At 34.5% G+C, this 72,089-nt stretch overlaps 2 pseudogenes; one reads left to right on the top strand and one right to left on the bottom strand.

Annotated features, from left to right (window-relative positions):
• The first annotated feature begins 20,933 nt into the window (after nucleotides 1-20,933).
• On the top strand, nucleotides 20,934-29,193 carry LOC133176119 (uncharacterized; annotated as a pseudogene).
• A 22,554-nt stretch (nucleotides 29,194-51,747) lies between these two features.
• Nucleotides 51,748-57,034, bottom strand: LOC133176103 (uncharacterized; annotated as a pseudogene).
• Between the last annotated feature and the right edge of the window lie 15,055 nt (nucleotides 57,035-72,089).

Raw genomic sequence — 72,089 nt, 5'->3', positions numbered from 1 at the left:
TTATAGTCGAGTAAAAACGGTACTTATAGGAATACTTGTGACTGATTTTTAACAAATATTTGCAAAGTATAGTTTTTAGCCTATGAAACGATTAAATTGTCAGACCTCGGTGGTTTATTTTGGAATTTGTTGAACTTGTTTTTCAACTACTTATGACGTCATTGTGAATCACGTCGATCATTTATAATTTAACAATAAACTTGTGGTCATGTGGGAAACCTGTTTGTATACAGGGTTAAAACGTAACAATGAGATAATGTGGTGCAAGAGGAAATATTTGCGAAACAATGTAAATATTGAAGAATACAGTGTATAAATTCCACTTTTCTGTGACTGAAAATAATGGACCCGAAACGAAATTAATAATCCTAATCCTATAAAATAAATGTATTCTTTGTCCATCTCATACTTCGTGTGTGTGGTACGCATTGTAATCTTTTATTGTGTGTCATACCAATCCATCCTTATGCTAAGTGTTACATGTTACTTTTGAATGTTTCATCATTATCATCAGTGGTAGATCTAAGAATGGACTAACAAATAGTAAAGATGATTATAAAGATTTCAGTTTGCTTTAAGTCTTGGTTACAACTATTAAGAGATTTACATGATTTATAGCCAGTGTTTGCAGGCTGGGTGAAAATATTTCTTTTAGTCATAAATCAATGACATCAACAGAGTTAAAATGGTCGGTTTTTAAACCAGATATCTTCTTATTATCAGTCGCCCGAAGACATATCCATGCGTGATACCAATCCGAGGAAGCAATTATTCTTTTGATCTCTAAAACCAGTCCACTAGACGAACCCGCAAGTCTCATGAGTCTTCTTACACTTATGATTGATGGTATATTTGTTAAAGACTTGGTGAAATATATACTCTTGGGCCTGGTTTAGCATCAATGATTGAACGAAACAATTCATTAACGTTCCTGATACGAAACCTAGAATTGGGATCCAAAACGAATTGGAATATTTTACTCCAAATTTCCCGAAGTAGGCACAATGACTTATCTCTTTCAGGACTATTGCAATAAGGAGGCGTGGGTTTTTGAAACTTCTTGACAGGACTGCTACAGTTTTAAGCGTGTCCTCGTTTAGCTTGTCATCAGGATTAGTACAGGTGGGAGGTGTTTTGTCGCCAAGATTGTCGACTAGACAGCCGCTGTTTAGAGGTAAGTCTTCTGCTAACACGTCGACAGGAATGTTACAGTTGGGATGCTTGTCTTCTTGCAACTCATCCACAGGACTGCTACAGTTGGTAGGTTTGTCTTCGTCTAAATTGTCGAATTGAATACTACAGGTTGGAGATATATCCTCGCCGAAGTCGTCGATAGATATGCTACAGTTAAAACCGTGTCTTCTTCCAACACGTCCACAGGAATTCTACAGTGTAATGGTGTGTCTTCTTGCAACTCATAAACAGGACTGTTAAGGCTGGGAGGCGAATCTTACTCCAAGTTGTTGACAGGTGAAAAGTCTCGACATGTTTCATCAAAAGATTCAATATTTTGCAAAATATAAGAGACTTTGTCATGATGTACCCTAATGCTTACGTAATGCTCCCCCCGTCCTTCAGGGAAATATTCCAGACAGAGCAATGTTAGGTTTGAATCATATTTTGCAAGAAGTTGCAAAAAAAAAACCACGCCTCCTTATTGCAATAGTCCTGAAAGAGATAAGTCATTGTGCCTACCTCGGGAAATTTGGAGTAAAATATTCCAATTCGTTTTGGATCCCAATTCTAGGTTTCGTATCAGGAACGTTAATGAATTGTTTCGTTCAATCATTGATGCTAAACCAGGCCCAAGAGTATATATTTCACCAAGTCTTTAACAAATATACCATCAATCATAAGTGTAAGAAGACTCATGAGACTTGCGGGTTCGTCTAGTGGACTGGTTTTAGAGATCAAAAGAATAATTGCTTTCTCGGATTGGCATCACGCATGGATATGTCTTCGGGCGACTGATAATAAGAAGATATCTGGTTTAAAAACCGACCATTTTAACTCTGTTGATGTCATTGATTTATGACTAAAAGAAATATTTTCACCCAGCCTGCAAACACTGGCTATAAATCATGTAAATCTCTTAATAGTTGTAACCAAGACTTAAAGCAAACTGAAATCTTTATAATCATCTTTACTATTTGTTAGTCCATTCTTAGATCTACCACTGATGATAATGATGAAACATTCAAAAGTAACATGTAACACTTAGCATAAGGATGGATTGGTATGACACACAATAAAAGATTACAATGCGTACCACACACACGAAGTATGAAATGGACAAAGAATACATTTATTTTATAGGATTAGGATTATTAATTTCGCTTCGGGTCCATTATTTTCAGTCACAGAAAAGTGGAATTTATACACTGTATTCTTCAATATTTACATTGTTTCGCAAATATTTCCTCTTGCACCACATTATCTCCACACTGCTCAACGCGTTATCGGCTATTCGGTTGTTATCGGGCATTCGGTGGATAACTTTTGACAGATAAGTAAATTGTGGCAAATAAACACTGTAACAATAGAAACAGAGAATGTTGTTTGTGCTTGTTGTGAACAGGAATGAATACAGATACAAAGTAAAGCCCCAATATATCTTATTATAGTATCTGTGAGTCTTGGGAAGACTTTAAAATCAAATTTGTTATTTTTTCAAGTTTTTGTTTGATTGTCATTGCTGCATATAGCCTCTTTCTTCAAAATTCGTATATTTACCTTACAATAATTATTGTCCACAATATGGCATCGTCGGAATCTCGCAAAGATGTAATTAAAGGGTAAAAATTCCCGTTTTTTCACTTTCAGGATGTTATCGGAAAAACGGTTGAATGGTTCACTTTGTTGTCGGAAAATTCGGTTTTTGTTATCGGAAACAAAGGTTGTCATAGGTTAGGAAAAATGTAAAGAAACAACAAAAATCTTCAATAAATCAAAATATTTGAAGTGGCAGGCACACAATTCTAATTTTTGGCCATCATTTGTACATGTATCATTTTAGAATATGTAACTTTAAAAAATGAGTGTATTGTTTTGAATGTTTTTGACATTTCTCATAATTACTGAAATGTGTATGATCTTCACCTGCTCGAAAATATGGTATAAGTTTTAAAAAACCTCTGAATTACAAATCTCTATTGTAACCAAAATAAAATGCCAGATTTAATTATTGCGATTCTTACGTGGCATTATTCGCAATATAAAAGCATCGCAATAATTGCTGAATTCACAGTAATTTACTCTAAGTTTTCTGTGTGTTGCCTTTCAGTTACGCACTGTTCTTAGCTTTCGTCTCTGTTTTCCTTGCTTCGTCTTTATTCGTTGAATTTGCATTTTTGATCTACCCTTAAACGCCTTTTGTTAATACTACATACATGTATTAGTTTGGTATAAATCAGTTTCTGAATCTAAACTCAAGGGTGGCTAAATGAATTTTCCAAAAGAGTGTTAGGCCAAATATGACCTAGAATTCGAATTATTGAGAAAAAATATTGACTTTACCAGTTTACAAAAAGCGTTACTGACGGAATGAAATTATTTTTAACGGAATATGAAGATAACGAACAGTAGTCAAGCTCAAAAGTCTATTGAAACAATATAAATTTGGAACAGAGTAAACACGGACCTCTAGCTAAAACATCAGAGGTTGGTTCAGGGGCCAAGAAGGAATAAACACCCCCTGTCGATCGGTCTCACCTGCAGTGTGCTCTTTGTACTTATCGACCAAAAGGAAAACCCTAATAATTCAATGTGTAGGTGGAGCTCATGCTTGGATCGGGGGGGGGGGGGGTGTCGGAGAGGTTCGGTACTCACCTTGAATTTGCAGATTTATTGAGTATTTATACTCAAGCAAATAAAAAAAACCCTTGGTATCCCCCCCCCCCCTTGAAAACACGGATCATTGTTTGTAGAAAAAGTTAAACATATAAAGAAGTATAGTGAATCGAACCCCCCCCCCCCCCCACATGAAAAAAGATTTTTAACGTTATTTTGGGAAATGAGTTAACTTTTCTTTTTATTATTTTATTTCATTAATTATTTTTTTTAATTTTGTCTCACTGGACCATGTTTTTGTAAAAGGATAGTCTCCTTAATCTACTACATATCCAATTATAAAAAGAAAGTCATGCTAAAAAGCATTTGTTTATAAGGCTAGACTCAAGAAAATCCTATTCATCTAAAGCAGTATTTATTTTCTACTTTTATAAGGAACAAATGTCAACTTTTTACAAGACTCTTTCTAAGACTTCAAAAACCTTGAATCATATTACATGTAAGATGCATAAAATGAAAGTTATTGCATGAAAAGTTTTCATTTACAAGCTATATGTTGAGACTTTTTAAATTAAATAATACTTATTTTTAAGAGTTATCCTTCATGGCGGAGGAACGGATATCCTTAAAACACATTATTTGCTTTTTTCAAGGGTTGACAGATTATAATTGACTTTTTCCTCAATATATTTCTAAAGCTGAAAGAAATTTTTTAACCTGAGTTTCCGATAACATACAACCGTAAAAACCAAATTATCCGGCAACATCAACCTTGTTGACGATAACATGTTTTCACCTAACGAGACATTTTAAATGCCTGTTTACTTATCCTTAATTTGGATTTTTGATATCAGTCTGCTTACCCACAGGTATGTGATTGTCCATGGAATAAATAAACCATTTTGTTTTATAGAATAAACTGATTTTGACTTCTACAAAAGCTAAAATGTGATGAAATGTTCCGAAATTTTTAAAAAATATCATTTGAAAGCGCTGCATATCTTTAGAAAGAGAGCGATTTGGTTTGTGCGTTTTGCTGCTGAAAGTATAATCATTTATCTGCCAAAGATCACAAACTTTGTTTGCTGAAGTGCGCAATTATCGTTGAATTAAGAAATTTAAAATCACCTATGTTTTCTAAACATTGTTTTCCTTGCACCGAATGCCCGATAACAACCGAATAGCCGATAACGCGTTGAGCAGTGTGATCTCATCGTTACGTTTTAACCCTGTATACAAACAGGTTTCCCACATGACCACAAGTTCATTGTTAAATAATAAATGTTCGACGTGATTCACAATGACGTCATAAGTATTCAACAACAAGTTCAACAAATTCCAAAATAAACCATCGAGGTCTGACAATATAATCGTTTCATGGGCTAAAAGCTATACTTTGCAAATATTTGTTAAAAATCAGTCACAAGTATTCCTATAAATACCGTTTGTACTCGACTATAAATCGTCTATGGGGGGTAAATTTTAGTCCAAACTCTATATCCGACCAGTACTAAGGCACATGTATTATTTTTAAACATCAAAAGGGATAAAAATACGATTGGTACATGATCATATATATTTCAACAAGAATCTCCTCGGCCCAGGCTTTATGAGATTTGATAACATGAAAACCCCATATTTATATTTTGATATAAATTCAAAAATGATAATAAAATAATCATGCAACAGTAATGTATTCAAGTAACTCTGATCACGAATAAAGGATAAATGAACCTTTTTCTCAAAACAATATATATTATTCAATGTATTACATTGTATTTTTTGTGTTATGTATCCTTAAACATAAGTCGTGAATATTGATGTCTCTTTTTTTCCAAATTTGGAGAAATGGAGCAGATTAGAAATACAATAGTAAAAATTATCAATTTATTTCTCGATATGTATATCTGAAACGTTAACAGTGACATGTGTTAAGCTGTATCAAATCTAAAATACAAAGTTTCGATAAAAAATATTCAAATATATTATACATATTTTAGGTTGACTATTCAAATCGTTGTATCAATTTAAAAGGAATATGCTTGTTTCTGGGGGGTTTTTTCAGTAAAAAAAATTGGTTCTTTTAAAAGGATTTGAATATCATTTTATTGATCTATTTGTCTGTATCTTTTTCTTTCAGCTTTCTGACTGTCTGTCTTTTAAACATCCGGAGCTTAAAGAAGTTCCCTTGACTAGCTAGAAAACATAGTAAAACTCCAATAATTACCATTTACATAGCACAAGGGCATATATAAATGTTTTGTTAAGTGATATCTCATTGTTCAGGAAAGGTGGATGTGTGCTTCTCTTAGATATTGTAAACCATTTCTAAATTTTATATCATTTAAGGTTGCAACTGCAACGCTTAATGATACACTAGTGTGTATCATTAGTCGTCGATTATGTCGATATTTGCTTGTTTCATTAAGCGTCAGTGTTGCTCTGCATTTGTGACGCTTAATGATATAATTCTATCATTAACGAGGTTCGCTCCTGAGCTTTTGAGCAGATTGATATCTTAACTTATATCTCAAAAATTCTGCATGCAGTTTTAATTCTTACAATAAATTTGGATTCTACAATGTCAATTAAACTATATTCAGTTAAAACTCCATGATTAAATTCCCTACCAAAAGCATTAAGTGAGGAACTATATTTTGTGGCGGAAGGTTTTTTAAGAAGAAAATGATCATTTTTTTCTCTTTCGAAGTATTTAAAGTATGTTAAGTTTGGATTCCTATTTTTCCATGCAGCCTGCACACAGAGTTATTTTGTGCAGTGAACTGTTTTATATTGGTCCTAAATTATATATCAAATAAACTGTCATGAATTCTATCTAATATTTCATAAATATAGCAAATATATTGTGAAAATCAAGAAAAAAAAATCCCTATTTTAAGCTTAAAATTAGCACTATTTTAGTAATATCTAAACATTAACATCACAGACCCCCACTTTTTATTTTATTTTCTGAATATATAAGATACTTTTAACCATTCTTCCTAAATTCAGTAAAATGTCATTACTTTCAAATGATTTTTTTGCTTGTTAAATTTTAATGCCAGAAAAATGAATTTTTTGAGTGCAAAAAGGTCAAATGATTGAACATGCGGAGTAATTTGAAAATGTTTTTGTTGTCACAAATTTTAATGTGTCTATTCAAGATGAAATAAGGCTGTGTTTGTTCCCATAATTTATTTGAATAAAAAATATTGGAGGAAAAACTTTAAAAATTGATTGATGTGTAAGACGTATTTACAGTGCAAAAAGGTCAAACTAAATGCTCTGCAGCGCCAAAAGAAGCGCATTGACCCCCATTTTTTGTTTTGATTTTTAATTAAGCTATGTGTATAAATTCTAAAAATATACTTGATAAAAAATTCTCATTACTTTTAATGGCAGGATCCAACCTCCTTAAGCGGCGATTTAGCATTAGCGGTTGAGAATGTCAGCTATTAATGCAATAATTTATGGCATTTAGCGTTGCAATTGCAACGCTTAATGATATTTGTATCATTAAGCGGCGTTTTATCATTAGAGGTTGCTACAAACCTGAAATTAAAACAAATATTTGACAGTTCCCCTCTAAATGACCTCTGCTCAGAGGTAAGCAGCATTTTCTGTGAAATTTTCAGGTCAAAACAAATATAAATTTTTCTTTTACTTATTTAAAATACAGGGAATTTAAGTAAAAATAAGCTTTTTTTCCTACGTCTAAGTTAACCATACAAATATAAAGCAAAAAAATTAAGGTTGATATGTAATCGACAAAAATAAGGACCAATCAGGAGTCGCGACATGTCGAAATCACTTAAGTCAATCTTGTTAAATTGCGACAGGATTTTTTGACTAACCGAATAATGCGGACAATTAGAGTCATGTTATATATTGTTAATTCAACACATATTCTACATTTTTGCAATTTAAACAGCACATAAGGTTCACAAAATGATTCAGTTACATTTTACACTTTCTAACCCCTGATTTAAGAAAATACATTTCAACTGTATTTTTTAACAAATAAAGTAAAGTAAAATTAAATTTGTTTCTTCTTTGTCTAAGCTAACCGTACAAATATAAAAATTTTAAGTTCTGTCTGTAATCGACAGAAATAAATAAAAATAAGGTGTCGCGACATATGGAAATCACTTAAGTCATGCTTGTTAAGTCGCGACTTTTTTTTTTTTTTTTTTTTTTTTTTTTTGACAAACCGAGCATTGCGGACACTTAGACTCATGTTATATTTTGTAAATTCAACACATATCCTACTTTGTTGTAATTTTAACGCGGTACATAATGTTCACAGAATGATTAAGTTACATTTTACACTTTCTAGCCATAGATTTAAGAAAATACCTTTCTCCCGTATTTTTTTAAGAATACAGGAGACTTAAGTGAAATTAAGTTTGTTTCATCTTTGTCTAAATAAACTATATACGTATGAATAAAAAGATTTACGTTCTGTACGTATTCAACAGAAATAAGGACAAATCAGGTGTCGCAACATGTCGAAATCCCTTAAGTCATTTTGTGAGGTCGAGACATAATTTTTCGACTAACAGAGTATTGCGAACAATTAGAAACATGTTATATTTTGTAAAGTTCTCATATACTATACTTGCTGCAATTTAGATAGCACATAAAGTTCAGAAAAATGATTAAGTTACGTTTTACACTTTCTAACCCCAGGGTTAGAAAGTGTAAAATGTAACTTAATGATAAATAGTTCCATATTGGGCTATTTTGTCATATAAATTAAAATATATTTAATATTACAGAAATATAACTTTGAATTAAGAGGAATATTATAAAAAAAAATAAAGATTTGTCGGTTCTTCTCCATATAACTGCCTATTTTAACCCTAACTCCAGTACAATATAGTGATGATATTGACTGAGAACATTTGACCTTGACCCTTGAATTGACCTTTGACCATCACCTTCACTTCTTCAATGCAAAAACATCATCTAAAAAGATAAATAGGGTATAAGGTTCAATTAAGTTACATTTTACACTATCTAACCCTTGGGTTAGAAAGTGAAAAATGTAACTTAATTACGAGTTACAAACGCATGCGCCTTGTACATGTAGCCATGTCTTTCCATAAATTTTTGTTCAGCATGTATAATCTTGTTGAGAAACATTATATTACACCTTTCCTATCCATAAAAAAATTTAAATAATTTTTTTTTTTTAAATATTCCGGATTGATCATATTTACTTATTTCCTTTGGTCTTTCTGGATCTTCCTTTTGATTCAAAAGGTAAACGCAGACAGCATCAAACATTGTATAAAAACATTATTTTAACATGAATGTTGGTAAAAATTTATGTATATTTATGAAGATAACAGTCTCGGACATCAATAAAATGATAGTTTCTTAAGTATATCATGCAATTTATGCCTAAAATATGTATGTTTTCATGTTGAAATTCAAATCGTGCCATGTGTGATATGTGATAACAAATGCTAAAAAAGCTGTGTTTGGACAATATTTAAAAGTCTGTAACTTTATCATTTTAAGGAGAATGACCATGCAACTTGGCGTGCTTATAGATATATGTAATGGCCAGTTGTGTATTTAAAAAAATAGTGTCAAGATGTGCGCATGCGCCAGCTATGTACAGATTATAAAGAGTTTTTAACTGGCTATTGTATCTTTATTTGTGGTCCAATTTGAGCCAAACCTATGAAAAGTATACACATACGAAAGGACATATTTCTTCTGTAGTGAAAGGGTACCATTTAGTGCGCATGCGCCAGTTATATACAGATAATAGGGATTTTTTAACTGTCTATAATATCTTTATTTGTGCTCCAATATGAGCCAAACTTATAGAAAGCATACACATATGAAGGGACTTATTTTCCTGTAGTGAAAGGGCACCTGACATTGCGCATGCGCCAGTTATATACATATAATAGGATTTTCAAACTGTCAATGGTATCTTTATTTGTGCTCCAATATAAGCCAAACGTACAGAAGCCATGCACATATGATTAGACATTATTTTTTTCGTAGTGAAAGGGCACTATCCAGTGCGCATGCGCTAGCTATACACAGATAAAAGGGATTTTTTAAATATAAATTGTACACTATCTTTTCATCTGACTTGACTAAATTTTACTCAAGATCTAAATATAATAAGGATTATAATTTAACAATAGTAAATTATCACTAAAATGCGCATGCACCAATCAATTAAAACTGATTAATCCTTACAGAAAGAGCTAAAGAAGTAAATGATGGCTAGGACAAGAAGTGGTGATAGAGATGGAGAAGATGTAGGTTACATACATTTTAAATGTACTTTTTATGGAATAATATAACTCAAATTTGAATTAAAAACTATAATAATTTGCAAAGCACTAAGTGAGACTTATAAAATATATGCAATGATGCATACTTTATAGGAGGTGATTAGATCAGAGGCTGATCTAAGTCAGGAAGAGTTAGGTATTTTTTTTTGGAAAAGGTGCCCTACAACCCATACTTCAAGGTAACATATGCATAAATATTTCTTCATTCTGATACGTTTCGATTTTAATATATCTCTTTATAATGACGGAACCATGTAAATTTTGTATTTAGTTACCAGCAAGGGACCGCTTTGAGGTCAACCCTCATAATCCGCAGCTTATGAGGATTAGAATGAGGAAAATGGGAGGACACTTTCCCCATGTTGTAAACTATCAACCTAGGAGGAAAATTAAGATCAAGAAAAGGGTAAATACAAGTTTTCTATACACAAATGCTCATAGAAATTGAATCATCAAACAAAAAAACTTTCTTTATCCGTTTTGATACAGAAAGCAATAGAGGAAGAAGATGAAGAATTTGCAAGAGCAATGGAAGATGCAGAAAGAGACGATGATCCAGATTATGTACATGAGGAAGAGGATGACGGAGGTGACCTAGATGAGGAGCTATGCAAAATTGTCAAAGTAAAAGTCTTGTCCATTCCTCTAGTCCGCTGTGACGAAGTAGCCAAAACAACAGAACAGGTTTATAACTTATAAATTGTAAACATCTGAATTAACTATTTCTCACAACAAACCAGATGTAGTATTTTGGGGTGTTCAATGACACTGGAAGCATCGATTTACAAAATATCCATTGTTGCTCTATAGACAAAAGCCTCCACACCATTGATCAATCCTTCTGAAACTGATCCTGTTCTCCAACCTTGCCGGACTAAGGGTAAATTTTTCTGTTGAAATTATTTTGTTTTCAGTATAAGTATATTACAAGCATATCTATACTTCTATAGAAAACAAGAAAAAAGTAACCAGTAGAAGACCAATGAAGAGCCCTCGAAAACAAATATCTGGAAAGAGGAAGGAATGTCCGCATTTATGAAATAGAGGTAGTATATCTGCAAAGACACCTCATTATTGCCCATGGATATGACCGTCATGCAGCAAAGGCAAAAACCTGCAAACGCAAGTAAGCAAATTATCATTAAATGGCAAAATCCATATAGTAACGTTGATTTTCAGCTGTAAACATTTCTGCATTTCCTATTAAGATTATTATTCTGTCTATAAAGATAAGAACTCTGCCCACTGAAAGGATGCAAAGCTGTGGTGAAAAGGCTAGACAACGCACTTGGTATTCTTTCATAATAAAAAATGAGGAGAGGAATTACATCAGCTGTTGATGTCAGCGAAAGGAGCGGAATTTAAGTTAGTTTTATCCCATCTTAATGTTTATAAATGTCGCCCGCGTGGCGCAGTGGTTAGAGCGTTCGCTCTAGAGTCGCGGAGTAAGGAGTTAATATTACGTCGCGGGTTCCAATCCCACTGTGGGACGTGGAGACCGGTCCTTCGGATGAGACCGTATAAACCGAGGTCCCGTGTCGCAGTAGGTGCTGGCACGAAAAAGGTCCCTCACTGCTCAATGGCCCCAAGTGCCGAGTATAGGTCAAAATTTGCAGCTCTCCGTCGGCAAGTGGTGGCGTCTCCATATGAGTGGAAAATTCTCGGATGGACGATAAACAATAAAACAATGTTTATAAATATATAAACTGTTTACTTCAAGAATACGACAATATATTGGTGTCATAATTTTTTTTAGTGAGGAGCCAACAGAAGCTATGGAAACAGAAGAGGGAAAGTACTCTAACGGAGAATGGAGGAAGGGTAAGTTTATTTTTAGAATTATCTAAGCTTTAAATGTATAAGTCTTCCTTATACAAAATTTGGAATGTGTTAATGAATTATTTCAGAGAAAATATTGAAGGATTTCAAACACTGGCAAACGCGCAATGAGAAGAACAGGGGGAGAAGATTGCTGAGCAACATGCTCAGCAAATCTTCTCCATCTGGTCCAGTATAGATCGAGAATTGTATATAAACACATTACTGTCAGCAACCAACATCCGTGACAAATGGTTGCCCGAGGCAAGAAATAAATTCGCACCAGGGACAGTTAGGTCTTATCCTGGTTAAATTTTATTAACCTCTACTGAAAACAAGTTGATAAACATTTATAAAAGTTGTTGATTGTAAATTTTCTCTCAGTGTTATTTCTTAGGATCACTGAAGGACTTTGTGGTTTTCCTGGGTGACACGGGGGAATTGGAGGGAACGGTATCCACGGCCCTGACAGAAAAAATTTATGTTGGGCAAGGGCCCTGCAAATAGATATTCAAAAGAGGAGGGTAGAAAAAAAAGCGGAGGATGATGGTATTTTTCCATGTTTCAATAATTACAGTAAAACAGTTTTAATTAATATATTTCGCTCCCTAAATATATCTACCTCTAAATACCGTTCACGGTAGCTCAGTCGGTAGAGCGCTCGCTCCGTGATCGGGAGGTCGTGAGTTCGAATCTCGGCCGCGACAGACCTAAGTCGATAAAAAATAGGTAGCAACTGTTCTTTCGCCATGCGCTCGGCACTTCGAAGTGAAAGTTGCGGGTCCTTCGGATGAGACCTTAAAAACCGAGGCCCCGTGTCACGGCAGGCGTTGGCACGATAAAGATCCCTCACTGCTCAATGGCCCTGAGTGCCGAGTAAAGGTCAAAATTTGAAGCCCTTCACCGGTATATGGTGACGTCTCTATATGAGTGAAAAATTCTCGAATGGGACGTAAAACAATATACAATCAATCAATCTACCTCTAAATATATATGTGTATATTAATAATTACAGTAGAAAGAATAGAGCCTGAAGACATCGTGGCATTTCTGAAATCGAATATCTACACTGAAGCAGTTGAAGTGTTTAAGGATATGGAGGAGGATTTGGGACAAGGGGACTTGCAGGAAGAGCACTTCTTGTTAGCGAGGAATTTTCTCATGCTGAATCTCTTGATAAACAACTGGCAGAGGGTGGGTGCCTTAGTGAACCTTAAAATCAGGCATATCAAGAATGCTGAGCAAAAAGACAATAGCCATGTGGCAGTTGTGAGTTTTTTCTTCCTTTATTTTCTTTTTTACTGAAGGGAAAGTTAGGAAGTGGGGATTTCTAAGGTAAAAGATATATGTCATTTCTAATAAGAAAGGATCATGATCTTTTAACATTATTTTTTCAGATATCACAACACAAGACTGACCACATATCACCAATTACACTTTTCTCCGAGGAACTATGGAGGTTCATGGGAATATACCTTTCCAAGATCAGACCGAAGCTTCCAGGCTTCAACAGTGACATAGAGGAGGAGAAGTCGGCGGTATTCCTAACGTTCCCTTCAAAGACAGCCAGCCCCTCTGCACTGAGCCCATCCTCAGTGAACAAAGCCATAAAATCAATTTGGAAGGCCGCAGAGCAAACAAAGGCCATTTCTGCAACCCAGCTGAGGAAGGCCACGGCTACTTCAGTAAGTTAGTTATAGGAAGTTAGATAGATAGATAGATATCATATAAGCATATCTTCTCCTTATAGGTTAGTTCTAAGTACCCATTGGCCCGTGATGTTTTGGCACAACAAATGAACCATCGCCCGTCAACGCAGGACACTATTACATGTTGACAAAAAAGAAAACTGATTCGGTCAAGATTGTGAGAGTTTTAGAGAATGTAATGAGAAACGTTGATGAAGAGGTGTGTTTTAAATGCTTTTTGTATATCATTTCATGATACAGATATGTTTGAAAATTTTGAAAGATTTGCATATAGGTACAGTTGTATGCTCGGTGTTTTATGGTGTATTTTTCTTTCAGTAGGTCAGGAAATCGATGGGAGCTAAGGACCAATTATCCAGGAGGTGGATGACATGGAAAAAGAAAATGTAATTCCACTGGTATGCTTATAAATGATCTATGTTTCATTACTAAAACATTAGGCAATTATTACAGATTAAGAATACGGGATCGAATCACACTGTGGGACGTGGAGACCGGTCCTTCGGATGAGACCGTATAAACCGAGGTCCAGTGTCGCAGTAGGTGCTGGCACAAAAAAGATCCCTCACTGCTCAATGGCCCTAAGTGCCGAGTATAGGTCAAAATTTGTAGCTCTCCATCGGCAAGTGGTGGCGTCTCCATATGAGTGAAAAATTCTCGAGAGGGACGTTAAACAATAAACAAACAAACAAAACAGAACAAGAATATATTTTTAAAAAATTGCATGTTATAGCCTGAGGGATTCCCATCAGCGCAGCACAAAAGAAGACTGTTTACAACAGACTAAGCTGAAATAATTGTCAGCACATGCAAAGAATTGATTGATGGTGAGAAGCACTGTTCTACAAATACAATTAATTTTCAAATACTCAAAAACACCTATTAATAAATTATATTTTGTTTTCATCTAATTTCTTTTGTAGATGACAATAAACTAATCACAAACAAAAATTGCATAGAGTTGTTGGAGAGGACAAAAGAAGGCAAGAAAATCATCTCCAGGGTTAAGGAGTATAAGAAGAGAATTGCAGATGAGTGAGAACACAAAGAAGGTTGGCTAAAAAGTAAGCGTATATTTCATTGTTTTAATTATATTGGTTCTTGATATTTTCTGTTTTGTTTGATAGCAACGATTCCAAACAGAATTAACTTATCTTTTTTTTCAGGTGAAGAGCACAGAAGAAAATGACAGATTTTTATATAAATGATCATTACTGAATTAGTATAATTTAATACATTTGACCTTCTGTTGTGAATGGAAAGGAGAGTACACCAAGAGCCATACAAAATGGACAAATTGATTAAGGTATTAGGATTTGAGCATGCAGAAATATATTTTCTTGATATCTTCGGAAGGAATAAATCGGTCAAACCCAGGAATATTTAACTGGAGGGTATATTTGAATCTATTCTGTATTTTAGGATGTCCGGTAAGCTCCTTCTGGTTTGGAATTTCATGATTATAGCAAACCATATCAACAGAAAGTGACCAGAGCAGAAAAGCATCAATATGTACTAAATTCAATAATTTTGTTCTAACCCCAGGGTTAGAAAATGTAAAATGTAACATAAACTTTGAAGACCTGTGTCAAATTTATTTTTGGAAAATTTTTATATGTTTGTCCTTAAAACAATATAAAATTATTTATTTATTACTTTCAAATTCTTAAATCATTTTTATTTACGTATAAAAATCAATAAAATATGAGGTGAAAAATTGTGTAAAATGTAACATTACAGGATACAATATCGGCTAATAATAAAGATATAACGCTGAAACAAAGAGGGTTAGAAATCTCAATAAAATCTCAGAGATCGATTTTCAGGGTTCAAATATGTTTATGCTATATTTACACTAATTATTTTTCATTTCACACGATTTATGTTACAATTTACACTTTTGAATATTTATTTTACAAAAAGTGTAAATTTATGTTACAATTTACACCAAGCCGCGAATCCTAACACCGAAACCCCTGAGGGGCCAAGATATTCACAATTTTGAAAGAGGCGTCCACCTTATCATAACTACATATTTATCTGCTAAATGCCTAGGAGCAGAAAAGAAGACTTTCAAAGAATAATGCAATTTCACTACATAATCAATAGCGCCCTAACCAGAACATCTTACCACGAAGCAAAGATATTCTCAATTTTGAAAGAGTTGCCTTTGTTCATCATAACTATATACTTGGTTTATCTGCTAAATACACAGGGGCAGAGAAGTAGATTTAAAAGAAATAATGCACTTTTACTATATAATCAATAGAACCCCCTACCCTCTTGCAAAACCCCTTACCCTAGGGCCACAATTTTCACAATTTTGAAAGAAACACCCTTGATCATCAAAATCATGCACCTAGTTTATCTTCTTTATACACAGGGGGAGAGAAGAATTTTTTAAAGAACTAATGCATTTTCACGATGATCAATAGAGCCCCGCCCTAACACCAGAACCCTTGACCCAAGTGCCAAGACATTCACAATTTTGGAAGAGGCAGCCTTGCTCATCATAACTATATACTTGGGTTATCTACTAAACACCTAGGAGCAGAGAGGAAGATTTTCAAAGAATCAATACACTTCACTATATGATAAATAGAGCCCCCCTTCTCACAGAACCCCTCACTCTGGGGCCACAAATTGAACAATTTTGGAAGAAGCATCCTTGATCATCATAACCATGCACCTAGTTTATCTTCTTTATATACAGGGGGAGAGAAGATTTTTAAAACAAAATTATGCATTTTCACTATATGAGCAATAGAACCCCGTCCTAACACTAGAACCCCTGACCCTGGGGCCAAGATATTCACAAGTTTAAAAAGGCACCCTTCTTCATCATAGCCATGTACTTACAGTACCGACTAGACACAACCTAACAGAAAGCGAACCCAAAGCGCACCCCGGGTTTGCTATAGCGGACGCCGAGCGAACCCGGAGCGCACCCCGAGCGAACCCGCAGCGGACCCAGAGCGAACGCCGAAAGCGAACCCCAAATTCAGTAGCGAACCCAGCAAGCGAACGCGCGTTCGGTGTTGCGTAACAGAGCTGTCAATCAGGATTTGCGATAAGACGTGTTAACCAATCAGCGCGTCGAGCGAACAGCATGCAAGTTTGTCATTCGATGTAAATAAAACATTCTAAAAGCAAAGCGTGTTTATGTACAGTGTGAAATTATTATTAACACGATTAAAAAAAAAATTATATTCATATTTTAATTATCCAGGTAGCATGTTATATTTACACATTTATTTTCTTTATTTTTATTTTTAAAATCCATTTATTTATATTGCGTAAATTTATCAGACAAAAAAGTCCTTTAATGTTTAAAAGAAAATAATGGTTATCACAATTGTTACTAAAAAGAAAAAGAAAAAAAAAGCATTTTGACAAATTATCGCATTTCATCATCTCAAGATACTATACAAGAGTATGTATATCAACGTGCTTTCATTCATTTATTTTATTTTTATAATTCTAATTTACATTTTTGTTTAAATCCAGATCAACATCAAAATTATTAATCTTCTTAATTGGAAGAAAAGTAAAAAAGAGAAAAAAAAATAAAGAACAGCATAAATGTACATGTACAGTATGTCCAATCGTAAACTACAATGGTATTATATTGATTTATCTTTTACAAAAAAAATAATGTAAAGCTTGATTTACCTTGTTGTGGTTGTTTTGTTTTGTTTTGTTTTTTTTTATTAACTGAAATAAAAAAATTAAAAAAAAAACAACGCGCGATTTACATGTACATTATTGAACGAACTAATTATCGGTAGTAAATAAGCAATATAATAAGTCGTACAGTATTGTATTCTTTTAAAACAGCGTAACTTTAAATGATAAAGCGTATTTAAGATGTTTAACGATTTTTTTCTCTGATGATGGGCCCCGTTAAATGCTTATTGTGGTCATGATATTTTTATATCAATACACCAGAAATGTACATTTTTACAAAAAAAAAAATAATAATTCCCAATACTTACATAAATAATTAGTCGACAAATGTACAAGACATGATTGTCGGGGTTACTTTTTATCCCTGATACTTATTATTATTTTAATTTCTGCAGATGAATGAATTTAAAAAAATAAATGCTGATTTTTGAAATTCATAAATGGAAAGATGGATATAAGTATTCATTCATTATTTAGGCCACTATTAAAATTTTTTTACCCCCATACTGCATATTATAAAATCCAATTGAATCAAAACTCACAATCAACCTATATCATGTGATAAAACATGCCGCATTCGATCATTTACATTTTTACGTATCAAAAAGATAAAAAGAATTCCAAGTCGGAGAATTACATTAATAATTATTTGCAATCTAAAATACCTATTAAATCTTATTTACATGTAGTTTCAAAAATACTTTTTTCTATAATTTTTTTTTTCAGTTTTCCAAAGTCGATTAATTGCAGCAGTAAATATTTTTAATCTAAAATATCTATATATATTAATAAGTTGGTTTTTTTTTTATATCCACTCCTATATATTTTAAACTATTTTGTGTAAAACGTGATCGTTCGTGTATGTTGTGAAAAATAACATTGCAGACACTGTACATGCACATGTATCGATCACCACAAAAACAACAATGACCGATTTCACTGCTGTATTTGGAATAAACAAGGGGCGGAGCTTACTGGCGGTAAGATTAAAGCGGGGACCGCTTCGCGCATGAGTGCGTAAAGCGAACCCAGAAAGCGAACGCCGGGTTCGCTCTAGCGGACCCAGAGCTGACCCCGAAGCGAACCCAGAGCGCACCCAAAATGTCTGAAAGCGGACCCGTAGCGGACCCCGAGCGAACCCGGGGTGCGCTTTGGGTTCGCTCTGGTGTTAGGTTGTGTCTGGTCGGTACTGTAATATATCTGCTTAAAGCCTATGAGCAGAGAAGATTTTCAAACAAATAATGCACTTCAGTATATCATAAATAGAGCTCCCTCCCCCTTGCAGGACCCCTCACGATGCGCCTACAAATTTCACAATTTTGAAAGGCGCACCCTTGATCATCATAACCATGCACCTAGTTTATCTTTTTCGAATACAGTGGGAGAGAAGAAGAATTTTAAAAAGTTTATGCATTTTCACGATAATTATAATCAATAGAGCCCTGCCCTAACACCAGAACCCCTGACCCAGGGGCCATGAAATTCACAATGTTGGTAGAGGCACCCTTGGTAATCATAACCATGCACCTAGTTTATCTTTTATATATTCAGGGGATAGAAGGTTATCAAAGAAATAATGCATGTTCACTATATAATCATTAGAGCCCCGCCCTAACACTTGAAACCCTGACCCAGGGGTCATGAAATTCACAATTTTGGAAAAGGCACCTTTCTTCATCATAACTATGTACTTAATACATCGGCTTAAAGCCCAGGAGCAACGAAGAAGATTTTCAAAGAAAGAATTGACTTCACTATATAATCAATAGAGCTCCCCCCACCCCTTTTTGCAGAACCCCTCACCCTGGAGCCACAAATTTAACAATTTTGAAAGACGCACCCTTAATCATCATAACCATGCACCTAGTTTATCTTCCTTATATTACGGGGGAAAGAAGATTTTTAAAGAATTTATGCTTTCTCACTATATGATCAATAGAGCCCCGCCCTTGCACCAGAACCCCTGGCCCTGGGGCCATGAAATTTCGGAAGAGACTTCCCTCCCCATTGTAAGTACTTAGTTCATTGGCTTGATACCAAGGAGCAAAGGAGAAGATTTTCATAGAATTAATGCATTTTCACTATATATTCAACAGAGCTCCACCCTAGCACCAGAACCCCTGACCCTGAGGCCATGAATTTCACAATTTTGGAAGAGGACTCGATGCTTATTACGATCATGCCAACAGTTTGAATGCTTGATGACCAGGAGTAAAGAAGTTTCGTTTAAAGATTGCATTAATTTTGATGGTTTTAGGCCCACCCCTCAGACCCCCCCCGGGGGGGGGGGGGAAGGGGTAATGAGTTTCACAATATTTTTCCCCTTCACTCATAGATGCTATATGCCAAAATTGGTTGAAATTGGTTCAGCCCTTTCAGAGAAGCTGCTGAAAATGAACAAATGTTAACACACGTCGCACGACGACGGACGAAAATAGATAGCAATAGGTTACCCGAGTCACTCAGGTGACCTAAAAATACATATATGCAGTTTCGTGATACGAGTTGTCAAAAACATTGTACATATGTTTATTTCTGGTCTTTTAAAAGTTATAAACTATTCACTTTATGTTTATTTATCTATATATGGATTACCAAATTACAGTAACTGCTAAGGTAATGTATTTTGTGCTATGAGTGTAAAATAAACATTTATGAGGCAAAAAAGACCATGCATTTATTTCTAATCTGTGAAACGCTCTAAATTACTCACTTTATTTTTATGTTTGTACACGGGAACTGTCAAATTAGTGTGAACGCACTAAGAGATTGCGTTCTATGTGCAGAATAAATCTCCTAGGTAGGTAGATCCTATTGGGAGATAGAATGGACGGAATTATTGATGCCATTACAACAAACTTATTATGAAGATTATATATATCTTTTGTACAGGGGTGTTATATTTTCCGTTCTCTTTCTAAATCAAAAAAAAAAAAACAATTAGAACTGTGTTCTTTTCCCGATAATTATTTTTCTGTAGAATTTTGCCTTATTTACACGCGCATTTTTTATATAAAATTCTGTTTAAAAAGGTGTAAATTTTAAATCATGTTTATCTACATACCAGGTCTTCCAACAATCTATTGGAATTCCCATGGGTACCAATTGCGCCCCGTTATTAGCAAACTTATTTTTGCTGTGGCCTTCAACTCGACATTTAGATATATCGACGATGTATTGTCAATTAACAATGATTATTTCCATTCTTATGTCCATACGATTTATCCCGGTGAGCTTGAAATAAAAGATACCACAGAGTCTGACACACCTGTTTCATATTTGGACATTTTACTAGAGATAGACGTTAATGATTATCTAACAACAAAGCTTTATGATAAACGTGATGACTTTAATTTTTAATCGTCAACTTCCCTTACTTATGCAGCAATATACCCTTGTCACCTGCATACGGAGTTTATAATCTCTCAGTTTACTCGATACGGAAGAGCATGTTCTACGAATGAACAATTTCTAATATGAGGTAAGTTATTGACAAGTTGATGAAGCAAGAATATCAGCAGTCTCGTTTAAAGTTATCATTTCGTAAGTTCTATAGGCTCCGTAAGCCTCGTCACGTGACTTCCGTTAAATCGCGAGAATATTTACTTCCGGGCAGTAAGTTATGGCGTTGTTCATAGCTTACTGGGCAACGTATGTTGAAGGCCACAGAAAGCTAATCAGGAAGAGTGAGGCAGCGGTGGAGAGTGACAGAGTGTTGAAATTTGTTTTTGACAGGGAACTGCGAGTAATTAACTCATCGGTCCAGGCCTCCATGAGAGATACATCCTACAAAGTTCAATTGAGTGCACTACCCACCCTTGTTTATATTTCGATCATGTCACCTTGCAGTTCAGTTGTTTGGTTAATTAGTAGATTTTTTTTTCTTCATGTAATTAATTAACCTCAGCAGAGACCCGTCATACTGTACACTATATTTATTATAGTAAAAGACGAAATGTAGCCAGGTAAACTATTAACCTAAAGTGACTTGAATATTTGTAGATGTATTTTCAGAAATTCAAAAGTTATAAGCGTTTTTCCACATACAGTAGTGCAGCAAACACCCAGGATCCGTTTAGCCTGTTGCTTTCCCAATCATGTAAATATCATAAATGAACAAATGAAAAAAAATCTTTAAGACTTATGCACACACTTCTAGAACATTGCTTTACATGAACATCTGCTTGGTAAACCATTTATAACATTCTCAGTAAAAGGCATTATGTACTCAGAGTAGGAAAATAAGCTATTTGTGGTGCAGTATGTATTAATTATATTATTTTTTTAATTAAAATAAATTATCACTTTGAGCAGATTTTTCTCGAGGAGAGTGACAATGGTAATGTAAAGATACTACTTGTCAGTGCCCAATGGGAGAATCTAAATGTCACCATGTTGCAGTAACCCTACTCTTTGGGTAAGTTTCATTAAAAGTACTTAATGTGAAATCTGTATGGAATCATTACCCAACTGACATCATGTTTTTGATGCTGACCCAAATATTGTTTATAGTATTCTAATATAAAAAATAAAATAATTATTTATTGCATGTACCTTTATGATTTACTTAAAATTTCCTTCAATTTTACCAGACTCTAAATTTACAAACGTTGCATTTAAAGTTATAAGAGAGCAAGCAAAACGGATATCAAATTTAGCTGGCTAAAACACCCAAAATCGGCACCATCCAGGAGAACGGTGACAATGCAGGGACTGTATCCATCAAATCAGCCTAACTACAGGTACTTGCTTCATTTATATTGTTGATATTTGTCAAAGATACAAGTGTTCGAGTTAATTATGTACATTTGCAGGTTAATATTTTTAAGTGATGAAAATGTTTTCAACAACAACAAAAGCTAGTGCTAATTGTAACGGGAACCGTTACAGATGTTCCCCAAACGGCTCCCCAATCCCTTATGATGCCCCATTCCCTACAAGCTTCAATAAATTAGACAATACTTTTGTAATATAGATGGACACTTTATTTTTAAGGGTATTTCATTGGAAAACTACTCCGATATAGCCATATGGGTATTAGCCAATCAAATTTCAGCGCCTGTGCTTGCACATGTTTTCTACATTTTTCACATTAATTTTCTTATAGTGTCTCACAATACATACATTTGTGTTAAATATTAAAGAATCTCATTGAAAAATAAGAGAGATGTTACCCTTTAAGTAATAGCCAATCAGAATTCAGCATACGCACATGCATGGCCTTGCATTCAGTTTTGATAGTATCATAATGTAGGAGCTCTATGTGCCTATCCATGTCGTAAATTTCATCCTGTTTTGTTGAAAACCAAGGGAGTTATAGACATTTAAAGTTTCAACCAATCAGATTGCAGCACACCTGCATGCGCGTGTGTTCAAGAAATTTCCTATATAACATGCTGTAGCACCTTATAATATATACTTATATTCTAAATTTCAAAGTATTTTGTCAAAAAAGAAGGAAATTATTCAGATTTTTGTATCAGCCAATCAGAGAAGAGCGCACGTGCATGCGCGTGAGTTCACGCTAATTTGACCATGTTATCTTGTCTAGACTACTAATATATCTTTATATTTTGAGTTTCAAAGCAAGTCATCAAGAAATATAAAAGTTACGGCTTCATCAAGTATATGTCATTTCATTCATTGCACGCGCGCGCACGTGCATGCATGTGCGCGCAAAATGACCTTCGTTCCGAACACCTACACAACATGCCTATTAACCCTAAAAAGGTTTCATGTCAATCGGATGAGTGGTTCTATGAGAACACTCCCGGACAAAAAAGTACCGGAGAAGAAAGTAGAAAAAAAGAATAATAATAATAATAATAACTAGTTATAATTGTAACGGGGACCGTTACAGATGTTCCCCAAACGCTCCCCAACTCCCTTTTGGTGACTTTTTTCCTGTAAGCTTCATTAAATAAGGCAATGAAGTATATTGGTCATTTTTTGCATTTCACACGCGCGCACGTGCATGCATGTGCAGGATGACCATGTCATCCCGTCTATACTATATATGCATCTTTATATTCTCAGAATCAAAACATTTCATCAAAAAATATATAAGTTCCGGCTAAATCAAGCATTTTGGTCATCTTAGCATTGCGCGCACGCGCACATGCATGCATGTTCATAATGACCATGCCATTTTGTGTACACTTATAATATGTCTGTTAATTCATAGTATCAAAGCTTTTCATCAAAAAATATAAAAGTTACGGCTATATTCAGTATATTGGTCATTTAACACTTTGCACGCGCGCGCATGTGCATGATAGCCAAATCATCTTGTCTACACTTTTAATATATCTATATATTCTTAATATCAAAGCTTTTCATCAAAAAATATAAAAATTACGACTATATTAATTATATTAGTCATTTAACACATTGCACGCGCGCGCACGTGCATGCATATGCATGATGACCATGTCATCTTGTCTACTCTTTCTATATATATATATATATATATATATATATATATATATATATATATATATATATATATATATATATAAATATTTTGAGTATCAAAGCATTTCATCAAAAAGTATAAAAGTTACGATATTATCAAGTAAATTAGTCATTTAACGCTTTGCGCGCACGCGCATGCATGTGCATGTTGACCATGTCATCTTGTTCACACTTTTAATATATCCTTATATTCTGAGTATCAAAGCATTTCACCAAAAAATATAAAAATTACAGCTATATCAAGTATATTGGTCATTTTACCCATTGCACGCGCACGCACGTGCATGCACGTGCGCGCAAAATGACCTTTGTTCCGCAAATCTACATAACATGCCTATTAACCCTAAAAAGGTTTTAACTCAATTGGATGAGCAGTTTCCGAGAACACTCGCGGACAAAAAAGTACCGGAGAAGAAATAAGAAGATAAAAGAATAATAATAATAATAACTAGACTCTTGTTGCCATGGCAACAAAAAGGTCTTCCGTTCCTATATGATACCGTTTACATTGTTTTGTTTTGTTTGTTTGGTTTTTTTTTTTTATTTTTTCCGTAGAGAAACGTGTACAGTCTGTAATAATTAAGTTGTAAAGAATCTAAAATTTGTCCTTTCGGTACTTGCAGTCCATTGATTTTTACTGCAAAAATGAATGTATCTGTTGTCCTTATATATGATATTGTATGCATGTTTTTTTTTCATTAGTAGAAGCATATCTAAACTATTTTTAAATTTAAAAGTTAAATGGGGGGATATCGAGAAAACAACCTGTCACTTCTTATAGTACTTTGATTTTCACTACAAAAATGATAGTATCCACCGTACTTATATATAAACATGACAAATTATAATACATGCAGTGTTTGAACTGAATTTTGCTTTTAGAGAAACATCTATATATAAGTCAAAGTAAATAAGAATAGTAAATATATTTCAGTAATTACGGTACTTTGATTTTTTTTGGCTAATGAAAATAGCTTCCATAGGTAGCTTATTGTACGCATTGATTTTTATGTACAGAAAACACGCCAGTAGTTAGAAAAAGGTGGGTATCTAAAACAGTCCTCTCAGTACTTCAGGTACTTTGATTTTTATTGCAATTAAATGTAGTCTTCATTCTTTATAAATGATACTGTATGTATTGGTTTTTGCATGCAGAGAAACGTAAACATAACCTTCATGTAAGTTTAAGTAAGAAATGCCCTTTCAGTACTTTCAGTACTTTGATTTTTTTTAAGCAAAACGAAAGTAGCTGAAATCTACAAAACGGGTGATCTGATTTCAAAACAAATTATATATTTGGCACTTATGGACCTATCTCTGTTATGTCTAACAATATCTTGAAAAAATATTAAAAAACAAAAAAGTCAAAAATTGACCGAAACACAAATTCACTTCCGGTTTGGACAGGAAGTGCCGGAAACAAACAAAAAACACGTAGAAACAAAGAGAATGTCATGGTCTAATATTCCTGTGAATTTCACATCTTTACATCAAACCGCTTCTGAGAAAAACACCGGACAAAAGTGCATTTTAAAATTTGAAATACGGCCGTAACTTCGGACCGGAAGTGAATTTTTCAAAAAACGGAATTTTATATAAACTTCACATATCAACCTATTATCCAGTGAAAAATTGTTAAAATCTATTGAAACATCTCTTGAGTAATCGCGCTCACAAAATTTGGGAGGAATAATAATAATAATAATAAAAAGAAACAATACAATCACTATAGGTCTTCCGTTGTGAACGGAAGACCTAATAATAATAATAATAACAAGAAACAGAGTAAAAACAATATGTTCCCAAACTCCGTTTGGGGAACATAATAATAAGAAACAGAGTAAAAACAATATGTTCCCAAACTTCGTTTGGGGAACATAATAAAACTCATGTCTGTTTGCATCATAGTCACTGATTAAAGAAACATGAAATTGTTTAAGTTTGCCTGATTTTCCCATAAAACAGAGCACTCAAAAGAGTTGTAGCAGATGAGGATAGATTATTTTTACGAAAACTACTTGGGCAGTTGGGGCGGTTCACATGTTGTTTCCATCTGTCTGAAAATGAAGTTCCTCACTGATTATGAGCTTTCTTATTGATGGTTTTTTCATTGAGTTAATTTATTGTTTGATTAACCTTGCTGTTTTGTTGAACTGGAAACTTTGAAACATGAATATAAAATACAGAATCAAGAAGTTATTTGTTGAAGGGTGAGGAGATGTGAAAGGTTTACGAATGAAATAAAGATGTCCTTTGATCAGAAAAGCTTACTTGAGCCTTTGACTGAGACTACCTAAAAAAATTACAGGGGGGAGGGGGTATCAGTACTTTGAAAATGAACAAAAAAATCCCTAGTTTTCTCTTAACTTATCATTGCATGCTATAAAATCACTAATTATTGTGAGGAAAAAAAGTTTTGGTTTGTGGAAAAAAAGTTTTGGTTTGTAGAAAAAATAATGGCTTGTGGAGGCTTAATTTGAAGAATGAATATTGTTAAAATATTATAATCTTATGTTTCATGGTGGACAAAAATTCATGGATTTCTTCAAGCCATGAACCCAATGAAAATCAACCCCCGTGAAAATGATTTTACAGAAGTTCATCAATAGAATTTTTCAGTTTTTCAAGTCATTATTTCATATGAGCAATATTATACAATTATTTAATGCCTGAGCAGTCAATACACCAGAATATTTTCCCCGAGGTGTAGGGAACAGCTCAGTGTGTTCTATTGCCCAATGGCCTCGGGCAATATAACACACTGAGCTGTTCCTTACACAAAGGGAAAAAAATTTCTTGTCTATTGACTGCTCAGGCATTAGATAATTGTTTTATTACCTAATTCCATTTTTAGTATTTAGTGTTCACAATTGTATATATATTACAGAAGGTGTCCCTACAATTATGCATTAAAATCATTGTAAATTAATACCTAGATGATCTAAATGATAGATTTTAAGAATGATAGTAAAATAAACATAATGCAGTGATCTTTTATCAATTAAAATGAGAAAATTTCTTTCAGAAAAATCAAACAAATAGATGTTTAAGTTGCCGGTCCAATAGATCGCAGTCTATTGACCGGTGGTCCATAATTTCTTATCACATCTGTACATATAAAATAGAATGTAGAGTAGTCTTTTTTTAAAAGCTCTGCACTGGATTCTAAGCAAGGAACCTGAAGTTGAGGCACTACCAGTACCATTGGTTGAAGACCTTCTCATGTGTCAGGAATATCTTCAAGCAGAGGAGCCACTAACATGGCTGAGGCACCAACTTTTGCATCACCTGAAAAAGTGATACAGACAGCCTTCCTCACAACTGGACAGAGGGAAAATGCTGTTTGGGGAGCAATAAGGAATCTTAGGTTTACTGCCTCTAATTTTGGAAAAATCATTGCAGCTGCAAAGCACAATAGGTACATGCATTTATATCTAAAACAACATTTCACTTTAAATTGTATGGTACATTTACATAGGAGGGAAGCAGGGTAAATTGCAATATTTTGATGAATTTTAGAAAAATCAGCTATTTAACAGTTGCATGCTCCCATTAACCACATCAGAAAATTTTTTTCTATTTGTGTCATTTTAAAGTAGTTTAGGAGTAATAGATTTAGGAGTAATAGCTCACAATTACAATATACGAGGGGTGATCAAAAAGTTCGCGAACTAATTGAATTACTTCCTTAAAAGAAATAAAATGAGGTTTCAGTGCTCATTATTTTTTAACGTAGTCCTCTCCGATTATAATGCATATCTGCCATTGTTCTGCCCATGCGCGAATCACGTGATCCAGGCGGTCACGTGACATGCTCCATAGCGTTCTGTTCACAGAAGCTGAAAGATTTTTCCGAGTCATATTTCTTATCATGCAAGTTATTTTTTATAACAAGAACAGTCCATCTGTCAGAAACGGTCAAATCTCGGGAATAGGATGGGTGGATAAGGACATCCCTTCCCAGAATTAGCATGGTGATCATCAAAACCCGAGTCCTCTGTCTCGGAAACGTCGTTTATCCAATGTGGATAAAATATGGACGAACTCTTTTTATCATATCTCATATGTTTAAAGTCTAAAGTAAACGACATTTTAGGGATTTAATAATTATATTATTGTTAAGATATTCAACTATTTTTCTAATTGTAACTCGGCGATCTTTCGTAACAAATTGCTCAACTAAGGACACATCTTTTCCCCGGCTTGCTTTCCTTGGGCAATAGAACAAACAACATTTCTAACCATCTCCCTGACTTCACTAAAACAATCAATCCAATTAATGATTAAACTTCTGGTATTAGTCTTTTGTCTTCAAACACCTTGAACAAATCATCATATTCTACTGCGAAGGAATTTCCAAGATATACGTAAAACTTTACAGCCGCTCGTTGCTTGAGTACGACTGAGTCAACCATTTTTTGTCACAAGTCACCTACATATTGACGTCATATTCACATTGTGACGTCACAAACACGAAGCAAAACATTATATAACACCTGTTATTTATAGGATATATGTGTGACTATATGTGTGCCAAATTTCATTCTCATCTGAATTGTGATTTTGTAAATATAGAGATAGTTCGCGAACTTTTTGATCACCCCTCGTACAGTCAAAACTCGTTATCTTGAGCTAGATGGGACCGAGTAGAAACTTCGAGATATCCGAGGATTCGAGATATCAGGGATAAATACTTAAAGAATAAGTAGTTGGGATTTCCTAATCACTTCGACATATCCATGGTATTCGAGATATCAGTATTCGAGATATCGAAGTTCAACTTAAAAGAAAGATTGATTGATTGATTGTATGTTGTTTAACGTCCCTCTCGAGAATTTTTCACTCATATGGAGACGCCACCACTTGCCGGTGGAGAGCTGAAAATTTTGTCCTATGCTCGGCACTTACGGCCATTGAGCAGTGAGGGATCTTTTTCGTGCCAGCACCTACTGCGACACGGGACCTCGGTTTATACGATCTCATCCGAAGAACTGGTCTCCACGTCCCACAGTGGGATTCGAACCAGCGACCAACTCCTTACTTTGCATTAAAAGAAAGAAAATAAAGAAGAAAAACACATACATGTAAAATCAAATGAACTATACTTTATGGCTTTGTCCCTCAGGTTGACGACTTCTCTGAAGAAAAGGCTACTAAGTGCTTAAAACTTAGAGAAGAGGGAACCTATCCAGTGGGGTATAACACATGAGAGTGTTGCAAAGGCAAAGTATTGCAAAGAAGGAGATCTCTCAGTACTGCCAACAGGTATCTTCATATTGAGAAATTACAGGTTTTGTTTTTCACTGACTCCAAAGCAAATGCTTTTTTCAAGTAGTGATGTACCGATTAATCCATCAAATCGATTATCTAATCGAAATGACCCCCGATTATAGATAATCGATTATAATTTTGATAATCGATTAATGAAAATATTGGTTAAAAGCAAATTATTCCTTTTGATTCATTCTTCTTTGAATTTAACTAAATCCTATATAAAAATGTAAGAAATGAATCCAATGATACAAAATAGATCAAAAATGTATCCTGGAAATCACTCCAGAATTTACTTTTTTATTTTTCATTCAAAAATGAACAAATTTAATACCTGAAATCAGTCGATTATTGATCGATTAAAGTGCACCCGATTATTTAAATAATCGATTATGAAAAAAATTCCGACTTCCCATCACTATTTATAAGTTGGTTTTATATACAGTCTACCTGGTGACATATCACTACCCCCTATATGAAGGATATTACTGCTTTGTCAACTTGAAGTAACTTGCAATGTAATATTTACAATATATTAATAGTGCTTGTTTTTGAAAAGTTGAAGTTGAAACCTGACAATGTTTTCCGAGAGGGGGTCAGTTTCAACAGTTTCCATAGAAATGTGCACTATTTATTATACTGAATGTCTCATTATGGTATCATTATGTCTGCCTGACAGTGCCTGTCTATCTTTCTGTAAAATTACAAAATGATAAATCCATCTAAACCAATTGGATTTTAGTGGTTAGAGCGTCTGCTCTAGAGTCGCGAAGTAAGGAGTTGATCCTTATGTCGCGGGTTCGAATCCCACTGTTGGACATCCTTTGGATGAGACCGTATAAACCGAGGTCCCGTGTCGCAGTAGGTGCTGGCACGAAAAAGATCCCTCACTGCCAGTCTATGAGGATGGACTTAATCATATATTTTGTATTGATTGACTGTATGTTGTTTTACGTTAAGTTCGAGAATTTTTCACTCCTACAGAGACGTCACCATTTACCGGTGAAGGGCTTCATAATTTAAGCCTATACTTGACACTCGGGGCCATTGAACAGTGGGGGTTCTTTAAATCGTGCCAACGCCTGCCGTGATGCGGGATCTCGATTTTTAAATTCACATCCGAAAGACCCGTGACTTTTACTTCTAGTGCCTGGTGACCGTTCACGGTAGCTCAGTCGGTAGAGCGCTCGCTCCGTGATCGGGAGGTCGTGAGTTCGAATCTCGGCCGCGACTGACCTAAGTCGATGAAAAATGGGTAGCAACTGTTCCTTCGCCATGTGCTCGGCACTTTGAAGTGAAATCTGCGGGTCCTTCGGATGAGACCTTAAAAACCGAGGCCCCGTGTCATGGCAGGCGTTGGCAGGATAAAGATCTCTCACTGCTCAATGGCCCTAAGTGCCGAGTAAAGGTCAAAATTTGAAGCCCTTCACCGGTATATGGTCACGTCTCTATATGAGTGGAAAATTCTCGAATGGGACGTAAACCAACATACAATCAATCAATTGAGTGCCTGGTGCTTGGCGAAGGAACAAACTGCGTTTACGTCTGAGGTTTGACGCGGCGCGAAAAACGAGAATCGAACCTGGGTTCCCGATCACGAAGCGAACGCCCTACCCTAGGCTTCTGTAACTTTTGGAGGTAACTGGTATAAATCTGGAATTCTTTCAATGATACATTTGATGTTTGTTTATTTCAAACTGGTAAATAATTTTTGCTTTTCAAATTCTTTCATAAAGTTTTTTTTTACTTAATGAATTTAGTTTACTTACCTACCCAGTCTGAGAATTGTGTAGCGCTAATTGGAAAAGTAACTGCAATTCTTGCAATTATGCATTTAATGTTTTTATCAGAGCTACATAATTTTGGGGTTTCAAATTTCTTTTATAACAGTTGTTGTGTAACTTAAGTACTTAATAAATACAAATATAACTACCTTGAAGTTCCTACATACAAAGAAGGAAAACGGTGTGTTGTAGAAGGTAATATCAAAACATATTTGGCCTTAGACTGAAAATAATAATTTTGTTCCTATAGAACTTATTTAGATGTGTTTCTAAAACACTGATGCCCCCGTATGACGACTTATGGCGAAGGTTAAAGTTTCCCAAATGCAAGTGAAAATCCAGGCGAAAAGATAAAAAAAATGTTGGTACCCAAAGAAAGGTCTTGTCTCGAGGAATATACCTGTGAAATTTGAAAGCCCTAGCTGCAACTGTTCAAAAGATAGGGCAAAGGTTCAAGTTTTTTAAAAGTAAATAAAATGTCAAGGTCAAAGTTGTTGGTATCCCAAAGAAGTTCTTGTCACAAGGATTACGTATGTGAAGTATGAAAGCCCTAACACCAAATATTCAAAAGTTATTGCCCACGTTGAAGTTTCTAATAAGTAGATCAAGCTCCTACGTCAAGGTCAAAGTGATCGGTATCCAAAGGAAGGTCTTGTCACAAGGATTACATATGTTAAGTATGTAAGCCCTAGCACCAACCATTCAAAAGTTATGGCCAAGGTTAAAGTTTTTCAAATCTTCTAAATCTTCTAATGTTGTCTACGGAATAGAATGTAATCTTTGTGGACTTGTTTATGTTGGTGAAACCAAGAGATCATTCAATAAAAGAACATCAGGTCATAGATTTCAGATAAATAATGGGGGTCAGCAACTTTTATACAAACATTTTAATTTACCTGATCATTCTATTTTGTCAATGAAAGTTAGAATTCTGGAAAAGATTTACCACCACACAAACAGTCCATCACTGAGTACACCTTTCCGTAGACAACGGGAAGAATTTTGGATAAGAAAGCTAGGGACAGCTTTTCCCTATGGATGTAATGACAATGTCGATAGTGTTGAAAATCTTTCCAGTCCACAGTGTAACAATGTAAATGTGATGGGGCTTTTTAACCATACACAGAGACGTAAGCGTAGTCATGGGCATCGGACTTCCAATAAACCTTTAATACACGATGTCTCTTTTGATTCATTACTACCTTACGTCAATCAATAGTTAGGTCTACATCATATTCGCACCAAACTTTACTCTGTCCCTCTGAAACTTTTAAATAGTCTTCTTGAAAAGGTCAAGGAAAGTCCATTTTTTGATTCCTCGACACCAGAATATAGGCTCGGATCTGTGATTATGGATATTGAAAATCATAGGCTTTTTAAACCCGCGCGTTTTACTGAAGAAAATGCAGCTAAAACAATCCGTTTTTCCTTAAACTTCAATATGCCAACAAAGGAATTGACGCGGTTAATATAAGTAATATTCTTAATCACAAAAGGGTCCAGTCTTGTATTCCACCATATTTCAAGTTAAAGACTACACCTTGTATTTCCTACAAATATACATCGACTATTGCTTCCAAACTTTTTAATTACAAGAAAACTTTACAGGGCCTGGATATCGAATATCTGAAGCATAATCCTCCATCGTGTTCATGTTCTTCATTGCCCTATAACTATAGTCCTGCTGGACACGTTATTACTGGTGACGTAAATATAGTTAATAATGAGGACCTTAGATCACTAATTTTAAAAGGTCCTAAATTTAGGGAACCCAGATCCTTCAATTGGCGTCGGAATTTCATAAATATTATGGATTCTGTAGAGGACTACGCCAGGCGATGGGCCAGACATGAAAAAGAAGACCGTGACACTTTGTCAGAATGGATTAAATGTATCAGATGTATGTTAAAATCGCGCATTATAAGATTGAGAGGCAATATGAAAACCATCTATCCTTCTGTATTCAATAATCCAGAAGTGAAAAAAGGAATTAGATAGATTACATGATCAGTACGTACTGGTCCCTGCTGACAAAGCAGGTAACAACATCGTCTTTGTTTGTAAGGCTCATTATATTAAATGTATTTTAGAGGAACTTGGATTTAATTCTACAAGTGGTAATCCAACTTATACTCATAGTTCCCTTTCTAAGGAAGAAATTCTTCAAAATCATATGTCAGTTTTGAATATTTTTAATATTCCAAACAACCAAAATGAATTTGAATTACCATATTTATATTGGATTCCGAAACTTCATAAAAATCCTTACAAACAAAGATACATAGCGGGTTCCAGTAAATGTTCAACCAAGCCTCTATCTTTACTCCTCACTAAGATATTAACAGTGGTGAAGGAGAAACTTCAAGAGTACTGTGCAACAATATATTCGAGAAGTGGGGTAAATCAGATGTGGATACTTAAAAATTCCAAGGAACTTTTGGAAAATTTGAAATCACAAGATTTTACCAAAATCAACAGCTTAAAAACTTACGACTTTTCAACTTTATACACAACCATTCCCCACGATAAATTAAAGTCCAGGCTTTTTGAGATCATTGACAGCTGCTTTTTCAATAAAAATGGAACTCGTAAATATACTTAGCTTTTCATTGGTCATTTGCAAAATTATTTTGTTGAAAAACATTCTGATTGTACACACAAGTACTCTGAAGTTGACATTAAAAAGATGCTTGAGTTCCTCATTGACAATATCTATGTGGTTTTTGGAGACCAGGCCTTCCAACAATCTATTGGAATTCCCATGGGTACCAATTGCGTCCCGTTATTAGCAGACCTTTTTTGTATTCATATGAAGCAGAATTTGTTCAAAATCTTGTACGTGAAAGAAGAAAACACTTGCTGTGGCCTTCAACTCGACATTTAGATATATCGACGACGTATTGTCAATAAACAATGGCTATTTCCATTCTTATGTCGATACGATATATCCTGGTGAACTTGAGATAAAAGATACCACAGAGTCTGACACATCTGTTTCATATTTCGATATTTCACTTGAAAAAGACGTTAATGGTAATCTAACAACCAAGCTTTATGATAAACGTGATGACTTTAACTTTTCAATCGTCAACTTCCCTTACTTATGCATCAATATACCTTCATCACCTGCATACGGGGTATATATCTCTCAGCTGATTCGATACGCAAGAGCATGCTCTACGTATGTACAATTTCTAAAACGAGGTAAATTAATGACAAATAAGTTGATGAGACAAGAATATCAGCTGTCTTGTTTAAAGTCATTATTTCGTAAGTTCTATGGTCGATACAATGACCTTGTCAGGAAATACAATTTATCATTGAGTCAAATGCTGACTGAAGTTTTTCATACTAATTGTTAAGCCATTATTTGCACACTGAATTGTCGACGGATTATTCCGTTATTTCCCGATCATGACAAGGATCACACGGCGGGTGTGACCGGTCGGCAGGGGATGCTCACTCCTCCATGGCACCTGATCCCACCTCTGATGTTTGGAGGTCCGTGTTTGCTGTGCTCCTATTTTGTATTGTTTTATGGACTTTTGATCTTGAATACTGTTCGTTATCACCATATATTTCAAAAGAAGGTGAAACTCCTATGTCAAGGTCAAAGTGGTTCTTATCCAAAGGAAGGTGATGTCAAAAGGATTACATATGTGAAGTATGAAAGCCCAAGCATGAATCATTCAAAAGTTATAACCAAGATTAAAGTTTTACAAAAGTAGTTCAAACTCCTAGGTCAAGGTCAAAGAGATAATATCCAGAGGTTACTTGTCACAAGGAATACACATGTGAAGTTTGAAACTCCAAGCAACAACTGTTCAACAGGTCGAGGAAACTATTTTCTGTGACATCAGAATAAATTTACATGCTAAATGAGGCACCCACCGTGACTGCCAAACCGATCAATCAGCTAAATGAGTTGAATTATGGGTTACTACAAAAAATACTACATGTACGTTTCGAAAAGGTCAGTTTTTGAAATCGCTCTCGGAAAGACATGATGCATTTTTGCAAGCATTTTACACACTTAATATAATACATACATCATTATATACTAATTCCATGCTCACATTTACATACAAATGTTTTACAACGGTAAAATTTGGGTTTTCTCTACTCCATTGTATAAGTCCGTTTGTTGAAAATTGCATGGCAGTTTTTCCCGTGCTGTACTATCAGTCAGTATGAATTTCACGTGACTATTCCCTGGTCCAAAACAAATCGACTCTGAGGTGTACTCAATGTCATTGTTTATTAAGTATACAACTTCGATATATATGAGAACCATCTATCCTTCTGTATTCAATAATCCAGAAGTGAAAAAAGAATTAGATAGATTACATGATCAGTACGTTCTGGTCCCTGCTGACAAAGCAGGTAACAACATTGTCTTTGTTTGTAAGGCTCATTATAGTAAATGTATTTTAGAGGAACTTGGATTTAATTCTACAAGTGGTAATCCAACATATACTCATAGTTCCCCTTTCTATGAAAAAAATTCTTCAAAACCATAAGTCAGTTTTGAATATTTTTAATATTCCAAACAACCAAAATGAATTTGAATTACCATATTTATATTGGATTCCGAAACTTCATAAAATCCTTGCAAACAAAGATACAATTTCTAAAACGAGGTAAATTATTGACAAACAAGTTGATGAAACAAGAATATCAGCTTTCTCGTTTAAAGTCATCATTTTGCAAGTTCTATGGTCGATACAATGACCTTGTCCGCAAATATTTATCATTGAGTCAAATGCTGACTGACGTTTTTCATACTAATTGTTAGGCCATTATTTACCTACTGAATTGTCGACGGATTTCTCCGTTATTTCCCCATCATGACAAGGAGCACACGGCGGGTGTGACCGGTCGGCAGGGGATGCTCACTCCTCCATAGTACCTGATCCCATCTCTGTGTTTGGAGGTCCGTGTTTGCTGTGCTCCTATTTTGTATTGTTTGATGGACTTTTGAGCCTGAATACTGTTCGTTATCTCCATATATTTCATGCTATTCAATACAAGTTCTGTGATCAATGTACACGAGAATTAAAAAACCATATAACAATAAACTTATGTTTTTTTATAACTGCATTAACTTTTAATTTCTAGTAAACAAATAAGTAATGTTTTTTTATAACTGCATTAACTTTTAATTTCTAGTGAACAAATAACAAGGTAACAACGAATAACACCAGCAGCATGACAAAATTACGAATATCAAGTTATAAAAACTGGGTTCTTATTTACTTGTGAAGATTTTGTGAGCGGTATTTCAACGTACTATTTAACAAAGAAAATTGACTTTGTTTGTTAATGTGAGCATGGAAAATCTTAATTAGTACCTATTCTTCGTGTTTTTCACAAAAACATTAAAAATAATTATTAGTTGACTTTCCCGCAGTCATTTGAAATCGCGTCCTAAATTTGCCTGACCCACATGTTTGTAGTAAAATATAAACATGTAGTAGACCATCATGCTTTTCGGCTCATTCATTGGATTGGACGATTGCTCGCTGTAAGCACCTCTGTGCGCAATGACAACAATATCCATCTATGGTAGATTCCTCGACCTGTTCAAGAGTTATAGCCAAGGTTAATTTTTTTCAAAAGTAGGTCAAACTCCAAGGTCAAGGTCAAAGTTGTTGGTATCCAAAGGAAGTCCTTGTCACAAAGAATACACATGTGAAGTTTGAAACCCCAAGCATTAACTGTTACGAGGTTATGGCCAAGGTTAAAGACTTATAAAATTTTGCAAAAGTGGGTCAAACTCCAAGGTCAAATATGATGGTACCCAAAGAAAGGTCTTGTCACAAGGAATACACATGTGAAATATAAAGTCATAGTTCCAACCAATCAAAAGTTACGGGTAAGGTTCAAGTTGACACGAGACAGACAAGCAGACAGATAGGACAGAAACAATATGCCCCCGGGATCTTTCCATCCAGGTGCATTAAAAAATATGTTGGTACCCAAAGTAAGGTCTTGTATCGAGGAATATACCTGTGAAAAATGAAACCCTGGGAGCAACCATTGAAGAGATATCGAAAAGGTTCAATTTCTTCAAAAGTAAGTAAGACTTTAAGGTACAACTCAAACATCAAGGTCGATTTGCCCGCGTGGCGTAGTGCTAAGAACGTCGGGAGCTGATCCTTTCATCGCAGGTTCGAATCCACCGCGTGGCTTAAAGACCGGTCCTTCGGTTGAGACCGTATAAACTGAGGTCTTATGTCGCAGTAGGTGTTGGCTCGAAAAAGATCCCTTGTCACGGTACATATTTTCGTTTTGTACATATTGTCTACGGCGACAGTATGTACCTACCCTCACTGCACATATTATCGTCCATCGGTACATATTGTCGCTGACGACAATATGTATCGAGACGAGCCTTATTTTCCACCTGCATAATGGACAACAAAATGTACAGTCAAGCACCGGCACATATTGTCGTCGGTAATAATATGTACAGTCAATGTCGGCATATATTGTTGCTGTTATATTGTTTTGACGAAAATTTACTTGAGAAAGGAAAGAGAGATTAACAAACACACACACTCGCACGGAGGGAGACAGACAGCATTACTCGCAGTACTGTGCGGAGAAAACTTTTTGGTCAGAAATCAGCCTATTCTTTTTTCTTGTAATATATACTTGGAGATTGAATACATGCATTAGTTTTTTTATTCAGTAGTAATGATTATTTGGAATTTTGCGTTTTTCTCGTATACAATCATGCTCCGATATAATTGGCGTAGGAGCTGATAATTTTAGACAATCTGAACTGGAAGTTCAGGTAAGATTTTGTCTCACCGTCCCTCTGTCTGTAACTTTTTCACAATTTCAGCTTTTTCTCAAGAACTACTGCGGGTCAAGAAATTTAAGCAAACTTGCCACAAAGCATCCGTGGATAAAGGGGATTCAAGTTTGTTTAAATGAAGGGTCATGCCCTCTTATATTGGAAGTAGTTATGAATTAGTGAAAATTTAGTGACATCTTTTAAATATCTTCTCAAGAACCACTGAGTTAGAAAAGTTGAATCATATGTGAAAGCTTCATTATGAAGTGTAGATTCAGTTTTATTCAGACCAGGGGAAGGGTGAGGCTACAATAGATGACCAAAGTTTTTCATAGGATATTAAGGAAAAGAAATCGTTAGAAGTACTGGGTCAGAAGAGATGATACTTAAGTGAAAGCTTCGCTTCATTGTTCAATTTTGAGATTTTTGAAAAAGATCCCTCACTACTCAATGACTCTGAGTGCCAAGTAAGGTCTAAAGCAGCCCTCCACCGGCAAGAGGTGACGTCTATATACGAATGAAAAATTCTCCAGATGGACATTATATAACAACAAACAAACAAAAACAAAATCAATTTTGTTCAAATCATGGGGTAGGATGGGCCACAATGGGGGATCAAAGATTATATAGGAATATATACAGTATATATACAGAAAATCTTTAAAATCTTCTTAAAAAAACAAGACAAATATAGCAACGGCGCACCCGATCACCTCCCCCCCCCCTCCCGCCCGGTGGTTTGATTTTTTTTTCTGCTTTGGTGGATTTTGTTTGTTTATCTTGTATATGCTTTCAATTTAGTCCACATGTAAAATTTCATAATTAAATAATTTACTTTACATATACAGTAAACACCTTTTAATGACTTTTTAATTTTTTTTTTATTTTTAACTTTTTGCTTGTCCAAAAAAAAATCTGAATCGCCCGCAACCCCCCCCCCCCCCCCCTTCGTTTTAAAATTTCTGGATCCACCACTGAGAACAGCAGTAGGCCCGTGATTAGTGATGCATATATGTAAGCATCCTCAGGTAGCGCAGATTCAAGTATCTTCAAATCAAACCGGGCCTAGGGTGACCATATTTATATGGAGCATTGCCTTGCATTGTCATGCAACATGTGATGGACGACAATATGCGCAGTGAGGGTAGGTACACATTGTCGCAGCGACAATATAAACAGGACGACAAAATGTACCGTCACAATCACACTGCAGGAAAAAGCATACGAGACACTCAGTGTGATTTACACACTAATATATTCACAAAGGTATAAAAAAAAAAGTAAATCTTTAAGCAACAATATCTGTGGGGCGACAATATGTACAGTGGGCGTAAGGCACATAATGTCGCTAGCGACAATATGTACATGTGTAACTTTTAAGCCGCCGAAATATGCACCGATGGACGACAATATGTGAAGTGATGGTAGGTACATATTGTCGCCGACGCCAATATGTACAAAACGACAATATGTACCGTCATATCCCTCACTGCTTAATGGCCCTCAGTGCCGAGTATAGGTATAAATTTGCAGCCCTCCAACGACAAGTGGTGGCGTCTACATTTGAGTGAAAAATTTTCGAGAAGGACGATAAACAAAGAAACATCACAGTCATATCGTCAAAATTAATAGTCCAAAGGAAAGGCCTTCTCACAAGAAATACACACGTGAAATACGAAAAGCCTAGCACCAATCAATCAAAAGGTATAGCCAAGGTTGAAGTTTCTCAAAAGTAAGTCAAACTCCAAGGCCAAAGGTTAAACCTTATTGGTATCTAAAGTAAGAATTTGTCACCAGAATTACATGCGTGAAGTATGAAAGCCGTAGCGCCAACTGTTCAAAAGTAATGGCCAGGGTTAAATTTTTCCAAAAGAAGGCCAAACTCCAAGGTCAAACAGTCAAAAGTGTAGGTATCCAAAGAAAGATCTTCTCACAAGAATTGCATATGTGAAGTATGAAAGCCGTAGCACCAATCTTTCAAAAGTTATGTCTAAGGTAAAAAAAAAAATAGGAACAAATACTTAAAATTGAACTAAATTGTTTTTTTTTAGCTCTACTGGTCAGAGACCAGAAGAGCTTATGCGATAGTAAGGTGTCCGTTCGTCTGTCTGTCTGTCTGTCCGTCTGCCTGTAAACAATTTTTCAAAACGCTACTCCTCCTACAGTTTTGGTCTGATTTCAATATAACTTGGCACACAAGTAGACTACACTAAGATGCATAATTTAGTGCATCGGTTTTTGATTTTGATGAACGGTGTTGCCATGGTTACTAAAAATAGAAATTTCTGTGAAATTCCTTTAAATCGCTACTCCTCCTACAGTTTTGGTCCGATTTCAATATAACTTGGCACACAAGTAAACTACATTAAGATACATAATTTAGTGCATTGGTTTTTGATTTCGATGAACGGTGTCGTCATGGTTACTAAAAATAGAAATTTCTGTGAAATTCCTATAAAACGCTACTCCTCCTACACTTTTGGTCTGATTTCAATATAACTTGGCACACAAGTAGACTACACTAAGATACATAATTTAGTGCATCGGTTTTTGATTTTGATGAACGGTGTTGCCATGGTTACTAAAAATAGAAATTTCTGTGAAATTCCTTTAAAACGCTACTCCTCCTACAGTTTTGGTCTGATTTCAAAATAACGTGGCACACAAGTAGATTACACTAAGATACATAATTTAGTGCATCGGTTTTTGATTTCGATGAACGGTGTTGTCATAATTACTAAAAATAGAAATTTCTGTGAAATTCCTATAAAACGCTACTCCTCCTACACTTTTGGTCTGATTTCAATATAACTTGGCACACAAGTAGACTACACTAAGATACATAATTTAGTGCATCGGTTTTTGATTTTGATGAACGGTGTTGCCATGGTTACTAAAAATGGAAATTTCTGTGAAATTCCTTTAAAACGCTACTCCTCCTACAGTTTTGGTCTGATTTCAATATAACGTGGCACACAAGTAGACTACACTAAGATACATAATTTAGTGCATCGGTTTTTGATTTCGATGAACGGTGTTGTCATAGTTACTAAAAATTGAAATTTCTGTGAAATTCCTTTAAAACGTTACTCCTCCTACAGTCTTGGTCTGATTTCAGTATAACTTGGCAGACAAGTAGACTACACTAAGATACAATATTTAGTGCATCGGTTTTTGATTTCAATGAACGGTGTTGCCATGGTTACTAAAAATAGAAATTTCTGTGAAATTCCTTTAAAACATTACTCCTCCTACAGTTTTGGTCTGATTACAGTCTAATTTAACACACAATAAGAATACACTAAGATACATAATATGTATTTCGGTTTTTGATTTCAGTGAATGGTGTTGTCATGGTTACTAAAAATAGAAATTTCTGTGAAATACTTTCAAAATGCTTCTCTTCCTACAGTTTTCGTTTGATTTCAATTTAATTTGGCACAGAAGTAGACTACATTAAGATACCTAATTCTATATATTGTTTCTTGTTGCAAAGTTTCAAATCCAAGTGCTACTTTTCCTTTGTTATACGTACAGACCAGTAGAGCTACAGTCTCATCAGAGACTTCTGGTTTATTATTGTGAGTGTTTACATATTATTACCAGCTTTGAGGTCGCCCGCGTGGCGCAATGGTAGAGCGTCTGCTTTAGAGTCGCGAAGTAAGGAGTTGATCCTTACGTCGCGGGTTTGAATCCCACTGTGGGACGCGGAGACAGGTCCTTCGGATGAAACTGTATAAACCGAGGTCCCGTGTAGCAGTAGGTGCTGGCACGAAAAAGATCCTGCTCAATGGCCCCGAGTGCCGAACATAGGTCAAGATTTGCAGCTCTCCACCGGCAAGTGGTGGCGTCTCCATATGAGTGAAAAATTCTCGAGAGGGACGTTAAACAACATTCAATCAATCAATCAACCAATTTATGTTTTTATCGGAGAGATCTTTTGGGTCTCTCATAGCAAAACATGGACTTTGCCATTACAATCGAGAAAGAGATATACATTTTATTAACGAAACCCCTTTCTAAACCCCTGAATGAAATTCAATGGATCTTTCACAGAATCTCATTTATATGTTACAAAGAAATGCAAAGAAACATTTTGATGACATGAACTCAGAAGTAGGTACACGTACATGGTTATTTATGGCAAATTACAGAGTTGGGTCCTATGTTCATACCAGTGACTTACCATCTCTAATTCATGATTTTGCGAGTATGATTTTTTTTAAAATTAAAACATTGACTCTACATATCTTTCATATTCAAAACATTGTAAATGTCGTTTAAGGATTTTTTTTAAAAAGCAAAAGAGATTTTAAAAAAAAATATCGGGGCCGTTGTTTATATGATGTGGGGTGAAGATCCCGTCCAAAAGCACCTCTGGGATATTTTTCAACAAGCTCTTAAAATAAGAGTCATCTGTCAAAATTATAAAGTGCTTGACACGCGTATAAAAGTGAAAGGCCAATTTTAAAAATAATCTAACGGATTGACATTGATTAATGGATTACATGTACGTTTTCACATAAGAAATAAATAAACAATGTATGCCTATAGATAAAACAAAATTTACAATACCAAAAGGGCCTGTTACATTTTTTTGATCAGAGTTACTTTAAAAGAAAGTTTAAAGTTCCTTTTTGTTTACATATTCAACAGTCAATTTAAAAGAAACGTTGAGTTTTTCGTTGAGAGAAAAAAAACTCATATACAATAAATTTGTGTTCGCCGATTTAGGAAAAAAAGGTAAAAGAACTGGAAAAAAATGCAGACGGAAAAAGAAACAAAAAGTCGACTTTGATATTTCAGATTTTAGCCCACAACTCAGTATTGGTCATTTTAAAGTCGTTTTGACTAAGGTATAATATTTTATTGCAAAACCACAGACAGGATCAAAATTACCATCAGGAAATTATTTCATGCAATAATATATCAAATTTTGACCGTTTTTTCTAAAATCTAAAACAAATACATTGAAAAGGGCCAGAAAAAAAACTACGTATCATCTGGAATCCATATGTTGCTATGTATGAATCTGACCTTGTCCTTTTTACTTCAAAATCAATAGGGTTTTTTCAAGTCACTGGGAGTGGGACACTTAGATACATATATCATCAAAAATCAGAGACTAGGGTTATGATATAGAAATCATATTTTGCAGTACATGATTTTCCGACCTTGATCATTGACATCAGAACGGTTTTCCCTTAAGACGTTGAATGTTGTGATACAAAATTTCATTAAAAAATGTTTAAAAAAAGCTGAAGTTTTCATCAGGAAACTTTTCTTGGCAATGCATGACTTTCTAATCCGACCTTTGATCTCAGAATAAAAAGAGATCTTTCTAAGCTACATGGATTGATATTTTAAATTTCATTGTAAAAGCTCAGAGGTTTTTTTGAGATTTCATTCGGAAAGGTAAATGTCACACAGACAGAGGGACAGACCAAAATTAATATCCCCCCGCTATCAGTGAAAGTGAGGGACAAAATAAGAAATTAATGCTTTGAAGGTGCATTCAATTAAATGAATTTGTTCATTGTAGTAGGATGGAATGAGGTAAAGATAACTACCCGTACCTTGTCGCACGCAGATTGTCATCTCGTCCGTTTGTCTCCTGTTTGTTTTCTTGTGCTTCAGTGTTTTTAATTGTGTATTCTTTGAAAGAATACAATTACTTTACTATTATTTTCCTTGGTATTCTGCAGCAGTCTTGCTATTTGTGCAATTCGTACCTGGTGGAAATCAACGACCTGGATGAAAACACCTAGATAACTGACAACTTATTAAAAGATACCATTGGGTTTTTTACCAGATGATAACATTCAGGTTTTTATCACAGTCGAGTTATTCCGTTTATTCTGAAACAAAATTTGGTGTTTCTTAATATGAAGACATCCGAGTTTAAAAAGATGAATATATTTCTATTTCTGTTTTTTTAAGGGTGTATCGACCCTTACGATTGCACCACGTGGACGTGAGGGAACGATAAAGACACAGAGGGTGTGTATGTATGGGAACATTCGAACACTCCAATTTTACTTACCTATTGGAGCAGAGAAAACCTTGACAATTACAAATTGCAAACAAAAGAAATGGATTGTATCGATATGTTTTATAATGGAGAATGGAATGACAGACCTTGTACAAACTTGAATGGTTTCATCTGTGAGAAGGAGAATTTGTTATATGGAAAAGTCATTTCTCTGTATGTAAAACAGCATGAAAATGAATACGATATTATATGATGTAAAGAATTGTTTCATTGATTAACAGTACAGGTGAATATAAATGAAATATAATAAATGAAATATATTAAAACAGTTGTTAAATATCAGTAAATTATGTACACATCAAAGCATCTTTATTGTGACTGTGATTTATTTCTGTTTTAGGGAGAGTAATTTGTAAACCACATGTACCTGAGAGAAAATTTGCTATCACATTACATTATTTTAATTATACTGAAGGAAATACTAAGTATCCAATAGATAACAAAATTAACTTATACTTGGGATTTCGTGTACAATGAATAATTTTTCATTACATGTATGTGATTTAATATTTAATTTTCATTAATCAATTAATATTTTTAAAAATGTAATGGATGGAAGCGTTTTTGTATATTTTGAATCTCTACAGTTCACATAGCATCACTTTAAAAGTGTGAACATCCATATAAATAATTGAAAAAGAAAACACAAAAACCAGAACAACCCAATAAATAAATACAGCTTTTCACAGTTTTCAGTCGGTAAGTGAGTGCACGGGGCCTACGGTATATACAAAAGCTAACACGCGGTATTCAACTTGTCGGCACGGCCAGGTGCTCTTATAGGACCGTCGACATCTAAAAATCAGAATTCAATGTTTAATCAAGAATTTCACGTTTGCATTTATTCTATTAAAAAAGACAACATCCGGTCTTACGTTTATAGATTTATTTAGCGTACTTTCTTTTTTTTTTTGGGGGGGGGGTTCATCTTTTCTTATATTTGAATTCTACTAGTAACTCTTGGTTTTCCTATTTTGTGAGAGGAGCAATGATACTTCATCTAGTCCCCCGCATTTCTTTGCTTTTATCTAATAATCAAGAGTCAACCCTGACCAAATGATTTTTTCTTTCATTGATTTACCTGTTACATTGAATAACGGCGATGTTGTCGCCTTTCTTCTAATGAAGATATGTTTTACTTTTCTCCACATATGATAACGGAAAAGAAAATGACAGGAATTGCTCGAAGGACATGCTTTCCTTTAGAATGAGCTCTTGGAAAGCAAGTACATTACTCACAGCGTTGTGTGCATTGTAGTCTTCTTTTGGAATTATTTTTAATAAGCTTTGTTGGGTATGATTTTCATGGCTGGGATGGCCGAGAAAATCCAAATCATCCCTTACACAAGATGTACAAGTTGGCATAGAGGCTTTAGAAGAATATCCAACAGGTAACTGATTCTGTGCATGAGGCATGGGGGACCAGCTACAATATTGGTCTAAGCTGATCAAGTTCATTTTAAGTATAGACTTTTTACCTTCAATTCATTGACAGTGGCACCTAGGCTGCACAACCATTTCCTCCCTCTCTGCAGCAGACGGAGTCTCTGACACCATCTGATGCATGTCCTCAGACAATCTGCTGCATGGTGCAGGTAAAATTTCCATTCGGTTACTTTCGATCGCATTGTTGTAAGGCACATCTTTTTTGGTTTGAATCCGTACTTGTTACCTTTCAGGATTTTTTTCTTAGTTTTAGAATCTCCTTTTCTAGGCTAAAGAACGAGTGCTCTTACGGGCCCCGGTAACATGTCAAAAAGATGAAGATTCAAATTTAGCATAATTTTTTTATCTTAAATCATCAATTGATATCTAAACCATAAGAATCAACACGTTTTAGCGTTGAAATCCGTGTAAATAAAAAGCACAAAGCTTTACAATGTAGTAGGGGTCAGCCGACATTCGTGAATTTCTATAGTAAATGGAGGACAGGTATTCATTTCAAAGCCTTTGTTTACTGTCAGCCTAACCTTGTACAAACTTGTGGAAAAGACAAAAGACGCATTATACATGTACGTTTAGAAAACTTCTGTGAAAATAAGAAATTTGTTCACGATTAGGCTGGTACTAAAAAAAATGAAAAATGTTATGAAAATTTCAACGTTTTTCCTATAGCAAGCGAGAGCTATTTTTGGCGTGACCCATGTTGAACCCACCTGTGGAATAAATTATTTTAAATAGCCAGGTGGGTTCGTTTGTAAAATGTGCTCACTGTAAATCACTGACACGTGTAAATCGATCGCCATCGGCGTTATATGGTCTGTTTTTGGTGTTTATTGGATTTAGTGTTGTAGATTACTATCACATTTAAATAAGTTATCTTGTCATTTGTGGTGCAGGTTGTTATATTTTGTAGAAAATTACCATTTAAACTTTCATATTTTGTTTATGTGTTTGACATACTTGACAAAGGTAAGTCGGTAAAGTAAGGGGAAATAACATTGATTTTCTACAGAATTTTATACGGAGAAAAACCATGCCAAAACATTATTGTTGCATTGTTTGTGAAAAACAGGTGCCCCTTAAGCGGCGTAGGCTTTTGAAGGATGGGAAAAATGGAACTTTGAGGTAGAATCTCTCTGCACTGCTTAGGCGACGGATGGAGGAAAATGACTGTATGTGTGGTAAGTGTTATATACGGAATTATAGGGGTGAGTTAGAGAAAAAATCCAAATCAGAGAATTTTGAGGACAAAGTTAATGCTACAACATTCTACCTCGGAACAAAATCAAACCGGTATTGTGCCATATGTGGGATGAAAAGGAAACAACGATGCAGAATATCTCAAGAATGCCGCTCCGATTTCTTTTTAAAACACAACATCTTATTTTATGACAATGCACGTTCTCCTTCCCATTTGTCGGGTAACTCCATAAAAATAATCAGAATTCCAAAAGTACCTGGTACTCTTTCAGACTGACACGCAGATCCTTCCCTATGTCAAACAATGACCTTTTTACAACAATTGTCAAGATGTAGAGAATTACTACTTAAGAAAGAGTGTATAAGAATTGAATTTGATAACCCCGATTTTCTAAACGATGAAGATTACATTAATCTCACCGGCATTTCAAAAGATCAATTCAATACTATTTGCTCTATGGTTGAGAAAAACTCAAGAAATGGAAAACATTCTAATAGAACTGCAGTAGGCATTTTGTTCATCAAATTGAGAACAGGTCTTTCGAGCAGTATGTTGAAAACTTTATTTAATATTAGTTGCTGTAAGTATGTATGCCGTATAGTGAAACGCGCAAGGGAAGCATTAATGCAATATTTCGTGCCAAAATACATCGGTTTTGATCACATTTCTAGAGATGATGTAATTTCAAATCACACATCTACATTTGCACGTGAATTATTAGCATGTGGAAGTAAAAATATTGCCATCTTGTTAATAGATGGTACATATGTTTATATTCAGAAAAGTTCGAAGTACACTTTTCAAAGAAAATCATTTAGTATCTATAAGAGTCGTCCATTAGTTAAGCCTATGATGATTGTAGTTTCAGACGGCTATATTTTAGACATTCTAGGTCCCTACCTAGCTGATGGGAAAAATAAAGACGCCGCAATTTTGAACCGGCATTTGCGTCAAGGTGAAGGGTTGTTGAAATGGGCCGAGCAAAAAGATATTTTAGTTTTAGACCGTGGGTTTAGGGACTCCTTAGATATTATTGAAACAGTCGGGTTAAAATCAGAAAGTCCCTTTTTTTACAGAAGGGAATTAAACAGCATTTAACAAAGGAAGCCAACTTGTCACGTTTAGTAACAAAAATCAGGTGGGCGGTTGAGTCTGCAAATGGTAGACTAAAGACGTGGAAATTTTTAGCAAACGTAGTGACCAATACCCAAGTTCCCTTTATTGGTGACTACGTTCGCATTGTTACTTCCCTTATTAACGCTTTTGGGCCACCAATAGCTAAAAATTCTCCGACAGATTCCACTGTGGCAAAGAGAATGTTGGAAAAATATTAAATTGAAGTAAATCCATTAAAAAGTTTATTTATTCAGGATAATGGGAGAAGAACTGCTTTCAAAATGTGTAAAATTAATGCTGTTGATGCAATCCAAGATTTCCCTGTGTTAACAGAAGATTATCTACGTTCGCTAACTTTTGGCGTTTATCAGTTAAAGCAGGCCCTTTCATACTCCTCTGAACATGTAAATGATGATGGTGGATATGACATATTTATTGGAAAAAATAATCCAAATATTTTGCAAGCCAAAATCTAGTCAAGGCATGTCTCCTCGAAGTCGTATTATCTCTGGATACAGTACGATTCCGCAGATGTAGAGGATCCAGTAAAATACTGGTATTGTCAGTGCAGATCGGGTGCGCGGTTGGTAGGATGTTGTGCGCATGTTGCCTCTGTATTGTGGTATATTGGTATTAAAAGAGACGAATCACCTTTAACAAACAAAATAATTCCTAATAATGTTATTGATTGGGGGAATCAATCGACTAAAATGTTTATGGTTCAGAAGAATATCACGTGGCACATGCCAATTTTTCAGCTTCAAAAATTATTTGAAAGGGGGATGTACTCCTGTGTATGAAATGGGTAAAAGTTGTTTGTTTGGGGACACAATGTAAACCAGCGGCAAAGTAAATATTGAGTCGCTATTAAAATATCATTTTTTTCTGGGAGGGATATGTGCATTTGATACAGTAAGACCGTAACTCATTTACTGTTAGTAGAAAACTGGTCGTTGTGTGATTAAAAGCGAATGGTAGTCTTACAGCCACATACTTGCAATTATTCTCATCAAGTATTTTATTTTAATTTTTCAAGCGTTTGCGCTTTGGGGAGAAGATGAATTAAAAATGTCATAAATATGATAACAAACAGACCACAGACCCCAACCCCCATACAAACAAGCACAAAAAGGCAATCAAAGAAACACATAAACCATAATATAAAAAACTTCCCTCCAAGAACAGTCCTTACCAATTTCTTATTTGGTATTAAATATTAATAACTCAATCATATTGTTTTCAAAAGTAACTAAGATATGATTCTCACTAAATCAAATTGTATTAATTTAATTATATAATCAAATTCGAGATCTACACATATATTAAATTTTTAAGTCATACATGTGTTAAAAATGTTAATTCGTATTAATTACATTTCAGATATAAGTCGCCCGCGTGGCGCAGTGGTTAGAGCGTCTGCTCAAGAGTCGCGGAATAAGGAGTTGATCCTTACGTCGCGGGTTTGAATCCCACCGTGGGACGTGGAGACCGGTCCTTCGGATGAGTCCCGTGTCGCAGTAGGTGCTGGCACGAAAAAGATCCCTCACTGCTCAATGGCCGTAAGTGCCGAGTATAGGACAAAATTTGCAGCTTTCCACCGGCAAGTCGTGGCGTCTCCATATGAGTGAAAAATTCTCGAGAGGGACGTTAAACAACAAACAAACATTTCAGATATAAACATACTTTTCTCTCTCTCTACTACTGGTGTAAACTACTTCAAATAACATATTAAGACATTAAAGCTGAAAGATTTTGTCATAAGGTTCTTAATTATGCAGGCAGAAAAAAAAATCAAGATTTATTTTAAGGTATACCTTTACTCAGAATAAAAAAAATTCCACTGATAGGAGGGACAAACCAACAAATGTACATTAAAGAACCCCAATAGTAGTGTCATTTTCCACTTTGGAATATCTAGGTCAATGACCTACTTTTTTTGCTATTGGCCTCCCAAGATTTCCCGGAAAATTCCTCCAAATTCTACACTATAGCCATTTTTTTCTTTTCAAGCAAAATATGAGTAGTATCACAAATCTTTTGGAATATAAAATGTATTTAATCATAGTAACTGGTGCAAAATACCAAATAATTTTGAGATTTGGGTCAACCAATTTAAAATTATTAAAGTCCGAATTTCCTCTGTTATTTTCAAAATTCCACCAGTTTTTCATCAAGAATTTAAAAAAATCCCACTGATAGGAACAATAAATAAATCATACTTTTATAAGATTTAAATTCTCTTTATTTTATTGGTATAAAATGTATATGGGGTCAATGGTCAAATTTTTCAGAAATTTCCACTTGAAAATTTTTTAATCAGTTTTTTTCACATTGCCAACCACTATATTTTTATTTAAAATAAAATATGAAAAATATTGATAATTTTTTAACTAAATAAGATTTTCAAATGCATCACTGTATTAGAAATATACAGCTTTGTAGATATATAACAAAACATTTTGGTCTTTCATTAAATTGAAAAGTTTTAATCAGAATTTCCTCTGTCATAGCTTGATTAATAAGTGCAATATTTTGTACAACAACATTTTGATATACATTTTTTGTTGACTTTAAAATGTAAGAAAATATAATAAAATATTTATACATGTATTTCAGAGATATAGTACTACACCTGTTGCAATGTTAGATTTCAACAAAGTTATGCACATAAATATGAATTAAATTCAATACGCAGCTAGGTTAAGGACGCCCATGAAATATTCGCCTTGATATATTTAGGAAAAATGAATACAATTTTAATATTTTTTTAACAGCATTAGTTTTGATAAATGTGAATTATGTTGTTCGCACTTGTATATATCGGGTCTCTGCTGAGTTCGGCCAAAGCGACATCACCTACATCAGCTGTTTGTCACGTGACAGGTTTAAAATTATAAAATATATGTACTACTACAAAGATCGTAAAAGTTCAACGATATACGGGCATCTTTCCGCTATAAAATTTATTCTGTATTCTTTGAGACAAATTCCTTAACACGAAAAGTGCTGGGAGTAACTTCCTCATGCTCGGGAATTGTTTAAAATTTAGCCGTCTTTCTATAAACTCCAGACCAAAATGTAATACGCATTGAAATAATGTTACCTTACAGAATAAATAAACAATGCACAACCAGCTCCCAGCACTTTTCGGAATAGTATGAATAATAGCTACAAGTGTTTAACAATTCAGAATATATCGTGAAGCGGATATCGTTGAACTTTTGGTATTTTCGAGGGGCTGGACCTGTCATTGTAGCACGTTACTGTACAAATATGCTCCCTACGGCATTATATAAAGTCTACACATTATCAATTTAGTTTGGCAATAAAATGTGGATAAATATATTTCAGAATATGTCTCTTATTTGGTCCGACTACGTGTGTTTTGTATTTATTTTTATTTTTACAAGCTACGATAAAAGCTTGATCCACGCCTCAAGTACAGAGAAACTGCGTGTCAAACTAAGAAATGACGTCATCTTAGTAAGTACAGCGAGATCAAGCTGACTTTCATTCTACATACGCTAAGTGCTATTATGGCAAGATAAGTTACATATCCATTTATCTTTATAATATTTATGAGAAACGAAAGTATTTAGTATGTTTTAAAAAGAACATATAAGTATTTATTCATCGAGATTCATTTGTATTGTTTTAACGTGACGTCATAATAGCTTTCCCGAACCTCTGCATAGGCTGACGTATATATGGGAGTCCTTAACCTAGCTGCGTATCTATATGTTTTCTTTTTGTGACTTTTTTTAATTACATAAGAAAATGCCAGGAATAAAAAAATTCAACATGTTAATTACCTAATCACATCTTACAAGATTGATATGGATTTAAAAAGTGTAAAATATCTTTAGAAACAGACTATAACTTAAAAATTGGAGGCAAATTAACTTATATAATGGGCTTTGCACAATTATATTATCAGTCCATTACCTCTTTGGGAGGTTATATCATACTACATAAGACTACATTAGGCAAGTCTCAATCACTAATTACATGTAGGTATAAAATATAATTGTGAGATGAGTATTGGTAATCTATTATTTAACAGCACGCATCAAAAACCTATACAGATCGATGATTTCAAAATGAAATCTTCATACATAATGGATTTGTCAAAAAAATTAAATTTATTTATAATTTCACTTAGATTGATTCTCTATTTCAGGAATTATCATGAACATTCTAGCTGTCAATTTCTTACATAAACTGGTAAATAATAAACTTGCTAAATTTGTTTTTAAAAAAACTGATGGAAATAAATTATTAATCAAATTGAATTGCTTTTCTTTAAATTAAGACAATGCACATTATAATATATTTAACTTTCATTTAACGACAGAAAAAAAGAGCTCACAGCCTCAATAATTTTGTTCGACTTTGTCACCCTCACAGAACTGTTGCTACACACTTCAGTAAACAATGCATGGATACCATTCTGATCTCTAGAGTAAGCTAGTTTCAAACTATCAAAATCTAATCCACTTCCAGCTATTCTTTTAGCCATACACACACTCAACACCTTTTTCTGAACAAGAATTTGTAAGGAAGGAAAATTTTTGTCAACTTCCTTTTGGTAAGATAGTACATTCATAGCATAATCAAATGAAAATGTTGCACACTTATGCTTATCATCTGATAAATTCACTAATTCTAGCAACTTTTGCAACACTAAAATATCTTCAAGGGCATTATGTGCTTCATATGAACATGCAAGAAGACTTTCTGCAAGATTTTGCTGGCTATAAGAGCTCAGGTTTGGATGGGATATTCGAAATAAAAGCTTTGTATCCATAAATCCCTTCACTTTTCTTGAAAATCTTGATAACATAGAACATGATTCAAGAGCTCTAAAAAGCACTGGACAATCAAACACTTTAATGTTGTGACCAATTAAAATGATATTGTTATACTTTTCGAGAAATTTCAAGAAAGAATCCAATGCAGCCATCAGAGAAATGCCAGTCACTTCTTCGTTGTTATTGTAGAGTTTTCCATTCCTAACAGAGAGTCCCGTTATCTCAGAAGCTGTTGGCGTTATGGACTTCTTAGGAATAATGTATTTAGAAAATCTATCCTCATTCTGTACAGCTGCCAACTGAACAATATGAGAAGTGCGAGCTAAAAGAAAAATATCACTATTTATGTCTAATGAACAAATAAAAAACATTCTCACAAGGCCAACTGACATTAATAATTGCTAGTGGAGTATATGGATTTATACAGAAATAAATTCCACCATATGGCATGCCTATAAACATTAAATAGAGACTTAAAAACATCATGAGTAGTTGCTGAGAAAACAGAGACAAAAATTTATTGAAAGGTGCACACACAGAAACTGACAGAAACTTTACAGGGGTAAAACTGTATACATCATTTTCTTCCGAGCAGGGATATAATTATGGTTCTTTTGAATAAACCGAATTTGAGAAAATTTCTATATAAACTTCTTGCACAAAAAAAATTGAAACATTTAAATTGTGTTAAATGCATTACCTAATCCTGTTGTTTCTAAATCAAATAAGATAAGTGTGTGATTTTCAACATCAACTGTTTCCATCTGTGGTCTTGGGCGTGGGACTGGAATTTCTGTAATGATGTTAGCTTGTTGAGGAGCTAACCCTATTCCAGATTCATATGTGGATCCTTCATGAATTTCTTTACTAGTTGTACACAAGGATCTTTAAGAATGAGGAAAAAAATGCTTAGTCTATAAATATAAATTCATGTATTTCAAAAATCAAACTGATAACTAATATATGTTTGCATCATTCAAGAGAGCTTATTTTACATTACCTCCTAGCCTTCAGCTCACGTCTTCTTCTCTTCGCCTCCTTAGTTTTGGCGATCGCCTTTCTCTTCCTGGACTGGGATTCCCTGAGATAGCACAACTTCCTAGTAAAACTTCAAGGAGATAACCCGATCTTTTTGTTTACCTGTTAGGACAAAAATAACATTAAACATTAGGAGGGAGGTAGTGCTACAGCTTAGTGCAAAAGCTATATGGTTTGCTTGTAATGTTAATTTAATTACAAATATTGCTCATACACATATTTATTATATAGTCTATTTATAGTCCCTATATAATCTATACAAACACAAACAGTTCAAAACACTACATATTCACTGGTTTTGAAGCTGTATTCACCGAAGGGTCGGTGCGCGTTCAGCGGCATTGCGACATCACAATCAACACCTCAAATAACGTTCTAAACAATTGGTTGCAACGGCCGGAGCCAGCTGTGTATCTGAGCAGGAAAACATTAGCCAAGCCTATTGCAGGGTTATTTTCTTAACATTTCGATGTCTTAAAAACAGCAAAAAGCTATAACTTGTGATCTGGACATTTTTATTTTAATTTTTTCACGACAAAAGTTCGTAAATGAAAGTTGTATCATCATGCAGCCTTCAATGTCTTATTTATTCAAATCCGGACTATATAATAAAACAATTATGGACTCTTTCGGTGGTGAATATGGTTTGTTATTCACCAGAATAATATCAATATTGACCGAGGCAAAGCCGAGGTCAATATTGATATTTTTCTGGTGAATAACCATATTCACCACCGAAAGAGTCCATAATTGTATAATATCTTATGATCAATTTTTTTCTATTTTTTAAGCATCTTTGTCAAAGTTTTACAGCTTGAGATTATTTTCCATTTAATATTTATATAACATTTTGGTACATAAATTTTCATAAAATAATATTTTTTCATAAATTTATATATACTCACAGCAACAAGATAAGATGCTCCAGAGTTTTTTTCTGCTACAGATGCTGCTACTCTGTAGTTTAAGCTAGCTGAGCCGCTAAAGTAGTGGTTTTTCGGAGCTTTCAGTGACACAGTCCTATTGAAGGACTCATTTGGTTGGGTGCTTCCCAGACTGGAGATCTTACAGCTGTTCTGCTTCCATTGGTTGCATATTGAATGTAGTGAATCTTGAAGGTCCGAGTCTTTTAAGGGCTTTCCATAAGGCAAGGAAGAGTACCTTCAATTTATTTTGAACATATACTGAATCAATTAAATCAGGGTTAGCAAATGGACGAGATGAAGCTTGCACATAATAAATGTATATGTAGATACATTATTTCAAATTGATACTGAATTACATACTAATTATGTCCATACATGTATAATAGTACCTTTGCTTCGGATTGTTAACATGCTGACACCAGGAATCGCTGCATGACTCATGGTTTCCAAAAGGGTGATTACAGAGGGCATCAAGTGCCTTTTCTATTCCTCTTGGGTTTCCCTGGTTTTGTGCTAGTAGATAATTGAAGCACTTTTGAAGGTAGTGGATTACCTTTGTAGTTAAGGACTTGTGTTTTTTCTGCAAAGCATATAGACTTGAGGAAAAAATTTTTCTAATGTGGTTCTTGTCGCATTTTTTTTTTAATGTTTGGGTTTACACTTTGTTTCAAGCGAGAAATGGTGGTGGTGTCATCATCAGCTATAACAGTGGACACCTTTATTCCTTTGTCCTGTTTTTTCTCTACCATGCTGATAACCACACTTGGCTCCATAGATTTAGAACTTCCTAAAAAAAAAAAATCAAAAAACAAATTTAAAAACTAAGTTAATGAAATTTTAAGTAAGATTAATATTACATTTGAAAATTAAATTCAAAGATATGTTCAGGTGCATTTCTCAGTTTCAAAAATTGCTATTTTAGCAGGTTAGTAAAAGTTCATTCAGTTTATTTAAAAAAAAAAATAAACAATTACATACATATAAAACCAAAAGGTAACAATTAAATCCTATTCTTAACCTCAAATATAAACAATTCATTTCAATTGAAGTATCTAATACCTTGCCAATTTTGTCTACAGTCATGTTCCTTTGCTTCTTTCCCATTCCTCTTGGCACTCTCACATACCCTGCACATCTTGCTACGAACTTCATACCCTATTACTTTCCCGGTGTGTTCTCCAATCATTGAGCAATGTCCTTCAATTAAAATGAAAAGGAATTTAAGGTAAAATTATTACTTGGACCTCTCATATCATGTAAATTGCAGACATTATGATTACAGACTAACAGCTAGTTACCAGAAAAGCTATCAAATGAGTGACCACTCCCCCTCTTCTGCCATCCAGCATCTACGCTTACCGTTAATTCTTCAGCTCCTTCAGTTCTGAAAAAAAAATGCTTTTTTTTTTGTTTTTGTTTTATTTTTTGAATTTTTCTTTATTGTTATTATTATTACTCCTACTATGATTATTAATTATTTTGAAATACTGATTACAACAAGAGGTCCATGCGCCACATCACTCACCTGAGCACTGTAGCTAGGAAAAAAGCAAAAATCAGTTCAGTATTGAAAAGTTTAAATGCATTGGTGGTCTCGACCTACCCCTAAAAAGGGGAGAGGGTAGGATTTAACAAACTTAAATTTATACTAAGTAAGGATGCTTACATATTTCTTTGACTAACTGTGGCTTTTTTCCTGTAAGTTTAAACTTTCATTGTGGCCCCACCCTTCCCATGGTAGTCATGATTTAAGCAATCTTGAATCTATATTACCTGAGAATACTTCCACATAAATATGACCAATCATGGCTTTGCTGTTCTTGAGAAGATTTTTCCTATATGTTCCTATGTAAAACTTTAATCGTCCATTGTGGCCCAACCCTGTCCCCAAGGGTCATGATTTGAACAAACTTGAATCTACACTACCTGAGGATGATTCCACATGATTTTCATCTTTCCAGGCCCAGTGGTTCTTGAGAAGAAGATTTTTAAAAGATGCCATTAATTTTTCACTTATTCGTAATTACCTCCCCTTGGAAGAGGGTGTGGCCCTTTATTTGAATAAACTTGAATCCCCTTCACCCAAGGATACTTTGTGGCAAGTTTGGTTGAAATTGGCCTAGTAGTTCTTGAGAAGAAGTCCAAAATCTGAAAAGTTTACAGACAGATGGACAGACGGACAGACAGATGGATGCCAGACGAAATGTGATCAGAAAAGCTTACTTGAGCCTTTGGCTCCGGTGAGCTTAAAAACCCAAAAATTAGTTTTGTGAGGAAATATTGTAGCATATTAGATCTACCATCACTTTTTATGGGTGTAAACATGTATATACTTACTCAACTGTTGCTAGGATTTCATCTTGTAAGACCTGTTGGATGGTGTCCTCAGCAACTTTTTCAATGGCCAGCCCTGTCTCTGTTTGTCTATTCTGGATGGTCTTCGTACTTATAGCAGGGATATTTATAGATGTTAAAAGGTCATTTACTTGAGCTGGGCCAATGCCAGCATGAATCATTCCTATTAAATTGTAAAATAAAAAAATGTTACATGATGATGAAAATTGAAAATCAATTAACACACAATTTGAATACATACTTTTTAAATTGTATGCATTTATTTATACCTGTAGCTAACTTAGTATTAGCATCCCATATGCGACCATGGCGTTTTCCTGTTGGAATCACATTGACATGTCCACACCATAAATTTCGACACCGAACCTGAAGAAAGCTACCTAAGCCACAATCGCGTATTCCTTGGGTGTGAGACAACTGAAGTGGCAATCCACACTGTTTACTGCCAGACAATCCATCGGCCAGAACCCCAAGCTCCACCACCCTCCTTCCTTCCCTCCATGAAGAATCATATCTAATATAAACATTTAGATAACTTTAATATTAAATTTTTTTAAATCTGTTTTTGTTTAGGTAGACATGGAGTTCTGTTTATCATTTTGATGGCTGTGCAATTTAACATCCTCATCTAAAAATTATCATATGATAAAGTAGAAATATGTGAATAACATTAATTTGTGCATTGTAACTAAAACTACAATAATTTTTAAAATAATAAATGAATTACAAAGTTCAATATTAAAATTACCCTCATGATTTCATTTCACTAGTTCAGTACTATAATTAATATTATTAAGAATTTGCACACAAAATTTACAATCAATTAAATCATTTAAATTCAATAAAAATTTAGGACTTTGAAAAATTGGTGGATTTTTTTTTTAAAAATCATACATGTGTATTGTTTGAATGCATGTTTTCAGCTGCAGATCCAGTGTTTACATATTGTACTTAATTTTTTAGTACACACTGACACATTAGGCCTATTTCTAGTCAGAGTAAGACAATGTAAGACACCAGCTATTACCATCACACTGTCAGAAACTCTCTCTCTCTCTCTCTCTCTATTATTTCTCTGAGGAAAAAATGTAAGATTGTTTTATTTCAACATAATTTTGTTTTTGACTGTATTATTTTTTTTATTAGGCAGGAGTGCGTGAAATTAAAATTGAGAATGTTTAGCTCGTTTACAGCATGCATGCATTCACCCAACAGATAGATCGTGAAATTGAACAAAAATATATGTGATAATCATATGAACGCAGATACATTAGATCACATGCATGGTCAATATTCATGTTGCTTACCCAGAACTCTCTGAATGAACAATCACATCGCATCCAGCTGTGTGGGGAACTTCACGATCGTTGTACGTGTGGGGTACTTGATCGGAATTATTTTCCTTGTTGTCCGTGTGGGGAAGATGATGATGATCGGCCTGTGAATAACTGTGGTCGTCCCGGACGCACTTCCACCGAGATTTTAAGATCTCTGAGTTTTTTGTGTATTTGTTATTCTGTTTTGAAAACCCCTGTCGTTTCCACCGCGTCATTCTTTCTAACAGACGACTGTTTACATTCGCCGCGAAATTTACGGCATGTCGCAAATAACAAATTGCATATACCGGATTGTTAAAAAAATTAATATTATTCTTTACTGTTACGTTTAATTTAATATCAACACTTTATTTTCTTAATGTTTTCTATATTTAATATATCATGACGTCACCGATTTTACAACATCATATTCTACGGCGACCCGTTTGTGTTAACTGTAACGTTGAGTAAACGTAATCCTTAAGTATTACAACATTATAAGATTTGCAATAACTTTTTTACTCAGTGTTACTTAAATACGCTGTTCTACTGCTTAAAAAATTTCGTATAGCGTTGATAACAAATAAATAAATAAATAAATAATGTAATTAAATGCTAATTTAGTAAAACAGTTTGCCTTTTGCATCTAAATATCCATTTGTAATATAAAATGCTTGACTCGATATTGATAAAGGAATAAATGTTAATCTTTGCTGTTTTATTTCAAATGCAAGCATGGGGAAATCTCTGTTTAATCAGTATAGTTACATACAGCCACATAGCTTCATTCGAATTCATTTTCTCAGACGTTAAATAACGCAATAAGTGTCATTTGGCAACCGCGCCTATCGATCCACCATCAGAACTGTTCAAATGTCGATTTAAATGTCTCCTCCCCCTAATTTAAATAGACAAAATTCAAATAGGTTCCGTAGTGTTTTTTTCCGGATTTGAGGTGTGTATAGGCATTTAAAAATTCCCAATTGTTTAAAATCAATGCCAATTTTGGGGAAGTTTTACGTTAATGTAAATTAGAAGTATCCAACAGTGTTAAGATATTACCAAAAAAGAATGATTTGTTGATATGATCTATGTTAAAACGGCACTGAAAAAGGCCCCATTTTCTATTGCTTAAGTGCACTCGTCCTTTCAGTAATTTGGAAAATATTCAGTGCTGTTTAGGCTACAGAGACTGAACGCTAATTTGTTATCAAAATAAGGGATTTTCTCTGGTCTCAGTTAATTGTAAACGGAGTTGATGGAGGGAGGGTGCTCTTTTCTAAAGATACATTGGATAGGGGGTGGTGAAACTTTTTGCGGGTACATGTAAGACCAGATAAGATTTGTTAGGTTAACTAAAGTCATGATTGATAAATTTCTCATAAACATCAATAAAAAAGTTTGCTTGTTAATCTATTTGAAAAATCTATATATTGCATTATTTTTTATTACATGTTTTTATTATTTTCATTTTTTAAAAAGGATGTCATTGTTCATTTATTTATTCATTACACCAATATATCGAAGTATATTTACATCCACTGAATATGCATTCCCATTCTATTTCTCAAACCGTAAACACCACTAAGCATATAACCTCTACAGATTTCTTGAGGAGTGGCTGTTCCGTCAATAAACGTACAATGACGTGCATATCAATAATACACTATTTCATCAACTAAATCCTACTTTAATTGAATATTTGCACAGATATAAACAATAAAATGTCTTTCTTTCTTTCTTTCTTTGTACGGGAATTAACGTTGCAGCTATTGTAGAAAAAATAACCTTGTGGGTTATGCATTTTTTTCTGCAATAGCTGCAACATTAATTCCATTACTAACTCATTCACCCAGTAGAACTGCTAGAAATTGCTAGTTCCAATAAGGTGTCATCAAGTGAAATGGTCACAGTATCAAAGACACTGAAGTCAATGGACTCAAATTTCATACGTGTAGGTGTAAAGTCTTTGAAAATTACAAAATTGACTGATTGCGAGTACGGTAACAATTTAAGTATTGAGCCGACTGCTATAATCATACAAACTAAAAAAATAACAATATAATGATATAAATTGGAACGAAGTTTTTGTATGTCTCTACAGCAAGTCATTTCTGCAATGTCTTCTAACCTGGATGTTTTTATCCTCTATTTTCTTTCATCAAACCATCATTAGCTTGTATTTTTTCTATAACCTCTGCTTTTTCTGGAGACTTTACACAAAGGAATTGATATGTTATCAATATTGAATTAAAGGATACCAATTTTAAAAAAAATCATTAAAAATTACTTAAATTCAGTGCTCTGCCTACAATATATTGTTTGAAGGGGAATTGGAGATAATCATGATCTCTACTTGCAACCTGAAAAAAATACTTCTTTATTAATATAAATGTGTAAAGAAAGTATTCATGATTTTAAACTGAAACCAGCCCGCGTGGCGCAGTAGATCGAGTAAGGTATGACATTGATATACTTTCTCTCAAGAAATTTGAGAGTATATATAAAAAGATGAAAAAATCTAGATGAACTTTCCTGAAATAAAACCACACACCATGTTACATTAAAGAAGAGAGGCTGAGGGACCATATCGCTGATTTAAGCAATAATTGCCAACTATAACTATATTTTGGCCAAAAAAGCTTTAGAAAACCAAATACAATACAAAACAAAATTGTATAAAATGCATAATTAATTAATTTTTTTTACCACTTTAAACACTGATCAAGTAACTTTTTTTTTTTTTTTTAAAGAGCTATCATATTGTGTGGGAATAATTTTTTTTTTCATGCTTAACAAATAACTATAAAAAGACCATAATATTATGCGGGAACATTATTTTTAATGAGCTTACAAACTTGGACCCCATTTTGTAGCATTTTTCGTACATGAAGCCATTTTTGAAAAAAATTGAAAATTCTAAAATACAGTAAATATGTAATAGGAAGTCCTTATTGTATTGAATTTTACTTGTTTTAAAATTGAAAGTCCATTAATGCTCATTGCAATCATCCTACATTAGGTGTCGGAACCGGGGGGGGGGGCTTTTTTTTTTTTTTTTACAAAGGCAGACACAATATAGGCATTTGCTAGAATATTGACCAATCCCTGCACTTTTTTCAAAGTGCGTTAATATGGTCAATATTAATGCACTTTGAAAAGATTTTTTTTTTCAAAGTGTGTTTAAGTTATCGAAAATTTAACGCACGAAAATTTTTTTTTCAAAGTGCGTCGTTACACGGCTGTCGTTATATTTGGATATCTTTATTATCGATTATTGGACAGAAAGTGAAAATATTAAAAGAATAGAGCAAGAAATATATTTATGAAATTGGCAGAATAGGTGAGGTCTGCCGTCTGAATGAAATAGCGTCCAGTAAAAAAAATTATTAATGTCGAACTTTTTAACCTTCTCCCGACTCAGGATAAGAAATATGGGTGTGTAGGTATGTGGAGATTTTTCTTTTTATATAAAAACACTTTGGAATATGATGTTTATATAACCATTAATGGGATGAGAAATGTCAAAAAGTTGGAATGAATTAAAAAAAATTGTTGCTTGGAGGTTAAACAAAGTTTTGAGTGAATGAGTAAGAGCATTTTTAGTCAGTTGGTCGGGAGAGGGCAAAATATATAGCATTCGGTACAAAATAAGTATTAAAATAACTGGAATATATTTTAATTACTGATATAATACGATTTTCCAACTTTGTGAGAAACAATCTGAGACGATACAAGAAGTGGAAAGTCACTGCTATCTAATGAAAATAAGCCTCCCTATTTTTATTGTTGTTATAATTCTAGCTCAACGTCGCACTGGGCCATGCAGCCTGTGCAAAAGGAGTGTTCCTTATGATTACGCTCGTAGATTTTCGTGGATCGAACTGAATTTAAAAAAAAAAACTCAATTTTTGTCTATTTTAAACACTATTTCAAATCAAAATAAAATCATTATTGACGTTATGAAACTAGTTTAACGTCAGATTGACCCATTCTGCATGCGTATACAAAGCATTTAAACCGATAACTTTCATAATATTAGGTGTAAAGTTATAATTTTTAGCTCATATGAGCTGAAAGCTCAAGTGAGCTTTTCTGATCACATTTTGTCTGTAGTCGGTCTGTCTGTAATTTTTTTTACATTTTCGACTTCTCCAGAACCACAAGGCCAATTTCAACAAAACTTGCCACAAAGCATTACTGGGTGAAGGGGGTTCAAATTTGTTCAAATGAAGGGCCACGCCCTCTTTCATGGGGAGATGATAAAGAATTGGTGAAAATTAATAGCATCCTTTAAAAATTTTCTTCTCAAGAACCACATGGCAAGGAAAGATGAAACTCATGTGAAAATATTCTCAGGTAGTGTAGATTGAAGTCAATAAAAATCATGACCCCCGGGGGTAGGGTGGGGCCACAATGGACGATCAAAGTTTTACATAGAAATATATAGGAAAATTCTTTAAAAATCTTCTTTTTAAGAATAGCAAAGCCATGAAGAGTCATATTTCTATGGACGCATCCCCAGGTAGTGTAGATTCAAGTTGTTTTTTTTTTCAAAGCATGACTCTCGGGGGTAGGGCGGGGCCAATATGGACGATCAAAATTTTACATAGAAATATATAGGAAAAAATCTATAAAAATCTTCTCAAGAACAGCAAAGCCCTGATTGGTCATATTTTTAATGGAAGCATCCTCAGGAAGTGTGGATTCACGTTTATTCAAATCATGACCCCCGGGGGAAGGGTATGGCCACATGGACGATCAAAGTTTTATATAGAAATATATAGGAAAAATTTAAAAAAGCTTCTTCTCAGGAACAACAAAGCCCTGATTGGTCATATTTATGTGGAAGCATCCTCAGGTAGTGTAGATTCTATTTTGTTCAAATCATGACCCCCGGGGGTAGGGTGGGGCCATAATGGAGGATCAAAATCTTAAATAGAAATATATAGGAAAATTTCTCTGAAGAACTGCAAAGCCATGATTAGTCATTTTAATATGGAAGCATCCTCAGGAAGTGTAGATTCAAGTTTGTTAAATGATGACCCCCGGGGATAGGGTCGGGCCACAATGGGGGATCGAAAATTTTACATAGGAACATAAAATTATAGGAAAAAATCTTCTCAAGAACAAAAAAATCATGTTTATATATTTTGATATGGAAGCATCGTCTGGTAGTGTAGATTCAATTTTGTTCAAATGATGACCCCCGGGGGTATGGTGGGTCCACAACGTGGGTCCAAAAGTTTTACATAAGATCATATAGAAAAATTTTTTTCTCAAGAACAGAAAAGCTATGTTTAGTCATATTGATATGGAAGCATCCTCGGGTAGTGTAGATTCAAGTAGTTTGTTCAAATCATGGGTAGGGCGGGGCCACAATGGACGATCAAAATTTTACATAGAAATATATAGGAAAAATCTGTTAAAATCTTCTGAAGTACAACAAAGCCATTTGTTATATTGACATGAAAGCATCATTAGGTACATGTAGTTGAAAATTCAAGCCCCCCCCCCTCTCCGTAATCTTTTCAATACTGAACTGATTTGTGCTTTTGACTAGCCATTGTGCTCAGGTGAGCGATATGGCCCATGGGCCTCTTGTCTACGTTTTCTAAGCCATGGTGTAGGTAAAAAATATTGTACACGCTTGCCAATTAGTAGTTTGGTCACTTAAACCATTATAGCATTTGTATACGAACTTCATGGACAACCCCCGTATATACGTCGTTGACGTTCCATTTGCGAATTTTTAACTCGTATAGACACGTCATTATATTCCCGTGAAGGTCTTCAAATTTCGACCAATACTCGGCAATCAGGGCCTTGAGCAGTAAGGGTTCTTTATCGAACCAACTCCTACCGTGAGATAGGACCTCTATTTTTAAGATCTTCTCCGAAACGACGAAAGAACCGCACATTTCACTTACAAGTGTTGCTCAACCTACTACTTGACGTCTCTTTATGAGTGAAAAATTCTCGAACGGGACGTAAAACAACATACAGTCAATGAATGAACCCTACCACTCGCTAAAGTGCAGATTAAGAATTTTACTCGGCACTCAAACCCATTGAGCAGTGAAGAATCTTTTACGTTTATCGTGCTAACGAATCAATCAAATGAAACCTCGGTTTGTAAAAGTCCCATCTGAAGGAACCGTACTTTTCACATCAAAGTGCCGAGCACCCCTATCACTACATTAAGTATAGCTAGGAGTAATTGTGTGGGGACTTAACTGTTTTCAGAGTCATATCCTACTGATGCAATTGCTCTGACAAGAGAAAGTGGATTTGAGTACAATTTAAATCTCACACTATGCACAATAAATTCCTTCCATCTCTTTCATCGAATGTACATTCCTCCCTTCTTAGTATTTTTCTAAGAATTTTTAAAATGAATTTCAGAAACAATTGCAATTGGTATACGCGAGACTTGTATACATAATTCAACTTTGGCTTTTTACATATGTATTCGTTATCCCGCATGCATATTATTGCACCACTTGTATGATCAAAGAATAATTTAAACCGAACAGTGTTCTTGTCAGCTGATAGGTATTATGGATAGTCATTTATTATAGAGTCAATACGATAATGAAAATGTAGCACAACCGATCTTAGAAATATGTTGCAATAACTTCTATGTGAGTAATTATGAAATGTCAATGTCCTGTCAGATTTCTTTTGATTTTTTCCTAATAATGAGATATGCTTTCTTAGGACACGTTTTGATCAATCAAATTTTGAAAAGCATCCAACATGACAGGTATTTAAATCTAAACAGACTCCACAAGAATTAGCTGATCAAATGAAAACATGAAGAACTCTCAGAAAACATCCATTTTTTATTGCTTTCTTAATATAAACGGATTTACAAAAAATGTGTTATCGTCATCAAGTGTGAACGGATAGGTGCTTTGTAAAATCAATTGTGAATCAACCATTAAATAGGGCAGTTCTATATCCGAGCATTTCAATAATCACTGGAAATGAATAAAGAGTCATAATGATAAAATGCAAAATAAAGGTGTATTTCCTTTGCGTGTTTCGTCTTGGCTGTCAAATATATTCGGTACAGTAATATTTCTTCGGCTTTCTCACAATCCCCGGATGTTACGATAAACTGGGGAATGATGGTCTACCTGCTTAAGAACAGCAAAGCCATGACTAGTCATATTATTATAGAAGCATTGTGGCAACGCACTTTGAAAAAATTAAGCACTTTGAAAAAATTGTTCAAAGTGCGTTAAAATTGGGACAAACTCAACGCACTTTGAAAAAAAATGTTCGAAATGCGTTAAATTTTGGACAAAATCAACGCACTTTGAAAAAATTTTTCAAAGTGCGTTAAGAGTGTACATCAACATTTTTTATCATGGAGACACATAACGCACTTTGAAAAAATACGTATAAAACAAAAATTCTGGACTTAGATTTTAATAATAGACAGCATTAATTTGTTATATTTCTTCCGAAAAACTGATGTATTGCTCTACCCTCACCGAGAGCGAGGAGAATACAGGTAGAAAGTCCCTCAGCCCAACTCTCTATCTTTCCTACATAAATATATGTATTTACATAACTGGTATGACATTGATATTATTTCTCTCGATAAATTTGAGTTTACGTAAAAAAAATGCATTTACATGGTAATTAAAACATGCTATTTGACATTTCTAGAGTTGTAATGATATCAAATTACAGATTAATAAGTAAGTTTTGAGAAAAAGTTAGTGAACGAGGTAAAAATTTCAGTGGCTAAGGTTTATTTTCTTACTATCAAATAAATGAGTCAACCATTGTTTCATATATGTTCACAATAGATAGACAAATGAATATGATAGAAAAATAGATAAGAGAGAGAGAGAGAATTTTCATGGTATGGAAAATTTACTTTCGACTTACCGACACCTTCATCTACGGAACTTATTAGAGACTGGATAAAATTTAAAAAAGAAAAGAAAAAAAGAAACGAAACTGTGCTATTAAACAATCATTCCTCTATTATTTTTAAGACCCATTTCCCTTTTATAACAGTTACGAGAACCTTTGCAAACAAGACAACTCCTAAAAATCTTTAAAAACGTTTATATCTCAGATCCTGACGTCATCACTGAAAAGTTATCCAACCAGGTTCAAATAATTATTTATCATACCTAAAATTTGCAAGAATATTGACCAAGCAGTGCACATTTTTTTTTTCAAAGTGCGTTAATACGGTCGATATTAACGCATTTTGAAAAGATTTTTTTTTTCAAAGTGCGTTAACGTGGTCCCAAAATTAACGCACTTTGAAAAAATTTTTCAAAGTGCATAATTTTTCAAAGTGCGTTGTAACAAAGCATCCTCACGTAGAAGCACCCTCATTTAAAATTCTTCCTTTTAAGAACAGTAAAGCCATGATCAGCAATATTGATAATGAAGCATCCTGGGGAAGTGTAAATTTAAGTTTGTCCCATCCCCTCCCTCCTTGTTCAATGCTTACTCCAGCATGCTAGAGGTTCAGGGCGAGACACTTTTGACTTGGCGCCGCGTAACCTCTAGCATTCATCGTAAAAATTCTCACCGCTGAAACCCCAAGTGGAAATTAATTATTTAATAAAAAATTCAGGCTTTACACATAACAAATGATTCGAAACAAAAATAATATTCACTATTTGCGATAAAATTTACACATAAAACAATGTTAAACTCTCGTATTAGCGATAAATCCATTATTTTTAAATCGAAGCAGAAAATAAACAAGTCGTCTGTTTGAAATTCGGGAATGGAATGCAGAAAATATGACGAAACGAAACTAGTTTTCCGTTATGAAATAAGTGAAATTTTCGTTTTCTGACTAGCAATCCGCAAAATTATTGTGAAGTCAAATCGAAAGTAATTCTGGTGACAAATTGAAATAATGACGAGTTTGATTTATGAACAATGATGCTTACGGAATAAAGTAGATTTTATGATTGCTTGTGAGCTTTATACATGTACCCCATACAAACACGTAGGTACCTGAGAATAACTTGTTTACAGTTTATTTCACGCATAATATGTTCCGCTCGAAATCTCAGGCGGAACGAGCTCGTTAGAAAATTGCCTTCGGATTTAAGAGTCCGAGGTATATAAGGAGCGAAGGGACGTTGACCGAGGCTCTTACTTGTAGTAGTTCAATACTGAACTGATTTCTGCTTCTTCCTCGCCAATGTGCTCAGGTGAGCGATGTGGCCCATGGGCCTTCTGTTTTGAAATAAGTGTATGGACCTAGATCTAACAAGGAAAATATCTCCTGTTAATAAATTTACTTTTTTCCGTCAATTGTTTTGCGAAAAAAAAAACAAAGTTTCTCAAGAAAGAAACTCAGATAATTTCTTTGTTCTTCATTTTTCTTTATACAGTAAAAATTTCATTTTTCCATGGTCCTCCGCATGTTTCCTTTTTATTACCGGGACAGAGAGTATTACATTCACTGTCGGGAAATCTGTTCCAGAACCTGATATGATAACCACAAAAGCAGGCATAGCCATTCTGAAAAAAGAAAATTACAATTATGTAAAAACAGAAACTTTGACTTATTAGAGTTTTGATAAATTTCCCGAACCCTTTTTCGTTAAAATATTTTACAATGGTACAAAGGAAGAAAACTTACCTGTAAGCATTGATGATGAATTATAGGTTTAGAGAAGTTTTGCAAATTCAACCTGCTGTTTACAGTTTCTTTTTTTCCATAAGTCTTAACTCCGTCTTTTAACCAAAATTTATCTTGCTTTACACGAATAAAATTCCAATGTGTTTAAAATCTAGTCAAGGTTTCTTCACTGTTTTTCACTAATTTCAGATGTGTTAAATAATAAAACTTATTGGATGTCGTGTGTTTTAAAACTTTGAAAAGAGTCCATTCATATATGAAGACAAACTTGACATTCCGAAAACTTACTTTATTCGTATGAGCATATATTCAAGGGGGGTATCATGCAAATTTATCTTTTTTGTTCCCAAAGCTTGAGCAGTTTCATTTACAAAGAGTCTAATTCTTAGAAAACCATTCAGATCCATGATGCGATACACCCCACCGAACTCGAAATAAAGGAACTCGAAGACTTTGACAACTCTGTTTCATATTTGAATGTTTTACTAGAAAAATACATTAATAGGAACTTTTCTTCCAAAGGATAACTGCACTTAACGCTGGGTTTTGGGTCTTTTACTGTCGCTTCTGTTGCTTTTATATCATAACCTATCAATTTGGCACCAAATTTAAATGTTAAAATGATTTTAGATTGTGATAAAATAAATAATTCTATGTTTTTTGTCTCTACTCCTTTCCAAATATAGAGATTTTACACTTACCTGCCCTTGACTAAACATAAGGTATGCTTGAGAGTTGGAGCTAACATTGTAAGAATGGGTCTTAAATTAGACTAGATAAATACCAATGACATGTATTAAAATATGTGATCAATCTTTCCTATCTCTATCGTTATCCTGTATGGCACAAGTACACTACTATAGTATTTACAAAGGTTTCAAAACGAAATTAACAATATGAACACGTACATGTAAGTAAAGAATATTTTGAATCGATGCCTGACAATTCAGCGTTTCGAGAAGAGTGTTCTAATAAGCACAAAACATGCTATCTTACAAGTCACGTGACGGAGTTAAGTATTTACAGAGTTACCTGAGGTAGGTCATCACGTGCTGAATTATAATATTCAACATGCCGCAGCCCTTGATTACAACAGAGGGAGCGAATGTAAGAAGAAAGTTTTTTTCTCTTTTAAACCATGAGCGTATGTTTGTCTATTAATCTCCTTTTGATACAACATTATTCATGCAAATATACAACTACTGTTAAACGGAGAACAATAGACAAACATGCGCTGACTATGTACAAAGTGAACAAGATGTGTTTGTGATACACTATGCACCCGGCGGCAACAAAGTTCAAAAAAGCTATTTTTAGCATATAGGTCAGTCAAGGTCACAAGGTCATTGACATTGGCGTCATTCGAAAGAATTTAATTAGTGGAGTATGCATACCAAATATGAAGTCTCTATCTCTCATGGTTCAAAAGTCATGGCGAAGGTTAAAGTTGACAAAAGACGGACAAACAGACAGACAGGACAAAAACAATATGCGCCCTCGGTCTATCGATCCGGGCGCATAAAAAGTGGGCGTCCTCATTATCGAACGGAGATTCAAGATATTGTGATGACCCCCGCCTTTGAAAACAGCTTCGTACTTCGTAAATACATACTTTTATTTCATGTAATTAAGTAAAGTTGTAGATTACTTGTTGACCATTCCTACAATTAAATTGATTAATTGATTGTATGTTGTTTAACGTCCGATTCGAGAATTTTTCACTCATATAGAGACGTCACCATATACCGGTGAAGGACTTCAAATTTCGACCTTTACTCGGCACTCAGGGCCATTGAGAAGTGAGGGATCTTTATCGTGCCAACGTCTGCCGTGACACGGGGCCTCGGATTTTAAGGTCTCACCCGAATGACCCGCAACTTTAACTTCAAAGTGCCGAGTGCTACCCATTTTTTATCGACTTAGGTGAGTCGCGGCCGAGATTCGAACTCACGACCTCCAGATCACGGAGCGAGCGCTCTACCGACTGAGCTACCGTGAACGGTCCCTGCAATTAAAAGAAAAATGCTTGTTTAGAAAGTTTGTTTTGGCGCAATTTTCGCATGTCCTTAATTGCAGTCATCCTTTATCATGAAAGTGATGACTTTCACTTTTCTATCGCCATTTTCCCTTATTAACGACCGTTCACGGTAGCTCAGTTGGTAGAGCGCTCGCTCCTTGAACGGGAGGTCGTGATTCGAATCTCGGCCGCGACTGACCAAAGTCGATAAAAAATGGGTAGCAGCTGTTCTTTTGCCAAGCGCTTGGCACTTTGAAGTGAAAGTTGCGGGTCTTTCGAATGAGACCTTAAAAACCGAGGCCCCGTGTTAGGGCAGGCGTTGGCACGATAAAGATCCCTCACTGCTCAATGGCGTTGAGTGTCGAGTAAAGGTCAAAATTTGAGACCTTCACCGGTATATGTTGGCATCTCTATATAAGGGAAAAATTCTCGAATGGAGCGTAAATCAACATGCAATCAATCAATCCCTCCCTCATTAATATAGCTCATACCTTTATCACCTGCCGGTTGATTCGATACACAGGATTATGTTATTCGTATGATCATGTTCTAAAAAGAGGCATGCTATTGACAAAAAATTGATGATAAAAGAATATCTAGAGTCCTGTTAAAAGTTAACATTTCCAAAACTCTATGGACAATACAATGGTCTTGACGAAGAGCACACTAGTACTGTGGGTGTGGCCGGTCAACAGGGGATGTTCACTTCTCCATGACTCTTGATCTTACTTCTGTTTTCAGAGGTCTTTGTTTGCGCAGGTCACAATTTGTACATTGTCGGATACCCGCGGATGATCTCGTCTTTTACTTTCAACCGTGGGCAAAATCGCTGAAATATCGCCGTAAAATATGCTAATTTGTTGATTATAGATAACCAGTCAGAAAGTTGGAACTCTTCAATTTTGAAAATACGTTTATTAGTTTTCATTTTATGCTAAATATCTTGATGCTCGTTAAAACGTGCAAAATTTGTTTTAAAACGATAAAAGACAAGTTGTATAGGTAACTGGCATCAAATACCAGTCAGAAATTATATGGGAGTGCCTTTCTCAAACTGCTAAATGCACCGGTGAGTGAATTGATTAGCAATCAGTGTGTTAACTATGGAAAAGTTTATTGCATCGCCGAACAAATATACATATGGTGAACTTTGATTCGTTGATTTGCCATCGCGACTCTGTGCAGCAGCCAATCAAATTACCCAAGCATATTAATTACATATAACGATTTTTCGGGAAGTGTGCCCACGGTAATGAGTAAGACGAGAACACCCATGGGTATCCGACGATGAATTTACAATGTTTGATTGGACTTTGAGCTTGATAAAATGTTCGTTATTTTAATTCTCATTTCAGTTTTTTTTACTCATGAAGACTAATGATGATTAAATCAAGAATAAACACGAACCAACGGAAACTTTACCTGAAGTCCAACGTATTTGAATTCCTGATCAATATCAAGGCAGTGCTTTGTGCACACAGAGAGGTTGTTTGTATCATGAAGTCTAGTAACATTCTTTGGTTCAAAAGATCTCGTCGAGTTGTCTTCGAAGCATCCGAGTCTTTTGCCTTTTAAAACAATAATATGTCATAAATATTTCCAAATGCTTTCCTCCATTAATTAAGAAAAATATAGATTCACGACAGCCTTCTATTTAAAAATATTTATTCCCTGGGGCTTATCATCTGAGTGAGAAAAAAATTAAAATTTTCATGGTAAATACATCGAAAACAAATCTTAATGTCTGCTGAAAACATTAAAAAAAATCAAAATGACGTTTCATTAAGAATTGGTTCAAGCCATTTGTAAATGTATATGTACAATTACGACCAAAAATAGAGAGTAAATATATATATGGACTGAATTGTTCATGGATAGGTGATACTATGTGCGTTGATGTTTAAAAAAAGTTCTAGAAGCCATAAAACAAAAAGCCCGATTTCCACAATCGAAAACTATCTATTGTACACTACCTAAGGATTTTCCCATATAAATTAGATTATTGATGGCTTTGATGTTCTCAAGAATTAAGATTTGAAATGTTTTTTTTTATATATACATTCCTGTGAAAAAAAAAGATCGTCTAATGAGGCCCTGCCCTATCCACAACGGTCATTTTCAAATACTAAACTAAACAGACTGACGATACTTAAGCTTAAATATCATTAAACATTACTTTTCTGTTGTTGAGAAGATTCTTAAGGATTGTTTTCCTAAGTAAAATTATTATAGTCCTGTGGTCCTACTCTTTCCCCTGGGGCATGATATGAACAAATCTAAGTGATAAATCTTTCACGTAAGTTTCCCTTTCCCTGGTCCTGTACTAAATGAGAAGAATTTTAAAATATTCTGTTAAGTTTTCACTGATTCTTAAAAATTACCTTGGAAGAAGACATGGGCCTTTATTTGAACGAACTTGAATTCCCTTTTTCATATGGATACTAAGTGGCAAGTTTACAATTGATCGATATTGCCAAGAGGTTCTTGAGAATAAGTCGGAAAAATGTGAATAGTTTACAG

The sequence above is a fragment of the Saccostrea echinata genome, unplaced genomic scaffold, assembly GCF_033153115.1.
Source record: "Saccostrea echinata isolate AGI-Se365-2 ecotype Australia unplaced genomic scaffold, CSIRO_AGI_Sech_v1 ptg000066l, whole genome shotgun sequence".
Taxonomy (NCBI): Eukaryota; Metazoa; Mollusca; class Bivalvia; order Ostreida; family Ostreidae; genus Saccostrea; species Saccostrea echinata.
Note: the sequence above shows the minus strand (reverse complement) of the source record. Positions and strands in the feature narration are given on the sequence as shown.